Genomic DNA, 72,089 nt, shown 5'->3' with positions numbered 1-72,089 from the left:
TAACTTCTGGATGTACCTGGTAAGAGATCCTACCAGGGGAGGTGACCTGCTCAACCTGTCGTTCAAAAAATAAATAAATAAATAAAACAAGGACTGGTGGGAGATGTGGAGGTTGGGATCTGTCTTGGACAGAATGACCATGACAACATGTTAGACTTGTCAGTTCTTGGTGAAGTCAAGAGGGGGGCAGCATGGGTGGATTTTGAACAGTTAAGGCACTGGTAGGGAGGGTCCCTTAGGATTCAGTCCTGAAGTGTAAAGTGGTCCAGGAAGGTTGGTTAATCCTTAAGAAGGAAGTCTTAAAGATGAAGAAGAAGGCTGTCCCCCTGTGCCACAAGATGAGCCAGTGGTGAAGAAAGCTGATGTGGAAGAAGGGATGGACAACTTGGGGAACGTACAAATAAGTTGTTAGGATGTTCAGGGAGAAAATTAGAAAGGTAAAAGCTCAGCTTGAACTCAGCTTGGCTGTTGGGGTAAAAGAACAAAACATTTTCAAATATTTTAACGGCAAGAGGAGGATTAAGGAGAATCTCCAACCTCTACTGGATGCAGCAGAGAATGTGACCACTGAGGAAAAGGAAAAAAATGAGGTTTTCAATGCCTTCTTTACATCTCAAATCACTTATCCTTTGGGTACTCTACATCTTAACCTGGAAATCTTAGATGGGAGCAGAATAAACCTCCCACAATTTAGGTAGAAACAGTTCAAGAACTATTACTCCACCTGGACTGCCACAAGCCCATATGACCAGATGGAATAAACCAGATAGGGCCAGATGGAATATCTTCTTTGTTAAATACATCCACTCAAATAGAATCACCTTCCTTTGTTGGAGTAACTAACAGTACCACTTGTAAATGTTCTAGTGTTCATTTCTTTCATACCACAGAGTAATTGACCCAGAGATTTATCACGGAAGATTCTGAGAAATGAATATATACCTATTTCAGTTTTATTTTTTAAAATTGGAAGTGGCTGACATGAAGTAAGAACTAAAACAATATTTTTGCAGCATAAGAATAACAACAAGCACATGGATGTACAGGATGGGTGCAGAACCTTCAAGGCTGATGTTAGAAGGATGTTCAAAATGGAGAGAGACTATGTCCATCCATACTGTCTTTTGTCAATGGTTCCTGTACTTATCCAGATACAGCCTCCTGTCAGTTTCTGTTTTGAGGGATCTTATTCGGTCACTTGATTTTGGAGACTACAATTGAATTAAAATTGATTCACCAGCAGAGCAGGATTTTGAGACTTCTGAAGTGCTAAGAGGGCTTATTTTATAGTGTGTATGTAGCCATAATGCTGAGGAAAAGACAGAACAGAAACAAATATTATGTGTTTACTGATTAACATTTCTGCAATTTTATTAAAGATGTCACACATTTAGGTTTTAACTGAGATCAAAAGGAAGAAATAATGCTCATTTAGTGTTCATTTCAGACATGTTTGGTTTTTAAAATAACAATGAGATATAGGAAATGTATATTAAATAGTAGGCTTCTTTAAATCTTCCTTTAGAGAGGCTTTAACTACATATACAGGCTGATGTGATGGTTTATAGTGATAGATTATGTAGGATTTATGTTAACATCTTGAGACATCTGCAGTGCAATCATTTGCTTGCAAACTAATCACCAATGGCCATTTGCACTGAAAAGCAGCAAATTGACAATTTTATACCTCCATTACTTTGACTCTCCTTATCAGCATAAGAAGAATCCTATCTGAAGTGCCTGGTTCTCTTCATTGATGATAAAGGGATTCTGAGTTTTGTCTTAGATTAATTGCATCCAGAAATACAAAAAAGAAGTAGAAAAAATATATGCTTATTTTACGGCAATTTGAATATACGTACTCTGATTAAGAGAATAAGACCTGTTCATGCAGGGAAAGAAAATCATTGTTATACTTTGTCCTAGTAATAAGGAATATCTGAATCTTCCTTCTGTTCTAACACTGAAAAAAATTTAAAAGTTAATTCAAATGTACCATCAAATAATCTCACTCAATTTCTCATACTTCTATGTATCAGAAATTTTACACAGATAAATTATTTTATCTTCATAGCATATATTCTCAAAAAATGTTATTATTAGCTTTTAAAATAATATTTATTTATACTAATTATATGATACATTGCCATTTAATTAAAAATGCTAAATAATAGCAGTGGGACACAGGAAAAATCCATACAGATACTAAAAAAAATTGCTTTTTATTTTGGAGACTGTTTTAAGATCAATTATATGTGAACAAAAGATGCCTGAAGATAAAAAAGACGGTCAGTGTTTTATTAGTACTGGACTGTCTTTACAACTGGAACACATTTTATCCAAATATCAATCATATTGTAACATCAAGCTTTTATTCTTTTTTCCTCAAATTATTATTTTTTTCTCATTTTAAATGGAATGGAAAACTGAAATACTCTTTTACATTTTTATATTCTCCATGATAAAATTTAGAACTAATCTAAAATAAAGCAACCAGCAATCTATCAACTTTCTCAGTTAGTATTGACGTACTATTCAATTCAATCTGTATGCTAATATCAAGATTCAGTTCTGCAAATGTATTCTTCAAATTAAATGCAAGCCAAAAATGCAGTTCTAAGGTAATTCTGGTAGACAAATATGTATCATTCACAGTTTCATGAACAAAGTATTCATATTTCAGTAAGATTTTGAATGAAATAAAAAAAAAGCCATGAGAAATCTCTGTAGAAGCTGAAAGCTGCATTTCTACAGATCTTTATCTCAAGTTCAGCTTTAATAATAAGGATTTAACTGCTGCATTCAATATCTGGCTGAGGTTCAGCTGGATATTGAACAGCCATATACTCATTTAGAAAATTAATTTATAATAAATAAATAAATATTTGTGTATTTCTGTCTAGAACACAAATCTTTGGGGATTTCCTCAAGAAAAAAAAATATAATAATAACACCAGTATAAAAAAATGTCTAGTTTATAAGAAGTTACAATTACTTTTTTTGTCTTAACTAGGAAGTGATGTACAGAGGAAGTTTGTCAAGCTTTTACATTTTACCTGCAGTACTTTCCTTACAATGAAGGTTAATCTCCTGTGCAGCAGTGTGTATAGAGGTGAAAAATACCTGAAGTACGTAGTATCAGTTTGCTTAGATATAAATCTTAGGGTTTTGTACCAGCAAGCATGCTTGTATAGTCCACACAAAATAAATTGATCTCAGTGAAGTTCTTAATGGGCTTTGTGGAATGCCTGGCTCTTTTGCCTTTCCAAATCTGTAGGATCCTCTACTGGAAACTGACTGTATACAGGGGAAGCCAGAGAGTCTACATAGAGCTAATGGCATGAATTCCACTCTCGTGAGGATACTTTCCAGGAAAAAAATATTTGCATATGTTTATCTCATCTATTTATGGCATCTATCAGTGCAATATATCCTTTTTTTTATTTTTTCATAACCCAAAGAAAAAAGAAAAATAGGGAAAATATTGTAGTTATTCTTTCATGACTCATATGGTATTATATTAAATTGTCATAGGAAAAAAATGCTTATTTTTTCCTTGATGTTGGATTTTTGAAGGAAATATTACTTTGCTTAGGTCTAAAAATTCTACCAGCACAATGGCTGATGCCTCTTTGTTAGCAATTCACAGAAAAACGGAACAACAGAAGAAAAATGATATTATCCTTGTACATAAAAAACAATGTTTAAAATGTCTGTTGTGTTAAAAAAATGTTTATCTTTTCAACCAAAAATAACATCTAAGAATTCTAGTTAAAGAGTATGCTGGGTCTGAGAGGTTGTTATACTTTATGTGTCAGTGCACGTGCACCTGTGAATGTGTGCTTGTGAGTCTTTTCATATAGAGATAATAAAGCTGATGTTAAGAGGGGAAGGGAGGAGGGTTTGCTAGACTATAGCGCTGTTAAGGACATAGTCAAAATGCACAGAGTGGCATCTTGAACACCAAAGGGAAGATATTTTACACCTCAGTGGTTCTGAAAAGGTTTACACAGGCTTGAGGTGATTATAGAGGCATTAAATGAGCAAGAAACTGATGAACATGATCCAGATCATCAATAAGCAATCCAGATGTGCAGCACAAGTGAATACAGAGATTGATGAATCCTGTAAATTGGGTAAGGGAAGCAGTAGGAGTTTGACAGGTTATTTACTGACTGCCATAACCTTTAATGTTGCTCCATGAATCAGCTAGCACAAAGTTACTGGAGTGAGAGGTTCCATCTTAGGGTGGAGGCACTACTGCTCCTACAATGCCCTCATCAGCTCATCTCTAGATCTGCACTCCACTCAGTTTTAAATGCACTACTTTCTTGATCTTTCTTCCTATAACAGAGCTTCTAGCATAATAGCAGAAGAGAAAAAGGGAGCATTCAAGACAGTATTGAAAAGATCAGGAAAAAGGGACTTAACTACTTAACTGCTTAACTGAAAGGTAACCGGCAGCAAAGTCAGCTATTTATTATTTATTGTAACAGTCCTGAGAAGTCTCAAAGCCCTTTGTACATGGTATTAAACACTATCATTGTCAAAGACAGCTTATAATTTATGACTACCTTTGGACATTCACTTCTGAAGCTGTGTCATGGTTTTGTGACTTTTGTTATTGGTATTCCACATCATAACATCACGTGAGGCACTTGGAGATAAAAAGTTAATGCTCTAAGTCCATGGATTGCCGAGTATCTGGGTACCTGGCCCTCAGAAAAGAAGAACTCCATACCCCAGAGGACTTTGCATTCCCATTTTCCACTCAGAAGGAAAGACAAAACTGCACACAAGTCTCAGACACTTCCTCTTTTGATGTTCATCTCAGCTCTGGAGGTTCCCTAGATGTCTTGCCTTCAGCTTTAGCATAAGGCCTCCACTCTTTCTCTCATTCTATTTGATTTGTTACTTCAATTCCAATTATATTGTGTTATTTTTGTTCAATTTTGTAAATTATTTTTCCTCATCTGATCAATGCTGCTATTTTGTTTTCAATCCCATCTCCCTATCTTCTCTCTTTTTCCCCTTCCCCTTTCCTGAGTGTGGGTCCATGGGTCCTCCCCCCTAATAGTCACAGAACTGGGCTGAACTGGGACGTAAACCATTGGCAATCTAATTCATGAGGTTAAAGAAATTGCCTTCTTCAGTTACAACTATCTCTCCCAGAGGGTAAACTACATGAGCACACCTAGTGTGCTTCAGTATGAACTCGATAAGGAGCAGCAATCATCTATATTTTGCTGACTGTATTGCAGGATTACAAAGGCACAGCATAGTGATTGCAAGAGCTTCATTGATCAGCTGTATGTCTATAATAAATAATGTTATCAAAGCACACTGTGAATGCTTTTCTAGGAGGGAGAAATTAAACCTGTTCATCCTGTATGGAAATAATAAAATGGTATAATTCACAGTGAAATGACAATATGCACCAAAGGAGTGAGAGGTCTAAAGGCAGAGTGATGCAGTAGGAAAGAGGAGGCCATACTGATACCAGCAGAAAGCACACACATTTATGCCTCAGAGATGATCAGATGAGTTACTTTTCCTCTAATCACAGAAAGACTTTGTGGAGATGGACACACCTGGGACATCAATCTGAGAGCTAACCTAGAGGAAACATGGTAGTTGAGGAGAAATTTATTTATGCGCCTCTTTTTATCTGTTCTGCACTCCTTCTCCCTGCCCATAGTTACTGTTTAACAGTGTTTGCACAACAGAAAGGCTTTTATTTTTTCCACTCTGCTCCCTGGACAACTGATACTCAAGTGGACAAAAAGATATTGCGTATTGACTTCTGGATGGAGATCAACTCATACTGTAAAGAGGTACATCAGCAGCTTTACTATTTTTAAAATGAGTGTGAAATCATGTGTGAGATTTTGAATAACCTGAAACTCAGTTTTACAAGTTAGAATTGCCAAAATGAATTATGCAAGCATAATCAAACTGAAGTGGTTTAGAATCATAGAACATTCTGAGCTGTAAGGAACCCACAAGGATCATGGAGTCCAATTCTTGCCTACACTCAGGACCACACAATGATCATATTTTCAAAAGAACTGTCCAAACACTACATGAACTCAGGCAGCCTGGGGCTCTGACCACTGCCCTGCGGAGCCTTTTCTTGTGCCCAAACAACTTTTGCTTGTCTGACTTTTTTGTTTTTTCTTCAAAAATTGATAATGTTACAATGTGCTGACACATAATACATTTAGTGGAAAATTAACAGTAGCTGAAACTTCACACTGAAGAGGTAATTGACAGATTTCTATTCAGATGCATAGCATTCTGTTTCTGGCAAACAAAAGATATCATAACAAAGGAGTCAGAATATTGTGTTAAAATAAATAAGTATCTGTATCTATCTGTAAGAGGAAAACTCATTTGATCTTCTAACACTGAACTGAAAGAAAAAGATAAGATGATAAGATGAAAGAGACATTTCATGATTGCTGCTAAAATGATTAAGTCAAGTAAATAAAGAACAAACTAAACTGAGTGCCAGGGAAAAAATGAAAAAAAAAAAAGCATATTAGAGAGGAAAAACAGAAAAGTTCAAATGACAATTTTTTTTCTGTATGGAGAAGATTGCTCATTTAATAATGAGTATTGCAAGGGCATCTCTAAGAAAAGATTGGAGTTCAGGATGCTCCACACTTCGCTTGATACAGTCCTTCAGGACAATTTGAAATAAGTAAGGGAGTATATTAGATGGGATCTTTGTTTTCAAATAAAATATAATTCAGCATAATAATTAATGAGAAAAAAGATCAAAGTTTAGAATGAAGCTGAAGGGTTTTGACAATTAGATCTCCATGTAAATCCATGTAAATGAGTTGCTATACCTGACAGAATATAACATTTTTTATTAAAATACTTTGTGAAGGTAAGAAGTTAGATTAAGAACAAATATATGATCTTTGATTGAGATATGTTGGAGGTTTTCTCCCTTCCCTTCCCTTCCCTTCCCTTCCCTTCCCTTCCCTTCCCTTCCCTTCCCTTCCCTTCCCTTCCCTTCCCTTCCCTTCCCTTCCCTTCCCTTCCCTTCCCTTCCCTTCCCTTCCCTTCCCTTCCCTTCCCTTCCCTTCCCTTCCCTTCCCGAGAGGCTGTAGAGCTTCCTTGGAGATCTTCAAAGGCAGCCTAGACATGGTTTTGTACAACTCATTCTAGGTATCCCCTCTTGAGCTGGGGCTTGGACTAGATGACCTCCAACCTTAACCATTCTGTGATTTAATGAATCTGGTAAAAATGTCTATAGTACTGTCCTTGCCTTGCCAGTGCTGTGACCCTGAAGACAATACTGACCCATTCTTTGGCCTATGACTCTTGAAGAAGTATATTGAAATACAGCACACTAGCATGGACTATTGTCCAATTCATTTTCAGTATTTGAAAAGGATAAATGTATTGTGGATATGTTCAGCTTCTTACTTTGGTCACATATTTCCTATCTGTAGGTGTTGGAAACTGAATCTAGTAAGAACCATGGAATTTTTCTTCCTCAGTGTTTGTTTCTGTTCCCCTATATAGTTCTAGACCTAGCTAGCAAGGCCTGAGTGCACACAAAACCGTAGATAAAAAAAATCAGGGCAGGTTGAGAACACTATCTTTACTGGCACTGAGAACATAAATAAAATTTGCAGAAACCTAAAAAAAACCATCTCAGATTCAGTCCTTCTTTCTAGATGGTATGGACTCAATTTCACTAGCAGACATGTGAGTATCCTACCTTTTTTTTGTTTGTTTTTCCACAGGCACACATATAACTCCTTAATCTTCTTGAACTCTAGAACACGCTTTAAGTCCAGATGCAATCTGTGCCCAGATTTATTTATCTTGTCACCAGGTCTTACATAGGGTCTTTTAGAGACTGTTGGTCCTAGTTATTGCCTCATTACCATCTGCTTATTGATTGTGAGCGTGAATCTTTGAGCAATTTATTTTCCTCTCCCTCATTTTTGTTTCTAACCCAAGTTACAAACTACATGCAAGCCTATGTTTCTGTATGTATGTATGTATGTTACCCTCTACATATTTGTACAGTTACTTCTACAACATCTAGCCGTTCACGGCACTTACAAGTTTAACAAGTGAGCAGTCCAACTATTTTGAAGACCTAAAGCTAACTGCAGAATAGAATCATCAAGATTGGAAAAGACCCCCAAGGTCATCCAGTCCAAACACCCATCACCAATATTTCCCAAAAAAACATGTCCCTCAGTACATCTACATTTTTCTTGAACACCTTCAGGGTCATTGACTCCAACACTTCCCTGGGCAGCCTGTTCTAGAACCCAATGTCTCTCAGAGAGAATTAGTATATCCTAACATTCAACCTGAACCTCCCCTGGTACAACTTGAGGCCATTCTCTCTAGTCCTATAGTTAGTTAGGTGGAAGAAAAAGACAACACCTACTAGCCACAACCCCCCTTCAGGTAGTTGTAGAGAGCAATAAGGTCTCCCCTGAGCCTCCACTTCTCCAGACTAAATAATCCCAGTTCCCCCAGCTGCTCCTCATAAGATCTGTTCTCCAAATCCCTCATCAACTTAAAGCTGGATGTGAATTTAGTCAGAAGACAGGAAAGTAAAAAACTTGAATGACTTGAGTTTGAAAGATTAATAATAATTACTATATAATTGCAATTTTGAAAATTAGATAATTGCTTCTGCAATTGATATTTAACTTCTTGCATATTTTACATATACAGATGAATCAATACTATTTATGGAGTCAACTAAGGACTTCTGTTTTTTCTTTCCTTTGGTAATTTCAACATTTGTAAGAGTTGCTGTGGTAGATTTTGATAAATTCCCTTTACATGCAGCCTTTCATGTTCAGTCTTCTTAGAATAATACAAATGATTGATTTGGGGAACTTCAGTTAATGATTCCAAATTCTTTTGCATTTTATCTTAATTTTTGTAGTGATGAAGTAATGTTTGGAAGAGTATGAACTTCAGGAAGGTTTTACTATCTGCGTATCTCATTTAAATTATTTCTTGTTTTCCGTGCACTTCATGAAAGATAGACATAAAAGCTGAGCAGAAAACCATGAAGGCCTGATTGCTCTTTACCCATCTGCATGACAGCTGTGTATATATACAAGTGAATTTATACTTACAGCTAGATTCCTTGTCACAGACACTCCCTCAACAGCTTTTTGCTGACCTGATGAAGTTTGCTGCAGTATTTGTTGCAGCTCTTGTAACTGTGATTGGGCTCCTAAAGTGAGAACTCTAAGTTGACCGTCTGGACTCATTAAAGGTAATATATTCAGTATTAAGGCTACTAATTTCTGAACCTAGTTTTATTTATGAAAGCTAGATGGGATTTATGTACATACTATCACTGATTTGTTAAGGTAGAACTTAGTTTTACAAAGGCTTTTGAAATCCTCCACTGTTTATCAATAGTATTATTAAAAATAAGAAATGTGTATACATGTGTGGGTCTGTAAATTTTACTTCAGAAGGATTACTCAATGAGGAAATAAACAAACCAACCAAAGTTCTCTGTGAAAGCGTTTGCAGATGATGTAAATAAAGCATATAAAACTGTGAATGCTGTGAGTTCATTGTCTAAATACGTGATAAAATACAATAATACAAATAAACTGAAATGTATTTTAAACTCAATTGAAATGCCTCAATGTGACATATGAATTGTTGTTTTTATTTTAAATGCAGATACATAAACTATAATCCTAATCTTTTCTTGAAATCTGTAGTATGCATTCTGAAATAGAATATAAATTGATTAAAAAGTAAAAAAAAAAAAGAAAGAAAAAAATTCTATGTCAAGATTACTCAAAACTGCCATCAGAAACAAGTTTTTGTTTAAAGTGACACAGTTAGTCATTTGTCCATAGCTACTGTTACTTCTCCACCACTGTTTTGCTGAGTAACTAATACAAATTACCTCCTCATTCTAGGTAATCAATCCAGCAAAAAATTCTCAGATATTTTACTTTCTGAAAACAGAATCTGAACATTTGGTGTCTAAGAAATCAATGTTTCTGAGCAATCATTTTATCTGGTCTCTTTGAAGTTATCTGTGTAAGCAGAGAAAAATACTCTCCTTCCCCTTGTAATGTTTTATACAGTAAATAAATAAATAAAGTCTTTGGGACTTTGATACATCTGGTCTCCAAAGAAGTGTACATGCTGTTCTGATTTGTGCATAGGGCAAAATGCTATACTTGTTTACACAGACTTCAGTAGAGTACTGTACCCTGAGGAGAGTAAAAGTAAATGTGGTCTCTGAGTAGCAGCTGGTTTTGAAAGAATATTCTTACCATAGAGTAATGGTGATTTTTTGAATTCAGTTTTGCCTAGCATTTAACTACAACTTAGCAACCTTACTTTAGCTTGTTTTTTGAGGGATGGAGGTTATACTTGGTGCAATATGTTCACCGTTATGTTTGAAGTAGAGCTGTCAAAAACAAATGTACTGGGTCAAGCAGTGGGTGGATTATCTCTGGAATACATTACAGAAGAGATGAGTGTGGTCTCAGAGGTAGACCAGTAATTAGATATTGATTACTTTCACTAACACATTGTGAGCAGTTCTAAACAAATGCAAGACTATTTCTGACTCCTTTGTCTTAAACCCAGATATTTGTGAGTGCACTCATTTGAAAGATTACATATATGAATCAGATTCTACAGCTGATTCACTTGGGGCTTCAATTGACTATAATCCTAAAACAAAAACCTCCGGTTGAAGGGAATGGCAGAGGAATAAGCAGTTTGTCTGCTTCTGTCCACAAAGAAAGGTTTTATTTCACATTACAGAAAAACAGAACAATTTTCTTTAAGGTAGGAGGGAAATTTTTCCTCCTTGAAGCTGAGATAACATTTGGAAGGCCAAGACTTCTGACTTTGGCTTCTTGCAGTGAATAGATCTAACCAACCTTTGCTTCTCTGACTCTCTTTTATGCCTTCGTAGAAGCACTTAATGGAAATAGTGAAAAAAGATATTGCAGTGTTAATGCCTGTTGTATACTTTGAACTCACAAACTGTTTTTTAAATGCCTTCTATGAATAAAATTGCAGCCCTTACTATGAAGAGATTATATTCTATGTTTTCCTAGCTGAGCCAAGTCACAGACAACATATTCAGCCCCTTACATGGGAGAGTGTAACGCTCTTCAACTCAAGTTCAAATTAGGTAAGGACACTGATCCCACAAATTGCTTTGGTGTGAGTAGTGGACTCATGGGACTTCAATAATGAATAGAGTGCTTCAAAATAGAATAGTCCTTACTGCCAAAAATAACTTTGGCTTTTTCATTTAGAAAACAAAACACTGTATAATATGTCATAACTATGCACCACGGTAAACAATTCCCCTGAAACTACTACCCCATCTGCTTTCTTAACAGATGAGGTATTTCTCGGAAATCAGAATATATCTGCCATTTAGCAATGAAGTGTAAGACCATTCAGAGCTGTAAAAACTGCACTATTTGCCATCTCTAATCCCAACTACATATAGATGTCCTGTATGCAACCTTTCCCGGTGCGACTTGTTCCCATTGCCCTTTGTCTTCTCCATAAGACTTTATGTGGAGTGTTTCCATGTCCTTTGTAGCTGTACTTTAAGTACTGGAATACTGTGGTAAAGTCCCTCTGGGCCTTCTCTTCTCTAGAGTGAAAAGTCCTAATCCATTCAGTCTAATTTTATAACTTATATGATTTTATCAATAAGAGTTTGTAGAGAATAATTGTCTTTTTTTTTTTTTAACATACTATTACATATGATAACTTGAAATACAGAGTGAGCACTGTTTCCAATTAACTCAATAGAAAAATTATCATTAATTTCAAGGCCAGGAAAATCAGACCCCAATTTACCAACAATTGTAATTATCTGATTAAATTTTCAAAAGCCAGATGCTAAACTGATTTGCAAGCCTTTGATATCCTGCTTGAAGTCAGTGTACATTTTGGCAAACTATTTCTTTGACTCTTCATTAGGATCATGACAATTTTCTGTAGCTAATCATGTCAGTTTTTGCCTTATCTTAGAGCAGAGAATTTCAGCCTATCACTCCAAGCTTGTTATGTAGTGTTTTTTCCTCTTGCTTCTGTCTATTTGCCCTGAGGATAAAAGCCATCCCTGAATATCAGGAAGTTCCAGTTAAAGATCAAATTTTCATAGATATAATTGTAGGTGTAAAATTGTTGAATAACAATGAATGAATGTAGAAAAAAATAAAGTGCATGAAGTAGCCATTAAACACAAAATGATATATCTGAATATCTGTAATAACAACTATTGCCATATCATATAGGAAAACTCTAATAAAAGTACAGTAAAACTATTGCTGCCTTTTTATGTGTGCTTGTCTACTTTTATGTACAGTAAGAACAAATAATTATGTATCAATTTGCAAGAACCCATTTCAAATGCTTAAGAAACAAATCACCAGCATCAGACTGGGCTTTTTTTGTTGTTGTTTGGTTTTATTTTTTTTTGTAATCCCTTACTAAATGAAGAGGAATTCTTTGAACTTCTGGTATACGTTAACAAAGCTTTTATATACCTAAAGCTATTTTACTTTTATAGAGAGATAATATATATATATGTCATATACATATCTGTAGATCACTCTGAACATAATACTTCCTCTTTATCTCCATGGAAACTACTTCAGATTGTAAGAGCTCTGCTTAATAGAGCAAATTCTCAGCTACAAAATACTCTCTTTCCACATAGCCACCACTATAAGCTACGTATTTTTGTCAGCAATGAACAAGACCCTGCATTCCCTGCTTATAAAAATCTGCACCAAAAGAGGTGTCCCACTGTTGCTTTTGCCACTGCCGAAATGCACCACCACTAACTTACTGTGCTCCCATCCACTGCTTGGTCTCCATAAACATTCAGCAAGCATTGATGAATGTCAGTGGATGTCAGTTTTTTCATATGGAGGGATTTAGTTCCAGATTTTTGTTTCATATGCACTTACATGCCAGATGCCTTTTGGTCAGATAGTCCCTCTACTGCCATCTGTCCCACAGCAATAAATGTAATGGAATATTCTAGGGAATGTTCAACCTCTACTGCCATATTAGTAACATCTGCCTCTGACATCATGGGACAACATATAGAACAGGAGGCATTATTTTTGAAGTGATATGTGTATACATATACACATACATACAAATGAGTATATGCATGCATGTACATATACTTCATCTGAACTGAGTCTGGACTTGAAAGTGATTCTATGGCACATAAATGGCACATGGAGTGGGTGCTATATTATCTCCTAGTAGTCCAATCTATCCCAATCTGAATCTTAAAAATCTTATTCATTAAAAACATACAGCTCTTTGCAAAAGATAATATCTATGTGAGGAGTTAATTTTCTTACTATTGCATATGGCAGGAGTCTTGATTTTAAGGGTTTTTGCAACAGTATATTCAAGCTAAAATTACCAAGGCTCCAGTAACAGTGTTGTGCTAAATTTGGATGCACATTTTCCTATGGTCATCTGTGATTACATCAGAGAAAATATGCTTTATCTCTGTTTATCATCTTAAACTATTGACAAAATGTTTCCTAACTTTCTGTACTTAGCATTATCCTGTATGACCATTTCTTCATTTGTAGGAAGGAATCTACTGTGTACTTAAAGGTATCCTATCTATGTCTATGCCATCATAGCACAGGAAAAGTCTGGGTGAAACTCAGATGATCCAGTTCTATGCCCAATTCATTAAGGAACAAAAAGTTCCCTATTAATTGCTTTAGGCACAGCAAAAGCTACATTAAAATATCTCCAGGACAGTTCAAAATTTCTATAATCTAAAGCAAGTATAGCAGTTGGTCAAATACTTCGTTGTGATAGTGGTTGGGAATTCAGCCTTAAACTTATAATCCATGAAGGCACTAGCTGGGAGTTCCTGAACTGCACAAAGAATTAATGACAGTGCCTGGGCATCAAGGCATAACCCTGATACCTAGATAGCTTGAAATTCTACTTACATGAGATGCTTGTCATATTGCAAATTAAATTCCATAATTCTTTCCTATATTTTCACATGGGAATTTGTAGTATCTCCTGAATCAGATACATACCTTGCTTTAGAATTCACCTTCATAGACACACTGGGAAAAATCAGAAAATATCCTTGGTTTAACTCCCATTTGAGGTTACTCTAACTTTGATTTATATCCATTTTACCTGGGACCTTGGAAAACTCCAGGAAATTTGGTGTTGAGTGTCCTAACAGCCTCAGTGTAGGGAAAGCTACACTAACATGCCTGTGGTTAACAAGCATGTGCACAGATAGCATAAAGAAATTTCTTCCATGAAAATAATATTTATTTTTAATTCTACATTTAAAATAAGACATTTGTACCTGAGACATTTGTGACTGAGGAATCAGAAAATATATTATAATCTGTCTCTATATATTACAATATGATCAGTCTCTAATATCTAGATTGCACATGGGTAAATTTGGACGCCAATCCATCACTCTAAATTTCCCCCAAATCTCTTTTCCTCATCTTCCACTATGGTGCAAACCCAGCAAATTATTATTTTTTTCTAAATACTCAGAGTTCAGCGCCAAGTCTTTCTCTGAGGTTGCTATGTTTTTGTTGCTTTGCCTGGGAGTGTCCACAGCTCCCATTTATCAAATTCCTCTACATGTTTGCATAATCACAGTGTGGTGTACTAATTAGCTTTTGGTTGCTTTGACAAGACAGCTGTGTCTATCTGCTATCTATCAGACACCTACAAAATATAGAAAAGTTAAGATTGGGGTAACAAGGCATATAGCAATGGAGACAAAAGTCCCAGAAAGACAGGAATAACATTTATTTATATATTGCTGAATTGGGAAGATAGAAAATTGTCCACAAGATTTTTTTTCTGTCCTATTCCTTTCTCTTCTTCTATCCAAAAAAGAAAGTGTTTTTCTTTTATATGGATAATAACTGTAGATCATAAAATAAATATGGACTCTCTATTGGGTGATAACAGTTAAGTGCTGTTTCATGTCTTATTAATATATTTTCTATCAGAAAATGCTGATCTCATGAAATTAAAACATTTTTTTTCTGGAAAATATCAGTTTTATCATAATTGTCAAGAGGATATTATCAAAGTTTCATTTCAAGTTTATTGTTTCAACCTTACTGCTTCAACTGTATGTTTTATAATATAATTGAGTGATAAAGAAAAAAACAAAAATATAAGATTTAATCCAAGCAAAAATCCATCAGTAAAATAAACCAAGTATTTTCTTCCTCATCTGAAATTAAATAAATAATTAAAATAAATAATTAAGACATTTTTAAATTTCCATCACAGTTTAAAATAAAAGTTCATATTAATACTGCATAATACTGAGTTGAATGTAAATTTCATTTCTAGTCAACTCAACTATTTCATTGCTTTTAAAAGCCCATAGAATATCTAACTAGCACTGCTCTATCAAGAATCTAAGCTTTTACATTTGGATAAAAGGAGAATAAATCAAACCAAGATAGTACCTTGCAGTGCTTTTATCTCCTCAGAGTACACCTGATAGCATTTCCTCTCATTTATAGACAGAAGATATGGAATAAACTACCTTTAGTTTTCAGTGTCTTGAGAATATACATTTCATATTTATCTCTTTCAGTAAGTTTTACACTGGTTAAGGATTATCTGACAGACTAAAAGCTGTGTAATAATGGATTCTCTAAATAGTCCCTAATTTTACCAAATTGTGTCCTTCAAATCAATTATAATTGGATCAGTCTTTAAATCAAACAAAAAAAAATTGCAAATTTTTCAGAGGATGTTGTAGTTTCACATTTTTTAAAAGAAGTAGAAGCTGTAATTTCAGGCTTAAATTTTTTTATTTGTAGGTGGGAGTTCATGAAAATCAAGCAGGGAAACTTTGAGAGTACCAGTTTTTACCAGGATATTCCAGTGGTCATCCCTATTTTACAGCTTTTTCAAACTCTTTGGACTTTGTAACACCCTTTTTTATTCTATGTGAGTTAAAAAAAAATCTTTAATTTATAGCATCTCAGTAATATTGTATTTACGTACTTAAGGTCAAAGAGCTAATTCTGTTTATGAGTCAGATGGAAAGAGAAGGTGGTTGCTTTTTTTTCACTCTCTTTTCTGTAATCTTCATAATGCAGGAGCTCTTTTTGATTCAATAATGACATTTGGTTGTAATCCCAGGGGAGCAATAATTTTGCCTGGAGACTAAACCAAGTGACTGGTGATCTTCCATACTGTCAATGACCTATAGATGACATTTTTTACCTAATTAATTAGATGTCTTTCTTCTGAAAGAAATAGTGAATCATGCATAATTGGAAGAGGCATCAAAGCTGGAGTGGGTGGCTCATTAATCTAATGGAACTAGCCTATGGCACTTAAATATCATTTGTGTTTTTCATGATATTTGTGTTATTTTGTGAACATTTAACATTCACATAATTTAACATTCACATAATATAAAACTAGTTATCTTCATAGTTTTCATTTTTTCTTGCACCCAAAGAAAAAATAGATGTTATAGAATACAGTTAAAGCTAAAAACCCTAACACTCATAATTATTCAAATATTAAGATTCACAAAATGGATGAAAATTAGCTGAAATCCAACACTGTTTTATTCTTTGTCTAAACAAAGAATGGGAGAAACCTCACATAACTTTAGCATTCATGGTCAATAAAGTTAAAAATTGATAAAGTGGAGGAAACAGCAAATTCTGTGATGGTGACATTTTAAGAACTAAGAAGAGATTACCTCAATGTGAGATACATAATGCTTTTCTTAAAGAATATAAAGAATATTTTGTATTTCTCATTTTTTTTCTAAGTTCTCTACTATTAATTAAACTCTATTTTAACAATAATTTTGAAATTCATAGAACGATATAAGACAGAGGATTTTTATAAACCAGATTCATTAGCAGACTTCCTGGAGCCAGTCCAAGGCTTCCAGAAGTTTAAATTTCACTTTCTACCCACAACTTGCCAGATTGGTCTATAATCCCTTATAATTACCTCTCCAGAGAGTCTGACTACTTCAGATTTGCTAGGATTTGTTCCTATAGAATGCTTGGTTGTCTCTCAGTATAACCACATCGCACAGAAAACAATCCTCATAAACTTTATCACACCCTGCGACATGCTAAAAACAAACGAACAAACTGTGCTTTGAAAATTTAGTAATCATTATTAGTTTCAGGCTTTAATTTGTAGTAAACCAATAGACACATAACTGGGCTCTTATATGTATATATGGATATATATGGATATTAATTTGAATACACTCATGTTTAGACATCTAATGCGTGCAACAGTTCAATAAGAAATCATACAATTTCCTCAGAAAGGAAAAACTTAGCCAAATATGCATCTTAATTAAAACCACAAATTTCAATTTTGTCTTTGCATTTGGCCTTTCAAACAATTCCACTTCATTACAAATGTAAAGACTAATAAAATCTTTACATACAAGGCTTTGTTGAATTCATTAAGTTGGAGACTTTCTGTTTTATGCATTTTATGCTTAAATTTTAATGATGTGATCTCAAATTCCATTAGACAAAGATTATATAACAATTATATCAAGTTTTATAGCTTTACAGTTTTTATCCAGTAAACATGTTCTCCTGACTTATCTCATATTTTCTACTACTGTAAAAGCGTTACAATGATCCCTGACAGATTTTTGAACTGTGTCAAGTGTCAATCTCTCAAATGGTTATCACAGTATCTGAAACTGTTCTCAAACACTATTTTGGAGGCTTAGAGATTTCAGTAGCGTGAATATAGGCAAACTTTCTCTATTAAATTCAGAACCAGCGAAAGGATTCCTGAGGCTCTTTTATTTACTACTATACCTGTAACTTTTTATGTTTGTGACAATAAAAATTTGTGCTGGGCTGTTTATGGAAGACTTAGGTATTGATCTTTGTTCTTCACCAAGACTGGAACTTATACACTGACAATCTATCCTTTGCCAACTTGAACTAACAGAAAATCTGAGATCAGTAGGATTGTCTTTCTTCCGTGTGATCATAGCCTTTCCCACAATGGCTCATTTATGCTCTCAATTACTGGCTTTCAACTCATCTGCTTCAGCCTTCTGAGAACGGTAGGCCCCTCTTTGCCTCTCCTCATAGCCAGGCAAAATCTCCACTGTTTTTTTCTTGGTCTACTGTAATTGTTCTCTTGGAGAAACTTCACAAATGTAATTCAGTTTCTAACTTCTTTGTTTCTTTAATTCCCAATTTTCTGTATTTATTTATTTCCCAGTAATACTCTATCTTAATTCTTTCATCAGTTAAATCATACAGGTTCTTTCTAATGCTTTTCATCTATTAAATCATGCAGTACCCTTCTAAAGCTTGCTCAAATTACAGGTTCCCTGAGAGGACTGGGGATGCTACACAAGAGGAAAAAATCCATAATAGTCTTTGTCTTCTTGAAGTTCATTATTTCTTTCTGTCTGACCTCTCTTTACTTTTTTCCTTTTTTTTCCTTTTTGCATTTCTTTCATTCCTATTTTCCCCATTTTTCTCTTCCCTGTTTCCTTGCTTTGCCTTACTTTGACAAGCAGAGGTTTTCATTCTGTCTAAAAGTGATTGAACAGTCTGATCTGAATCCCCAGTAACATGAAACACCATGTATTTATAGGCAACTTTTTAATGCAATAGAATCATAAATCAGTATGTAAATTGAATATGTAGTAAACTGGCAGCAGTATGTGCTCCCTTGAAGCTGCAATAGATCCCACACAAATTGCCTTTTCTGCAAATTGCTCTCTTCAGCTGACTTTAGATTCCTTTACAGCATCATTCTCTATTGGATGTAAATAAATGATGACTCATTAATGGACTGGTGCAAACAAATGTATTTTACAAAGGAACAGAACTGAAAACTGCATTCCTTGCACCTGACATTTACAAATGGCAATAATGATATTGAAACAGGCCAAGGTATTTTTAGAGTGAACAGAGTTTTATTCCAAAGTTTCTTCTGATTGTGTTCTTACCACAAACTTCTGAAATGTTCATTAGCAGTGTCTTGACTGGCATCTCATAGAAAAAGTAAACTTGATTACACACAGTAATTTGCTAGTGAAGTGTGAGAAGATATTTGTAGATTCTATTCCTTCTTTTCTTTTTTCTTTTCCTTTCTTTTCTTTTCTTCTTTTCTTTTCTTTTCTTTTCCTTTCTTTTCTTTTCTTTTCTTTTCTTTTCTTTTCTTTTCTTTTCTTTTCTTTTCTTTTCTTTTCTTTTCTTTTCTTTTCTTTTCTTTTCTTTTCTTTTCTTTTCTTTTCTTTTCTTTTCTTTTCTTTTCTTTTCTTTTCTTTTCTTTTCTTTTCTTTTCTTTTCTTTTCTTTTCTTTTCCTTTCTTTTCCTTTCTTTTCCTTTCTTTTCCTTTCTTTTCTTTTCTTTTCTTTTCTTTTCTTTTCTTTTCTTTTCTTTTCTTTTCTTTTCTTTTCTTTTCTTTTCTTTTCTTTTCTTTTCTTTTCTTTTCTTTTCTTTTCTTTTCTTTTCTTTTCTTTTCTTTTCTTTTCTTTTCTTTTCTTTTCTTTTCTTTTCTTTTCTTTTCTTTTCTTTTCTTTTTTCTTTTTTCTTTTTTCTTTCTTCTTTCTTCTTTCTTCTTTCTTCTTTCTTCTTTTTTCTTTTTTCTTTTTTCTTTTCCTCAGCAATTGGAGATTTATGCAGCAATTCCATTTCCTTTTCAAGAGTAGTTTGTTAAAGATACAGCATTTTTCCTCACAATAGCATTTGCTGAGTTGACTCAAAGCCCTTGCTGGGTGACATAGTAACAGCCATAAAACAATGCATCTATTTGTCTTCATTATTACATCTTATGACTAGATGTCTCAGGAGAGTTATGCAATTTTATCTTTATTCCATCAACACTGGGATAAATCAAAAGAGACTCAACACAAACCCATGGACAAAAGCCTGATAAAACTTGTTAAAAGATCAATCAAGCCAATGCATTGTAAATAATGAACAGATGAAATTAGTGTAACTTGGATGGAAAAGATAGCCTCTGGTCTGCTTTGTCTATCAATCTGCTTTGGTCTGCTGTTGTCTTTTCTACATTTTACAGTGCACGTTAAAACTAATCCAGCAAAATTTCATCCAAGAATCTGGATTAAATAAATAAGTTGCTAGGAATAGTGTTGCTCTCAGGAACAAGATGAGCTAACTTAGAATTGACTTTGATATTTCACAGTTGTGCACTGATACTTCAAAGAAGGAATAGCAAAAAGGGTAGCTGCTCCATTCCATGTGTTCATAGAAGGTAAATGCATTAGAAACAAGAACAACAAAAAAAAGCAGTGGTAGATCATTCATTCCTCAACTCAACACGTGGTCACTTTTTGTGACTAAGTGATCTAACCACAATATTTTGTTTTTAGTTTACTGATCAAAACTCTAACAATAAATGTTTTAATAAAAACATTTTTATGATTTGATATGTTTTTCCTGAAATATTTCCATTATTTTTGTATCACTGTCACATGTTGTTACAAGAGGAAAAACATGCAAATTTGAGCTATGGAAAAATATAGTAATATCAATATTTAGAAAGAAGTGAAAGGAAGAATATATTGACGACATATCCCCTAAATCATCAAGAGTTTATAATAAAATCAGACTTTATACACAAAAATGAGACTATAGGGTTTACGTATGCGCAATTAGCATAAGTTATGACTGTGTTTCCATTGAGGCCATTTTGCTATATTTATAGTAAAAGCTCTTACACACGATGCCAACTGAAGAAGACTGAGGAACTGTTCATCATTAACTGAACATTAAATAAATAGAAAGTTTGAACAAATTACATTTTTATATAACTCCATATAACAGAAAATATTCTTAGTAATTGTAATAGTTCTATTGAATGAGTTCTAAATTAAATAATACTTTATTCTGTAATTATCCCCAAAGTATTATGTATACTAAAATATACAGACATTGCAGAACATTATATGCAGTAGAAAAATGGTCATTTTCTTTCAACTGATGCAAGTAAAATGCCATATTCCTTTTCAGGTTCTGGCTGTTCTGTTTATATTATTATGCAGCAACAGGATCAAGTCTGAGCAAGGGTTTTAAGGAAATGAATCTTCTCTCATTTAAATTTTGCTCCTTTGTTGTAATTTTTTTTCTCTCCAAATTAGTACACAGAAATGGACTACTTAGATTTGCTATTTAAAACAAATCTATTAGTCAAATTTAAAATTATATATGAATCTTCTCAGTTTCTGTGGCTTTCATTTTATTTACTTATTTATTTCTGTTGTAACACTGACCTGGAAGCACAATGCAGACATTTTAAACCGTTTCATTAGAAAATAAGAGTAAGCTCTGAGAAAAATTTGGAGAACTAACACTGTATTATCAAATCATAATGCAGAATATACCGCTGTAGTTTTGTTATATATTTTTATGAAGGTCTATCAAAAGAAAATATTAGTCAGAAGATTCAAACTCTAACTGATGTGGAAAGGAGAACTAAATACATAGGAATCTCAGAGGTACATAAGTTGTAATTTTTAACTAAACCCTTAAGAAAACTGTTTAAGCTTTTAAAGGACATTATTGTGATCTTCATAAGTATCTGAATTACCTACTCTCTTCTTTTTCTAAAGAGAGTACTAGGAGAAAATATCTCCCAGATTCTATGAGTCAATCCAAAGCGATTCACCCCTGGTTAAAACAAAGAAATAGTAGATTATCTAGTTTTGTCATCCATTTCTTTATTCAAGTTAAGTCTTTCCTTTTACTTTAAAACTTAAGATTCTTTGAGATTTTCCTTAAAATACTAGGCCAATAGGTTGGCCTAATATGTCTAAATAAGCCTAAACAAGTCAGATTTAATTAGAAAGCATTAAATTTGACTCCTGTGAATGACTTAGATATTCTCAGTCACTGTGCTGGCAAATACATTTATTAAATCCCAGAAAGAATTATGTAGCATGTTTCTGGCTTACAAATCAGGGATTTTGAAATAAATAAATAAATAACTCTGTCTTGATGTTTTTTCCAGAATTGATCATTATTTTTATTGGATTTGCTTTGTTTTTTTTTTTTTTTAATGCCATTTTAAAGGCTAGAATCAGATTTATAGCAGTTATATAATAATAGTTTTTCAATTCACAAAAACAAAGGGTATAAGATACTCATGTTAACCTTAATAAAATATACCACATATCAAGAGATATGGAGTAAGACTTCAAGGTCTGACATGTTGCAGCTGTAAGGCCTGTCAGAATTGTCAGTGAGAACATCAATTCCCTTTTTATCTGAACAAAGAGATGATCAGGTATTTGGAGAAAAATATATCTCCAAATTTATACCACCAAATACACCTTCCTGCTGTGTTGTAGAATCCTTTTGAAAGGCTTGTACCACAGCAAGTGCTTCTGAAGTGCAGTGCGTCAGATTTCTTTAGCCTAAATCCAAAGATTTAGCGGAAACTATTCAAACCATTTATTGTCTCTAAAAAGCACTGCAGATGCACAGCATATGATCATTTTTTCCAGGTTGGGTCCACTCTTTATTACTAGCAGTCAAAACATTGATGTATGTTGTAAAATAAGGATGCAATAAGAAGGCTGAGAATAAGATGCTACACTAATGCTACTCCATTCAGCCTTTAATCCTCCGAACCTCTTGAGTTCAGAACATATTGAATTCCTTTTTGAATGGTTGAAAAAAAATGAATCAGTTGTTAGACAATAATCTCTCAGAAGATGAAAAGTAGAATCACAGGATAAAATCATCACAGGAAGAAAAAGTGCTAGGATTCTGACATTTTTGCAGCACTAGTTGAAAGCATCATGATTTATTTAATACCTTCTTTCCTATTTTTTTTCTTTCCTTATATTCCTCTTTCTTTACTTTTCTTCCTTTACTTTTCTTAATTTCCTTCCACCCCTTCCTCCCCTCCCCCGATTTTATTACTTTTTTACTTTCTTTTTCTGTATAACCTGGACATTCCTGTGGGATCTCAGTGAAGATTTGGATTTGTGCTTCCATGTAACTGGATGAGCTTCTGTTGAAATATTCATCCAATTTTCATTCTATTGTATGTCAAATATTGTTTCAAAAGCAATTTTTGCAATGAATTATATGCTCTTGAGCAAAAAACTTTGACTAAGAAATATGACATTTATTGATTATTCATTGCATAATATTTCATTCGGAGACATTGCAATTTGTCTACTGACTCTTTAATTCATCTCTATCATTACTGAAATTAAAATATTTTTATTTTGTATACTGAATAATTGTAAGATATCCAGCTTTGATGACAGTGAATGTGAAAGATTTTTTTTGAGAAATTTTTAAATTATCAGTGGAGATATAAACTAGACAGTGTTATAGTATATGTAGATAGTATAACATTTGCTCATTTCATATCCATTGAGTTAAATATATTAATCATATAGGATTTCTATGCAGCTTTTCCTTATCAAATCTTGTCAGCCATAAATAAGAATACATTTGTACAATTAACTATATATCCAAAAATAAAATTTAAAAAATCTAACAGATGAACTCTTTTATTTATTTATTTATTTATTTATTTATTGAATTAATGTATATTATTATCTGGTCATACATTTACATTCCACCTCTAGTGAGTGTGGAAACTCTGGTTCCTTATTCCTTCTTGTACGGCATAAATACACATTAAAAATAAATAAATAAAACATGGGGAGCCTTTAATTTGAATATCTTTTACAACATTAATCTCTATCATTGCAGTTCCATAATTGTTCATAGAAAGGGCTCTAATATTATATTCATATATTTGGTCAGAAACCTGGAACACACAAAATCAGACATCTGTGTTCATATATACTCCAGTGGCAAACAGCTGAAGTTAGACTATGTTGATACTAGTAACAATTGTGAAAACAAACAGATTAAAAATAAAATGTCTGTATCCACAAGAATGAAATACCTATAGAGAAACCTTGCTGCATTCTGCTGATTAGGAGCTAAAAACAAACAAATAAAACATTTTTTTAGCAAGTATGTAACATAAAAGCTACTTATCTAGTTCTTAACAAAGACTGATATGTCCTCATTTTTTTAACAGTAATAGTTCCTTAGACCTAAATTTGTTAGATCAATTACTTTCTGGATGACTGGAATGGAAGGGTTACAAGTGAATTATTATTTATGAACTTCTGTATGGATTGTCTCATATCTAACTCACATAGACTCTGCTTAGCTTGCAGGTTCCAGAACATCCAGTCTTTAGGCACTTGGCTCATTAGATCATACTGAGAGCCAAAATGATTATTGGCTGCAGAATTTCCAGGAAATAGGCTGGCAAACAAAAGGCTGCTCCTTATGCATAAAATGAAGAAAAAATGAATTTGTAAGTTTTTACATAAAAATAGATTTAATATGGAAGAAATATTGTAAATTTCGAATTCAGAAACAACTTTTTAATTGCCTGCTACGCAGGGTACTAAAAACATGCAGGTAGTTTGAAATTTTCCATTCTTTCACTCAATTGATCAATTGGAAAATTGTTAAGTAAACCTAAATCCTGAATTAATGTGAACGATTTGTGCGTACACTTTTGTTTTTATTTTGTTTTGTTTTGTTTTAAAATAGAAAGGATTAATTAGGTAAGGCATTTATTTTAAATTATTTACTCAGGTTTTGTTGCTCAGAGCTCAGCATTTTTGCAGACATTACTCCAGTACTTCAGTAGTGCTCAGGACAATACATATTTAAGATCTTGTTTTCTCTGAAAGTAGATCTAACTGAAGAAAACATAGTGTATAGTATATAAAATGATTAGCATATACAACATTCATTATAGAAGAAATATCTACCATATTCCTTAGGAGCTTGGAATACAACTCTTTGAGTCTCATGGACTTGCTCACTATCAGATGGTCTCAAACCTGATCTTTTCCTATGGTGGGTGGGACTTTACTCCCCTGGTCCCTGTTTTGAGATTCTGTGACTTGGAAAGTATGGATAGAGCAAGGAAGTATGGTAAGCAAGGCAATGCAAATTGGCTTGTAGAAGATGAAGTATCAATATAGGGATGGTGGTCATGCCACACAAGAAATTGTACCTCATAGAAGCTGATTCAGCCTCGTCTCAGAGTAGTGCTTTTCCCAGCCTAAAAGGACTTCCTAGGACAAAATGCAGTTTTCCTAACCATGGATGCAAAGGGTATCAAAAAACACCTTTTTGTATGAATTTGTGTGAATGGCTTCTCTAGGGTTCTTATGGGTATGGAGAGAAGACTGTTAACAAGAAAAAGACAAGCAATAAAATAAAGAGAGGTAAAATACATGCCAAGGAGTTCTGTGTAGAAATGTGACGCTGCATAATTCTACTGAAGCCTTCAGAACACTTAAAGTTGCCTGAATCTGTCCAAATCGACCAGCACAAATCTGCATTAACAGTGGAGGATATACTTTGGACAGCCTCCAAGAAGATTATGGCTTTTCTATGAGGACAGTGATTATAGAATTATACACATTTGCAAAACAAAAGATGACATGAGTAATTTCCAAACACCTAACAAGAAGCCACAAGTGGTTCAATGTGACTTCATGTTCCTAAGTAAATAACGTGTCTGAATCCAGACTGTTCCCAGAGAGGTTGTGGAAGGCCCAGAAAGTCTGATTTAAATTGGAAGTAAGCTTTGAGCAAGGGTTGGACTAGATAAATCTAACCGGCTGGTCTCTTCCAACGGAAGTTTTCAATCATGTTGTAAATATTCTGAATATTAATATTGAACTTCTACCTACAAATAATAACTTTCTCAGTTTATAATAGAAATTTGCTCCGCTGAGAGGGATATGAGGGTCCTGGTGGACAGCAGGTTGGCCATGAGCCAGCAGTGTGCCCTGGTGTCTGAGAAGGCCAATGGCATCTTGAGGTGCATTAAAAAGACCATGGCCACCAGGTCAAGAGAGGTGATCCTCCCCCTCTACATTGCCCTGGTCAGGATGCACTTGGAATATTGTGTTGAGTTTGGGCTCCCCAGAAGAAAAAACATAGAGACAGCCTTGAAAGCCACAAAAATGATGAAGGACCTGGAGAACTTGGGTTTGTTCAGCCTTGAAAAAAGACTCAAAGGGGATCTGATACACATCTATAACTATCTAAGTGTGGGAGGCAAAGGGATGAGGCCATACTCTTTTTAGTGGTGCATGGTGATAGGACAAGGGGAAATGGACACAAACTGACGCATAGGAAATTCCACACAATTATGTGTGGGAACTTCTTCACAGTGAGGGTGATGGAGCTCTGGAACAGGTTGCCCAGAGAGGTTGTGGAGTCCCTTTCTCTGCAGAGGTTCAAGAGTTGCCAGTACTCCTACCTGTGCAACCTGGTCTTAATCACATTTTCTTTAGTTTCTTGGAAATTCAGTCTTAATTTGATTTTACATTCATCCCTAAAATCCGAAATTGTGAATCTTCAAATAGAAAGATTTTTTTCTCTTGGCATCAGTATCAGGGTTCATATTAAATATTTAATTGCTTTTCCCTAACAATACTTCTTTCTTACTTGTTTGAATATTTGGGATTTTGCTTTCATAAAAATCAATTTTATGGTTATACATTTGGTAAAATTCTGAGGTATGAAATCTTAGAAATGTTCTTTTTTCTTCCCTTAAAAAAAAAAAAAAAAAGAGAACAGGAAAACTAGACTGAGTAATTTAAACAAACAAACAAGCCAACAAACTTCTGTGTTTGTATAATGCATTTACAGCACATAATTTGATTAGTTATGCTTCAACTTAGAAGCTCAGCTTGAAGGATGTAGGATAAATCTAGTTTGAAACCATGTTACTGTTCACTGTAACATCATAAGCACAATTCAAAAAAAGCACTACTTGTTAGTGGTATGTAATATTTTAGGAAATGATTAACAGCCTTTTTAAAGTGATATTTTATAAAATGTAGAATTGTATTCTTTGGAGTTTTAAAATCTTAAATAAATTGATCAGAAGTAATGATATATTCTAAAATAGGAATTAACTTGAACACATTAGATTTTTTGATGTTTTTCCTATGTCATTTTACGATTTATATACATGTTTAAGCAGCAAGATAGCTGATTGCCTTTAAACTGAAGACCAACCTTTCTGCAAAACAGAAAACAATGGCATAGAAACATATATTTTCCTGCATCACTGCTTGAATTTTGTGAATCTAGAGAAGTTGAGATGGTAAAATTGAGAGTGAAGGAAAAGGGGGAAAGCTGTGACAGATAGTGATGGTGAAATTCTTCTGGAAAAATGTAAATGTCTGAACAGGTGGTTTCAAACAACACAAAAATAGGATACTTTTTTAAACTAGTTATGAAAATAAACAGATTGTTGCTGTTTTTTGTTAAAACAAGTGTGAATTAAAACATAAAGTTTCAGTACTTCAGTAAGGATTTAATATTAAAAAAAGGATTATTAAATTCAGTAAGGATTAAATAAACCAATACTGTCCTTAAAAGCATCCATCATCAGGCAATTCAGCTGTTTGCCTCTAGTTTCTTTTACCATCTTTCTAACTGCCAACACTGAGGTTCATGGAGCTCCATGATGAACTGATCAGGTTAAAAACATTTTTGTCTGCCTTCCCAAATAGTTCCCTTGGGATCAATTTTCTCAGCAGCAGCTTAAATTCAGAATTCAGGAAATGAAAGGTGCATATCTAAAATGATTTCAACAAATCTAAATTGAGGCTGCTGTGATCTCAGCTGCCTCTTCCATCCCCAGCTGTGCACTCTACTGCATTGCTCTTGTACTATGTCTTCTGTAATCACATATTGAGACAATCTGGGGAATGGAATGGATGGAAAATCTTCTGGCAAAATAAATAAAGACAGAAAAAGCATTAGGCCTTATCTGGCTCAACTCCTTGAAACAGTTTGTGTTTCAGGCCCTCAGACAGTACAAGAAAAAAAGAAGGAATAAGGAAACAATGAGTAGTGTGGAAAAAAATAAGACCACAATAGCCTGTTTTTAGAGATTACTGTAAGCAATTGCTGTAAACATCACTCTGAGATATTACAGAATCACAGAATCATAGGGGTTGGAGGGAATCTCTAGAGATCACCAATTCCAGCCCCCCTCCTAAAGCAGGTTCCCTACAGTAGTTTGCATAGGTAGGCATCCAGGTGGAGTTTGAATATCTCAGGAGATGGAGACTCCTCAACCCCTATGGGCAGCCTGTTCCAGTGTTCTGTCACTCATAGCAAAGAAATTCTTCCTTGAATTAATATGGAACTTCCTGAATTCCGGTTTCTGACCACTGCGCCTTGTTATATTGCTCTGCACCACTGAAAACAGTCCACTTCCATTGACTTGAGTCCCTCACGTTGGACGTTTTACTAAAGAGTCCCTGGTCTCTCAGTCTTTCCTTGTATAGAAGATGCTAGAGGCCTCTAATCATCTTTGATTGGGCCCTTTGCTGGACTCTTTCTAAGAGATCTCTTTTTTGAAGTGAGAAGCCATACTGGACACAGTATTACATATGTGGCGTAATTGGGACAGAGCAGAGGGGGTGGATCATCTCCCTTGACCTGATGGCCATGCTGTGTATAATGCTCTCCTGGATACCACTGGCCACCTTGGCCCAAAGGATACACTTCTGGCTCATGGCCAACCTGTTGTCCACCAGGACTTCTAGGTTCTTCTCTGCAGAGCCATGCTCCAGCAGGTCAGCCCCTAACCTGAACCGATGCATGCGGTTGTTCCTCTCCAGGTGCAAGATTCAACACTTGCTCGTGTTGAACTCTGTCAAATTCCTCTCTGACCAAGTTTCTAGTCTCTCCAGGTCTTGTTGAATGGCAGCACAGCTTTCTGGCACGCCAGCCACTCCTGCCAGCTTTGTATCATCAGCAAACTTGCTGAGGGTGGTAGACTCTATCCCTTCATCCAGGTTGTTGATGATGATGTTGAGCAAGACCAGACCCAGAACAACCCCTAGGGTATACCACTAATTACAGGCCTCCAAATGGATTCTTGCCACTGTGTTTAGTTCTGCTGGTTAAAAGATAGAACTTGGTAAAAAATTCCGAGTATAAACACATCAATCTCTTCTGTGAGATATCTGACTAAAACTGGAAAAGATAGGTGGGAATATGAGCACTGGCAGATACACGGCTATTGCCTGATATATCAACCACTCTGAAAGGCTGGCATAAGGCATTGTGTTGAATCAGTGGACCATGATGACCCTGTTCACTTAAATTAGTAGCAGAATTACCCACCAGCAAGGATTTAGTTTGCAAATTAATTATATTATTTTTTAACTCGGATTGGTGCAAACCAAAACATCTTAAGTTTTCTTGTCATCAAATTATAAAAGAAGAGTATTTTAAATTTCTTTTCTTTTTTCAGGGTAGAAAACTCCTGGCAAAACAACACTGGTCACTTACATTTTCTTAAGACCAGTGCCAGCATTACCCAGCTTCAGGCATGAGAAGAGACAAAAAAATCCTGGCTCATTTTTTGGATCACCTCTGTAATGTAACAAACTTGCCAGACTGCTTACAGCAGCTTTGGGGCTAGTTTGCACTGGATTAAGGAGCAGCATCACTAAAACTTGGTTCTCCATCTCCTAGTAAAAGCCGACTCCGTGATAATTTTTCTACTGCGGTGGCTGCATCAAGTCACAGAGCAAAAAGAAAATGTACTGCAGAAAACAGAAAAGACGTGGAAATATTTCCTATATTCTTCAATGCATTTCTGCTACCTGTTATTTTCTTAATTATCAATTACTTTCTGCTCACTCCAGTGACTATACCAGCTGCCTAGAGCAGTAAGAGATGTAAAAATCCCAAAATGATTTTAAGAAGGCAAGCTGAATTGCAATACTGCATTACATATTTCCTATATAGATAATAATATGGCTGCATTTCTTCTCATGAAGCCCTCAAACTCCCACTTCACAGAGGCTTACTCAGACTCTAAATCAAGGAAGCTGAGGATGTTACCTTCTAACAGTCTGTTCATTCAGCTTAAAAACAGTTGAACATGATCTTGCTAGCTCCCAGTGTGGTGCTGTGGCTGAAAGGGCTAATGCGATTCTTGGCTGCATAATCAGGGGAGTACTCAGCTGGAGTAAGGAAGTTATATTACTGGCATAATAGCATAAATGTTTATATTTACTCTGGGGCTTGAGGTACAAACTGTAGTATACACATCCCCTAGAGAGGCAGCTATCCTTCATGACTGCAGTGTTTTAAAAACACACTAAAACAAAACAAAACAAAAAGGAAGAACAGGAAATTGTTTACCGCAGTAGAAAAACAGCTCACATGAATTTAGGTGCCAAACAATAGATGTTAGGATCTGAAAATACTGACATCTGCAATGCTTTAGTTAGTCTCGTGTCACACATATAAAGTTTTCCTACAGCAGCTTGAATAATGGATGAGGAACAATACAGTAAGAAATATATAACCATACTGTATCTGGACTTGATGCTTTTAGACTTCTTAAAAAAGGTTTTATATATAACCACTTAGAAATGCTTAATGTTTATCTAATTACACAGAAAAGAGAATGAAACTGAACACTAACATGTTTAAGTATGAATATGAAGAGTGAGAGAGAGAGAGAGAGAGAACAAACAAAAAAAGAAACATAGAACAGATAGAGTTCATGCATCTATTTCAAGTTTCTCCCCAGGTTTACTTCCCTTTATTCAATGGGTGCTAAAGCACTATCATCATCTGATACCAGATCATAGTAACAATATCAAATTTTACATAAGCTTCCTAATACAAGAGTGAATTTGCAGACAGGAAAAAATAAAAATAAAAATGATCCACATTGCTCTCACCACTTGCTGCAGGCCATTAAGCAGGTCAAAGAATGACAATGGAAACCCCTGGAAATCCTGATTTTTTTTTCCTGTGTTAATACTTACTCACCAGACCATGCTGCAACTGTGAGATCACAAGTGCATTTTGTCTTTGAAGCATGTTATCCATTACCTTTGAGGAGACTTCTCTTAATAAAACACAAATCAAATACATCTAAAATAAATCAAACATAGCAAGGCTTTGAACCAGATCCCAAGAGGTCCTGATAACATACTCTGCATTTAAATATGTACTGATAACATCCTCTACATTTACAAACGCTGATCTCAATGGGAGTTAAGGTTGTTCAGGATCTCAGGATTTGAATCCAAAGAATAAGACTCAAATAATAATAAAATAAAATCATACTTAGGGCACCAAGTTGAAAGGTTGAAATACACGGTGAGCTTATTCTGCCCCTTATATTGAAAACAGCAGTTAGCCACAGGTACAGTCTAAGTGCCTTATCTTTTAACTACAGAGAGGCGAAATTTGGGCCCTCAGGCTTCCTATTCTCATAAGTCAAAGATGCTAATGATGTGTCTGTCTACCAATGTGACAAAAAGTGCCACTGCTGAGACCCTTTATTTGAAGCAAAGTACAATTCTAAAACTGTCATTTTGTCATTGAAAATCCCTGCTAAAGCTCTGACATCTTTTCTGACCTCACATAAAGCGCTATCATATAATCCTCGTGAGAACATCAGAAGTTCAAAATCTACTAAACCTGATTAAAGAGGTTTGAATTCATTTATTAAACACAATAACGACTTTTATAATTAACAACAACAAAAAAACAACAGTTCAGTACAAGCCCTATATATACTTTTTTTCCCCTCTTTATAAACCAACCACTGCAAAATTATTCTACTCTATTTTTTAGAAATGAACATATGAACCCTCTTCAATATACATCAAAAGATCCCAAGATGCTTTGCTGAAATCTTAATGCCTGAACTATGATAATCAGAGATGACTGCCAAACTGAAGACTTTGTTTACAGCTATGATGCTGAAAGACTCTTAGAAAAAGAACATTCCTGAAGAAGGATTATAAATTAAATGATGGCAAGGTTCTTAACGTCGGATTCAATGTCAGGATGTTACCTGAGCCGATGCAATTTGTACAGGTATTCTTTTTTTTTTTTCTTTCAAACATGTACCATTTATATCTAGGAAACAAGGTTATTGGCTTAATGAAATTTTCATTGCAATAGAAAATATGGTATTGAATCATCTGATGATTTCAATGTTCACCTTTTATTGTAAAGGGTTTTGAAAGATGAAGAATAGAATTTGCACTGAAAGATGACAGTAAGTGATGTGAAACCACCAATTTTCTATTCCACGTTTGAGCAATTTAAAAGTGAAAATAATAACCTCATTAACTGTCAGTCTTCGGAGGCATGAAATTCATGTTAAAGATCCATATCCTCTGTGCTAGTTATCAAGAATACAAGACACTATAAACTATGATTCTGCCTAATTTAAAATCTTTGTGTCAAAAGAAGAAATGAAAGATTGGATATGACAGAGGTGAATGAAGCTGTAGTTCTTTTAATTTTATTTGACTCGCCATAACAATCTTTCTCACTCTGGTGTTGTGTCTCTATGTTTTTTCTTATCCAACAGCACCACCAAGTGTCACTGCAGATATTTTTTCTTCATTAGCACAAGAAAACTATTTTATTTGAGTACAATTCTGGAAATGTTAAATCTTACTGAGGACTCAGGCAAACATAATTCCAGTGGATTTGTGGTTCTGAAAGCTTCAGTCAACTTTCTTGGAAGAGTTTGTCATAAAGAGATATCTTTTGTATATGAATATGCAATAAATAGCAGCCTACATTCAAATCAATGTATTTATATGTTGTATTCACACATTTAAAATTATATCATCCTGAAAGGCTGATCTTTAGTGTCTCAACAACCAGGACATGCTTCACATCACCCTGCCTCCCATGCAGTTGTCTGTTATATGGTTAGTCAGTACTATGGGCTAAAGGGAGCATGGCTATAGGCATGCTAATCCTTTCAGTTCACTTGGGCTCATAGCTATCAAGCATGCTCCAGAGAACTCTTTCTAGTACCCTTCATGCTAATGCTTGCCAGCTCATTTTAGTTTGTGAGTCGCTTCACAGCCCTACGGTGACCCACAACACACAATGAAGGCAGTGAGAAAGGCACGGGGTCTTTTAAACTTCTACACAAAGTGTAATCTTTCACTGCTATCATCTACAAAAGTTCTGCTTTAAAATAAACTTTTAAACTCTAGTTGATGTTTTGAAAAAGTCTTTGTGGTTGCTTTTGAGATGCTTCTAATGTTAAGGATTAGGCACACATGACCTGCGGAAAGTAAAATCTCTGCATCATTTTTCATTGGCAAGTCATTAATAGCATTCTAGCTGAATGTAGCATTTTAGATCTCCATTCTGAGATGCTTCATCCTATTCATATCCTGTGCAGGGAGCCTAATTTCCAAGAGTTCTATCTGTTATCCAGGAGCCAGAACATTTTACTGGCTTTTGCATGCTGTCTCTCTAGCCTAATGAATATTTAGTGAGACTACGTACAGTGGAAAAGATTGAGCAGGATACTGAAATTACCCCATTGCAGTACATGCCCTAATTCAGTGCATTTGTATGGGAAGTGCAGGTCACAGTCCCCAGAGGCAAAGAAAGGAAATGAGTCTTAGTTTCTGATATCCTGAAAGTATTATTTATTCAGTGAGCAATCAGAAAGGAGCAGGGTGGAGGTTTGTGCAAGCTTAAATCTAATAGATATTTTGTGAAAGTGTCTACCAAATGAGACTTGGAAACAAAAAAAAAAAGATTTGCAGCTGTCTCAGGTACAAAAAAGAACTAAGAGGAATTGAGTATGTCTGAAAAAGGCATTTCCATGCATTCTTGTCAGAATTTTATTAAGAAAGCACAGAACAAAGAGTGATAAAATGAAGTAGAAGTTTGGACTGAATTTCAGACTTGGACAGCGAAAATGCAAAATAAGAAAGAATAAGGCAACAAAATAATCACTTTATGAGTCTTATTTCTTTATGATACACAAGGGGCATTAGATCAGAATTACTGTTTGAGGATTCTCTAATTTTCCTCCCTGTATTCCATCCATTCAAAGATAGTTCTGTGCAAATTATTGTATTATATCTTTTCAAACCTTTAAGTAGTGCTACATCATGGAGTTTTATTAAAAGAAAGGGTAAGTAAGTGCCCAATAAAAATACAAAACAGAATTTTTATTTTTTCTTTTTTTTAAGTTATTTTTAATAAATTGTTGTCTTAAACATCTTGTCTTGAGTTAATATGTTTTGAGTCAGAAACTCTGGGTGAGTTACCAAATGTGTCCCAAATGTTCATGCTTAACTTCATTAGAATGCTTACGAATATATATATACTATTTGCAGATAGTACTTATTCAGGAGACCTTTCAAACCCTAACAAGGATACATAGATAATGAAAGGCTTGAAAAGTGGAATAAATTTACATACAAAGCAAAATGAGCTAGGGAAGGTAAAATTATGTATGTTATCATATCTAAGGAAAAGGAATTCTGAAACTCCTACGCTCAACAGGAGAAATGAAACATGAAGGTTACATAGATCAGGTCATGATGATAGACAAAAGCTGTATATTAATTTATTCAACATGACAAAAAACAAGTGTAGTGTTATTTATGATAGCATATAAAAGAAACATCGAGCTGCAGAAGTAACTGTTTTTCCATTTAGGCAACAATCACTGAGTCTGAGGTAAAACAGAACTACAACACTTGAGCACAAATTTGAATAATCAATATATGCGTGACCTATTTTTCATGACATTCTATGGTGAAAGCAATCTGCACCGTTTTAAGAACAGCTGTTCTTGTACATAGTTGCAATAGCTTTCTATAGTGCTGCTCACATCCGAGCTGCTTGGAATTAGCTGCGGTTTCCCAAATAGTACCTGAAGTAATTCATAGTAGCTAAAACAGCAATAGCTACAAACTGTTCCTAGCAGTCACTGTAGATGTGATTTCCTGCTTAGTGGTATGGACACCTTGCAGGCTGTGCCACAGGCCAGGGTATCTTTTAATATAGACACAGCACCAGAAGGCCAAAGTCTTTTTTCCTACTTTACATTATATTTACGACATACATTACAGACATACTCTAAGCCAAATCTACATTGCTAAGTGCATTGGACCCGGGGAATGTTTCTCAGCCCCAGGACATGTGTACAGAAGTAGTTTGCAACATCACTGCTCAAGGCATCTGTAGAAGGGAAATGGATTTGATACACATATTTACTGTGCATAATATGCACAGTAATGTGTATGTATAAATATATGTATTTACTATATATACACAGCACTGGCTCCTTCTGTGCCTCACACATCACTTCTTGGACCCTAAGACGAAGAAATTTTTTTTATTTTTTTTTTTCCCCCCAGTTTAATGTGTCTAAAACATTCGGATGTCTGTGCTGCATCTAGAGCAAAATTTTGCTCTTTTACATGCCATATGGAGTATATGTATATGGAATATTTGTGTGGGAAACCTGCTAGACAGTTTTGGATCATTGCATAGGATGTAGGCTAAACCAAATATTTCTCTTGTTTACATTGTTTTTTTGTTTTGTTTTGTTTTGTTGTTTTGTTTTGTGACTACAGACTGTAGAGTCAGAGTTTAACCCATGCTTTATTTATTAATATTTCAAATCCTTAAATCCAAGAGAGACTTCAGGAATGATAGCAAATGTTCATTATTTATCTCATTAAGGGAGCAGGTCGACTATCCAGTAGAGGAAAAATAAATAATTTCACAACATAGCAATGTCTAATTTGAAAATCCAATTGACTATGACAATGAATACAAGATTACTGTTAGGTGGCTATAAAGAACAGTTTTAGAAGTACATAGTATCCATATCTTGACAAACACATCTAGACTACCTCTGAACACTTCTGTGAACAGGATCGGATTGCTCAAAAGTAATCTCAAGCTCTTATCTATACAGCCTATGCACTGCGCCTCCTAAAGCAAAGAAGAGACTCTTCATTAAGTTATAAAAAAAGAAAATGACTTCTTAGATACACATCAAAAATCAAAGTGAAAAAACAGTGGTGAGTTACCTGGAACTTTAAAGAAGATGTGGCTCAGATTTTCAGTTTGATATTTTGATAAGAAAATATAGCTCAAATGACTGTTGTATGAAATGAATAAACAGCAAAATAAATTAAAATAAAATGAACTTGCTTGAGATTTTCAACACTGAACTGGATAAGTAACTAGACAAGAAAGCTGAAATATTTAAAATCAAAAATGGTTCTTAGATCACTTTAAAATTACCATTCTAAGTGATGACCTTCCTATTTTTGTCAAGAATTGCTAATGAATAAATAAATTAATTAAAAGAGTACTCTGTTTAGGAATTATTTTATTTTTCTGTTAAAATGGCTTATTCATGTATGTATTTATATATACATGCAAATATTTTCAACTAGCTGTTTTAAGGAAAATTCTCTTTAAAGGACAAAATAGGTCTGTTGTCTGTGCTGTCTGAATTATAATTATTCCCTTCTAAATACACAAAAACCATAAATACATATATATACATTCTCTTTCACATAAAAATGAGACTATAATGAAAAATTAAACCACTACTGTCAAAGGACATTATTAAAACTTATGTTTTAAAAATATTGCCCCAAATTAACTACATGTAGATGTTTTCAGTCAAATCTACTGGATTAAGAGTTACATTTGGGAAAAATGTAAAAATGGGTGATTTTTTCTTCTTCTGGTAACCTTCTATGATCTATCTTAAATTTGTTTGAAATAAAATTTCTCTTATATAGAATGTTTTCTGTTGTAATTTTTCAAAACCTTTTTCCAGAACTCCTGTTTCTAGATAGACAACTACTTCTCTTTTTTCTATTGTAACTTAAATCCAAATAATTTACATGATATTTTTTTGTACCATCAAGCTCTGTGTTAATTCTATTGTCTTATGTTGTATTGAATAATATTCTACTCCTGAATGTCACAACATTTTCCTTCCTATTATGAACAAAATATAGGCACAACATTTTCTTTCAAGGTTTGCGCACATTTAAAATATTTTAATTGCTCGTGATAAGAGAAAAAAAAGTTGTAAAATTTATCATGAAACACATGTAAGTAATTTGTTTTGAAAGTCCTTCAAAAGAATCATAAATGCAATGTCAAACAGTTAAAAAAAGGGCCTGCTGCATTCCTTTTGGCTGAGTGGCTTTTAAATTACTTTTCATTATTCCTATCAGCTGGAAAATATTTCCTGAACCCTTTTTTCTTCTTCATTCGTCAATTTATTTTATTTCAGTTCAATTCCTCTTTCTTTCCCGCTGCTCTAGTGCATAGAATTGAAAATGAAAAGGTTTTCATTTAAAATAAAAAATAAAATTACAATAAGAAATTCCATGTATATAGAACTTTGCCCAACCAAACCACATCGAATAAAATAATCTTAAGAGTTGTTCTACACATAAGATTCACAAAGCTAGTCTAAAATGCTAAATGACAGAATATTTCTCTTTAAAGAACATCATCATTTAGGTAAATTTAATGGAGTGTGTTTAAAGATACAGTAAGCACACAATTCTAATCTAAAAACATTTATAGTCACATCCCTCTAAAATGGGTCTTACACATAGGCACATCAGAGGAAGAAAAACCCCGGCAATGTAGCTAAGGATTAAAGAGAAACAACTCAGAAGAGGATCAAATCTTTGATTCGAGTAATCAAATTCAAGATAATAGCACTTACCCATCTAGGGATTTATCAGTAAAACAGGATATTCAGCTGTCTCTGACCATAGTTAATTAATTAATCGTTAGTATTTAATATATGCCATATTCAATAGTTAGAATATCTCCTGATTTTTACCAAATGGTTATGTTTCTGAATCAGAGCTACATCTCTCTGCTGTTGATGAAAGATCATTCATGTTTGCATGTTCAGCTATGACAGAGAAATTAATAAAATTTGGGCGGACACTGCTCTGCTGAGCATACAAACAAAGCAACTAGGTAGGATGGTCCAGAATTCTATCTCTGTCACGCACATTTTTTCCTTTTTTGGCAAGAGTCATTGAGACCCTTTGCCTTCCTTACTCAGCTTTTATCCTTTTAAAATCTCTAGCATTTGGCTAACTGAACTCTAAAAATCAATTTGAGTCCACTGCAAATTTTTTTGTGTACAAACTTCAAAACTGAGACAGTCTATTTTAAAGGCTAAAAAGCATTCAACTTTATTCTGAGCTATTGCATGCAAGTATGTTCTCCATGGTAACAGGAAATTGTGGTCAAATTGAAGGATGTCTTAATAGTGTTGTAGGAAGAGTGCAATTCCTTAATAGTGTAGCATTTTGGGAGTTATCAATAAGAAAGTGAATAAAGTGTTTGTTTTAGTCTGAACCATCTTTGGACAACCACTGAATTTTAAGTGGTGTGCAAAGATGAACAAGAAACAGTCCACTTTTAATTAAGAATGAGTGTGGGTCATCCAGATTTTCTCAAGTCTTCAGTTAGGCTTCAGAAATTTCTGATTTTATCATCACATTTGTCATTAAACCCAAAATATAGCACTTGTCAGGAAGTTGAAATGCAAGCTAGCTGGCAAGAATGTGTAAAAGTTTTATGAATTGCATGAACAAGCTCAGTGTGAAAATGTTCTGATTACAGAAAATATTAAGGTAAGACAGGGTGTGTTTAGAAGGTTAAAACATCTATTGACCAAATCAAAACAAAACCACTGACAGACTAGTAATGTGACTTCCCTTACAACATTCAGGCAAGAGTTTTTAGAAAAAAAAATTGTGGGTTGTTGCCAGGATAAAGAGGAGCCATGGGAATGCAGCTGCAAATCCTCACAGAGCTACTATGAAGGCAATGAAAAATCACTGCTGAGGAAAGGAATAAAAGAAAGAGGTTTGTAACCCTGCTATAAAAATAAATAAATAAATAAATAAATAAAGGTGCAGCGATAAGAGAAAGAAATTGAAAGACAGAAGGGAATATTAACAGCAGAAAAATTGAAGAAAGGTGGTAAATCAACACAGCCTTAAGACAACTATATTACTTTTAATTGATTTGAATGATTTCATTTGCCATGTTTCCTTTCATAGAAAATGGAAGAGCTAGGGAAGAGCTGCCAGGCTGATAGTAGTAGGGAGAAACAATAAAGCATTGTCCTGACAAGAACAGAAGAGAAAGAATCTTCCCAGCAATTTTAACTGTTGACATTCATGAGGGAAAAATGGTCGTGGCTTCAAACTGTGATACCTGCATTGCTTATTGCCATGAAAATGAACAAGACTGTAGCATTTCAAAATAATCCATTTGCTGTGGGATAAAATGCAAGAGAGATTATTGGCTAGGAAGGGAAAAATCTCCCATTTAAATGAAAATAATTTTGTCTTGGACTTTTATTTGAAAAATAATCCAAAAATTTTAGAATGATTCTAAGGTGCAATGAATCAGTATATATGATACCAATAAAACAATAGAAAAAATAATTTTCCTATTTTATTTTAGAAAATATCCCTGCAATCAATGAAATCTAATAATTATAGTACTCTACTGTTTTTTTGCTTTTACCAAAGTAGTGCAAAAGCTTTTTTGTTTCTTTGTTTGTTTGTTTGTTTTGTTTTTTCAGGCAGAAGCAGAAAAGTGATGGAGAAACAAGACCTAGGATTATGTCCAAAATGAATTTCTGTCAACTGACTCCCATAACAGAAACAAAACTGAATTACTTACCCAGTATCTCTATGTCAGCATGTCTCTTAGAACTGAATCTTAAAATTGCTATGTTGAGTATGAATTATCCAAGCTGTCCATTAAAAATATATCATGGAATCATAGAATCATCAAGGTTGGAAAATGTCTACAAGACCAGTCCAACCATCTACCTACCTCGAGTAGTTCATGGCCCATCGGCCATGAAGCTAATCAGAAGTCTGGAGTACCTTTCTTGTGAAGAAAAGATGAAGGAGCTGGAGTTCTGCAGTCTGTAGAAGAGATGAGAGGAGACCTCTCTGCAGCCTTCCAGTACATAAATGTAGCTAATAAACAGGAGAAAGATCAACTTTTTAACTTTTTAAGTTGATCTTTAAGCACATAATTCTAGGACAAGGGGGAATAGTTTTTAACTAATGGAGGAGAGATTTAGACTAGACTTTAGGAGGAATTTTTTTGCTCAAAGGGTGGTGATGGGTCAAGTTGCCCAGAGAACCTGCGAAAGTCCCACCACTGAAGGTATTGACGTGGCCCTGGTCAACCCCTAGGTGGCACTCCTTCCCATGGAAAGAGAATCGGAACTAGATCTTAAAGGTCCATTCCAACCCAAGCTGCTCCACGATTAGGTCGTTTTCTGTCTTTCAGAAAATTAGGCTAACTATTTCTTCTATTTTTTCTTCAGAATCAGAGGAGATTTCTAAACACAGAGATAATGGCAGTCAGGGTGATTCTTTTTCCTCCTCTCCTTTTGTGATAATTTAAGTTAGTCATTTCAACATTTATAGAGTCAAAAAAGTGGCAGCTTCAATTTCATCTTCATATCAAGACATTCAAACTTAGATCCAAGAATCATCAGAAGATTGTTCTGATATTCAGAAGGAAAAAAAATTGTCATTCTCATTTTCTTCTTTAAAACTCTTTGTATCAGCAATTAATATGAATTAACCCACAGAGATAACAGGAGAGACATTCACTACTTCCTAATTTTAAGTATAGATATACAAGCTAGGGGCTGCTCAAGATAATGCACTAAGTGCAAATGTCAACTGAGATGATTCATCATGGCTGCAGCTGCAACTTCAAAAAGTGGGGCTCATATAGGTCCTTCATCATATCTCTCTTTCAATCGTCTACAGATGCTTCAAGCATTTCAAGCAACATCTGAGAATAACTATCCATAGTAATGCTGTGTACTACAGGTAGTCATTTCTAGCTTCAGCTAGACTGTCATACCAAAGACAAGAATATCTCAATTTTTTTAATCTATATGAGATTCACAGCCTGTAATTATCTCCTGAGAATAAAGACAGAATTAATTATACATAATGTAGCTCCCTAAAAAATTAACAATTCTCTGGGTTTCCTTTCTAGGAATTAGAGAGAAGCCAGTATTTCTAAATAAGAGATTCAAAGATTGTGTTATGGGGAAAGAAGAAACTGCTTTCTGGAGCTGCTTATCTCCACAGATGATATAGGCAGTAAAACAACTGTGAGATTACATCAAAAAAGTTAAAATTAGTAGAAGTCAATCTCATCCAGAGTATCAGCCATTTCTTTAAAGAGCTAGAAGGTTTGTTCTTTCAGGTTAGAATGGAATTGTGCATCTCACATCAGGACAGCTAATTTTTCATGTCTAATATATATTGTTGGTTATAAGAAAGTGGAAGACAGAATCTCAAGCCACTGTAGTTGAAATGCAGCACATGAAGTTCACAAGATTAAAAAGAAAACTAGTTACAAAACTGCAGAGAAAGAGCTGGCAATTACTGTAATAAAGTTCCTATGAAGAACAAAATGACTTGAATATGAAACACTGAGCTGTTTTGTAGAGCCTGAACCTCTTGAATTGAATTTCCAAGTAATAGTTCTTATCTCCTATTATTCCCTTAAGTTGTAGTGACCTTAAACAGTATTGAAGCTCAATCTTATTTTAAATAAATAACATCCTAAACAAGTATTGTTAGCAAAAAATAATTATTCCATTCCAGAGTAAGTCAGATTCTGTGTAGTTGGACACTGCACCATGGCTTGCTTAAAAGTCAAATAAAAAACAATCATCATTTTTATGTGTACTTGTGTTCCTAGGTTTATAACTTTATTCAGAATTTAAGTGCTATTCCCCAATATCATCAAAAACAATTTGATGTAGTCAGCTAGAGAACTCATTTTCATAATATCAGTAGATAGGTTTTGATATATATTTATGCCACTATAACCTTGCACAAAACAAATTTACATTTGCTTTGCACATCACTGCTGTCATTGGCGTGCACAGATAGTTCTGTGAACTGTATGTAGTTGATATGGAAACTACATCAACAAAAAGTACTGTTGATAAGATGCCTGTTACTAAATATTTTGCTTTATTTAAATATAAAGAACATTCTTCACAAAAAACAGATGAAATTTTGCTGTACTTCATTAGATCAATTTACTGACAGGGTTAAAAAAGCTGGTGTTGTATTGTATTGAACAAGAGAAACTGACCAAGCATTAATAACTGAATAAACAGACTGCAGCGTATGAGAGAAAGTACTTACCCCTCATGCATTCAGTTTCACTGGTTGTCACTATATTCTGTGATTATGATGTTCAAGAGGCTTAAGGTCCATTTTCTAACTTTAGGTCACAAATTTGAACTTAAAAACTTTATTGGGACATCAAAATCTGCTTTGATTTTCCTCAGAATTAAAGAGTAATAAACAATTTGTTTATATTCATATCCACAGTTTACAGCATTGAGGTCATGTATTAGGATCCTAAATTCACCAGAATATAAGCCTCACGCTAAATGATAAGTATAGGAGCTTACTCTTAAATATGCCCTCTAGAAAACATTGTTCCTACATTCTGACTTCAATTCTTGAAAAATTAACTTCAAGAAAAGTGAGCATTTGAAATAGCGCTTGCAGTTGACTCATATTTAGCAATATAGATTTCATTTTTTGTGCCCTTCTCTCTTAGATTTATCATCTAAATCAGAACTTTCTGAGGTCAGTGTAATCTTTTATTTTTTTATGATCAGTTTAGAGAATTTTCTTTGCATATTTCCTTAGTAGTAGTCATGTTGTATGTAGCAGACATTTAAATTTTACCTGAATTAATCTACAGATTAAATTATTCCTTTATTTCTAAAAGGGAAAAAATAATTTATTACATATACATGATAGCTTTATTTCATAATTACCATTATTTACCTTTTATAATCCTTTTGTATTGCTAAGAATTACTTAGAAATACATCTGTTTGAAGTTAACACTTATGGAATAGAATGAGGAAGTGCTTGGTGTATAAAAGGATTGAACAATCTATATTGAAAAGAAAAAGTGATCTAACAACTTCCATTGGGAATAAAAGATCTACTTGCCCAAGCTAATTAACACTTTTTATATATGTCCCTTAAGTGTCAGATATGTATCAGTTTAGTCATCAATAATGTACAAAATCATCAAGCAGAGTCCACACCTACTTACCAAGATTTTGTTAGAGTTATCTAAATTTCCTGCAGCTGTGTGCCAGTGCTGCTGTATACAGGGCAAATGTTCAGTGAGACTTTACCTTCACTTTTTCTTACTGTCAGTAACATTCAGCATCCTAAACCAAAAATTTGCATCTGTGGGCACATATACTTTCCTTTCTACTACCTTCTCTTTCTTCCTTTCTTGCTTTCTTCTGTGACTACTCAGTTCTGCTCCCAGTTAGCATTCCTGCCACAAAGCTCCAACGAACATTTTTGCCTGTGGAAGCTGTCACACAGTGCCCTTTATCCATATTATTCTTTTGGTGTTCCCTCACTCAAAACCACATGTCAGACTGGGGAAGTAAACTTGAGGCAACTAGAGAAGAATAAAAGCTGTATCTGACTCTAAGATGATGAGAAGAAGGATGATCTCTAGCTGTAAAATCTCATTGTGCAGTTGTTCTGGCTGGGAGTTTAAAACTTAGTACTCAGTTTATTTAGTTTTTTGTTATCCAGATAAACTGCAGTCTGTAAGTAACTTTTTGGACAGACATTTTGCTGTGTAGCACTGCTGAGTTAATTAGATTCTGATGATGAAATAAAATAGGCAGAAAATTTTACTTAGAAGGTTTATGTACCAAGATAATCATAGTATGCAGTATGTAAAGCACATCTTACATTAATTTGATTTGAATAAATTAAATGATGTACAATAAACAAGGAAAAATAATGGCAAATTAAAAAAAAAGTCTTTCTATGAAGGTTAAATTAATTAGAGATTCACTGGTTCATACTAATATTAGACAAATTGCACAGCTCTCACAAATACAAAGGAAAAACACATTATCTCATAACTCCTGTCTAGGAGCTGGTAGTAACTCAAATTCATTCTGTACATCCTCCATTCATAGAAGTTATGCAGTTCTTCTCTACGGTTTAGAACAACATGCTTGAAGTTAAGTGACAGACCAAGTTACTCTCCTGAGTAGGGGAAAGTGGTCAACCACTTAAAGAATGGGTCTCAAAAAGAAAAAGAAGGGACATTGTCTACTCTTTAACAGTAGTCTTAAATGTTGCCAGTCTTCCTTCAATATTTTATGACTCATTTCTCCATTCTTATCAACAGTCAGCATCTGGGAAAAGAAAACTGTTGTAAATCTTTTTAAGACCACAGAATTTCATACCTAGTTCAACACACCATCATGAAAAAATGGATAAGGAGGCTCCAAAGATTCTTACCTTCACAAACTACTCCATATTAACAAAATCTTATCATTTTTCACACTCTGGATAATTTTTTGTCATACTTACGTGTGTCTGTTTTACTTCCTTGAATCCATTAAACAGGATACCTATAATGTCTCATTCTCATTAATCTTATTAATCTCTTTAATCTCATCTGGGGAGTTAATATAAGTTTCATTTTAATATTTTCAGCATACTGTAAATGTAGGATTCAACTGAAGTGATCCAAATCTAGATATCACAAGAGATTTTTTGGGGGTCAGAATATAATTCTTTTTCTTCATAAAGCAGATAAAACACTGAAATTTATTTACTGCTTTAAAACTCACTTCTGATTAGATATTTAGAAAAAGCCTTTTTTTTTTTTCTGGTGGAATTAACCCAGTAGATTTAAAAGATTATGAAAATAATTATTGTTGCATAATATCACATATATTTTGTAGGGTGTACTGCTGATTGTACAGGGACATTCCAGATTTCCCCCAAATATCAATCTATTTATTCCATATATATCTATGCTCATGCCGACTAGCTTTGAGTCTCTCATAATAATTAATTCTGTATGCCTTTGTCTCATATCAATTAATCTTGGGCTCCCATAACCCTGGAACAATTTTCTCATATACTAATAGCAAGGTATTGCTATTCTATATATATATATATATATATATATTCTAAATTGCCTTCTACAGGAATGTCAATCTAAAACATAGCATCATGAAAGTGCCTACAAAGAAAATTAACAGCCAAAACCATGAGATTCAGAGTAAGGTGTTTTGTGATGTTCAGAAGAAAACTCCTGAGTTTCAATTTTTGCCAATTACCTCTTTTGTTATCCATGTGAACCACTTAAAAGAGCGTGGCTCTGTCCTTTTGGCATCCTGACTTCAGGAGATCTTTACATATATTCAGAAGATCCCCAAGACCTCTTTTCCAGGCTGAACAATCCCAACACTCTCAAAATTTTATCACAGAAGAGATGCTCCATTCTTTTAACCATCATCATGTCCCTTTCTTGTACTATCTCCAGTAAGTCTGTGTTTCTCTTATGTTCAACTTTGTGTCCATCAGAGCCCTAATTCTCTTTCTGCAGAGTTTTTTTTCCACAAAAGAGGTCCCCAGCATATACTAGCCCCTGGAGCTGTTATGCCCTATGTGTAGGACTTTGTGCTTCTACTTGCTGTTCTTCATGAAGTTCCTGCAACCCATTTCTTCAGGCTTTCAGCAGTCGTCTGGTTGGCAACACAACCCTCTTGTGTATCAGCAACTGCTTTCATCCAGATCACCAATGAAGACATTAAATTAGATCAGACCCCTGGAATACACCATTATTTGTCTGCTACAGTAGTCAGAATAATGTTCTTAGAAAATAAATACAATACAATAAACAGCCCACAACAAATTCTCATCAGAGACAATTCATCCAGTGAAGTAACCTTCCAAATCTAACAATACTTTCATCCTACAGTGAGAAGTAATCTTTGGTTATGACTCTATAACATGATTACTAAACTAAAATACCTTCCTTAGGTAATTTTTCAACAAGCATACAGTAAAGTGTTTGCAATAGATAGTCATGTAACAGTGATGTGTCTTTACAACAAAGCTTCCTTTGCACCATCATACTTAGTTTTGCATACACAGCCATGTCAACCAATAACAGACACCACAGATACCACTAATAAACTAGTTTTTAAAAATGCGAAGAGTTAATCTAAATCTCATTAGGAAGTTTTCTGATTCTTTCAAACTACAGATTAACTTTAATGCAGTTTATGACCTCTCTTTTCACATTAGAACAAGTAAGTAAAACAATTTCACATTTTTAAAAGGTGTTACTACAGTTTAGCCAATTCCCTTTTCTCTCACCTTTCCTAAATGTCTTATTTTTTTGGTTCCCTAAAGCAAGTTAGAAAAAAATTATATACAACCTAGTCTAGAGGGAAATAAATAAATAAAATGCGTTAGAAAACTATAATCCTAACAGTAAAATATGAGATACAAGTTAAATAAGTACGTATTATAATTGTATCTACACTTCATAAATTATATTTCCATTTCCATCAGCATTATTCATTAATATACATAAGCATGTAAGACTGGATAACTCAAAATCTATAAGAGTGTATTAAAGGAGAAAACATTTACAACCATAAAGATTATCTGAATAAGGAACTTTTCAGTGCCATAGGCAACAAGAAAAAGAGAGGGAAATACAGAATAAGAACACACTGACATTCAAACCTGACCAGAAAATGACAAGGACAGCACTAAGGAGAACAAAATCCTGTCAGCCTCACTAATTAACAAGAGTATGTAGAATGTGGGAATGCTTAATCGAGTATTTTATCAATAATTAAATTAGGGAAAAGGGGGTTTTGGTGCCAGTCAATAGAGACAGGAGTTGTGTCCAGTGTTGTCAGTTTCTGGAACAAATGGGTTGTCAGTTTTTGAAGTGAGTGGAGGTCTCCTATGTACAGGCTGAATTAGAAGGGGTGTGTGTCCCAAATCCAGCTGCCAGTGGATAGGATAAGGTGAGTGAAAACTCTGTGGTGGCAGCTGGAGCAGGGACACAGATCACAACCTGAGTGCCTGGTGTCAGTTACTGGGGCAGTGTTTGTGTCTGTCCCAAATCAGATGTGTGTGGGGTGTGTGCGGGAATTTGCTGGCAAAGCACTTGCTGAAGGATGTCTTGACAGGGATAACAGGCAGATAGAAGTCCTGTACTATTATCTGGGAGGACCAGAGGGTTCCTGTAAGATAAGTGTAGGAATGGAGCTGGACTTCAGCAAGGCCTTTGACACAGTCTCCCACAGTATTCTCCTGAGGAAACTGGCAGCCCGTGGTGTGGACAGGTTCACTCTTCTCTGGGTGGAGAACTGGCTGGAGGGCCGTGCCCAGAGGGTAGTGGTTAATGGAGTTAAGTCCAGCTGGCGTCCTGTTACGAGTGGTGTCCCCCAAGGGTCAGTTTTGGGGCCCATCTTGTTTAATATCTTCATTGATGACCTAGACGAGGGGATTGAGTGTACCCTCAGTAAGTTTGCAGATGACACCAAGTTAGGAGGATGTGTCAATCTGCCTGAGGGTAGGGAGGCCCTTCAGAGGGATTTGAAAGGTTGAATAGCTGGGCTGAGCTCAATGGGATGAGGTTCAATAAGGCCAAGTGCCGGGTCCTGCACTTTGGCCACAATAACCCCATGCAATGCTATAGGCTTGGGGCAGAATGTCTTGAAGAACGTAGAGAGGAAAAAGACCTGGGGGTGTTGGTTGATGCTCGGTTTAACATGAGCCGGCAGTGTGCCCAGGTGGCCAAGAAGGCCAACGGCATCCTGGCCTGTATTAGAAATAGTGTAGCCAGCAGGAGCAGGGAGGTGATCATCCCCCTGTACTCAGCTCTGGTACAGACGCACCTCGAGTACTGTGTTCAGTTTTGGGCCTCTCACTACAAGAAGGACATTGAGGCCCTGGAGCGTGTTCAGAGAAGGGCAACAAAACTGGTGAGGGGCCTGGAGCACAAGTCTTATGAGGAGCGGCTGAGGGAGCTGGGATTGTTTAGTCTGGAGAAGAGGAGGCTCAGAGGAGACCTTATTGCACTCTACCACTTCCTGAAGGGGGATTGTGGTGAGGAGGGGGTGGGCCTCTTCTCCCTGATAAATAATGACAGGACGAGAGGGAATGGCCACAAGTTGCGCCGGGGAAGATTTAGATTAGACCTGAGGAAACATTTTTTCTCCGAAAGAGTGGTCAGGCACTGGAATGGCCTGCCTAGGGAGGTGGTTGAGGCACCATCCCTAGCGCTGTTCAAGAAGCGTTTAGATGAGGTGCTAAGGGATTTGATTTAGTAGTTCAGTGGGTAGGGATGGTGATAGAAGGATGGTTGGACTAGATGATCTTGTAGATTCTTTCCAACCTAATGAACCTATGAACCTATGAACCTATGTCATGTATGCGCAGTAAGCTGGGCAAGGCTTCAGCAGCCTGACAGAAGAAGTCCTGAGTCAGTGTGCCTAGAGAAGGTGGTTACTTCTAACATGCATTAATAGAATGGCAATGGCTGCATTAAAGCTAAAAGACTGCTTTACCTTGCTTTAAAGATAGTCTTGGAAAGGGACAGAATACAGCTCAGTAGATTCTTTTTGCTCTATAAAGTTAGTCTTTATGTCATCTTTCTTTGAACTTGCAGTTTGCACCTACTAGTATTTCAGTTAAATGCTTCTATGAACTTGCACCTGTTTTCAAAAAAAAAAAAGTTAAGACGGAAGTCTGAATTTATCTCCTTCATAAATTAGTCAGGTCCAAAGTACCTTCTTTCCCCAACTGTAACATCTGTTAATATAGTTTGGCAGAGACAAAATTAAGCTCACAGTTTTGAATTTCTTAAATTCCATCTTGAGATGCTGGATTTTTAGCTGATCAAAAAACTTTAAAGAAAAACATAAAAATAATAACTGTACCTAAATCAACCATACAAATAGCACTAATTTGGGATCAGTTATTGTCTCTCAATTTATAGTTAAAATTATGGGGAGAAATGCTAGCAAAAAAATATACGTAGAAAAAACTACAAACAACAACACACAACAGATACAGCATTGTGAGGAGTGTGACTCATTGCTATCCAAATTGATAAATCTGCATTTTTTGTATGTATGGACAGGGTGAAGATTAGACTCACAGGAGCATTGTAGAGAAGAGCAAGCTTATTCTTCCCTCCACTTGCAACTATTAGCAATCCAACTGCTAATTTTATGTAGTGTTTTGTCCTTATTGCTTATCTTTAATAGTCCTTGTTTTTCCTAAGGAGGATGGAGAAAATGCATCTGTTTATTTTGATTTTTTTCACAGTACTGAAAACAAACAACACACATAGTCATTATCAGATATTGTTTACAAATATATATCTGTAGGTCCATTTTTCTGCCAAGTTCCATATGCGTTAACACAGAGAAGAAGACTTCAGTTACAAATATTTTTTGGATTCTAAGTTCTGAAAAGATATGTGTTTAACCTTATCTTGGTTTAATGATACATGTAATGCAGATTATTTCCTCCGGTTGTTATCATGGACAATGTCTACATAAAGTGCTCTTTAAATAAAGAAAAGATAAGCAAGGTGTTTCAGCCCCATATTGCTTACCTATTGTTTCACTGCCTTTGATGGTTTTGGCAACTCCAGCATGTTGTCCCCAAGAAAATTCTTATACTGAGGGAGCAGTATGCATGTCAGCTGATCCATGTTGCTTGACCATGGTGTTCTATTATTTAGTAACACAATGCAGCTTGGCAGACAATGTCTATATTAATAAAAGGAATGGTCTAGTTCCTGTTCTCTGGCTCTGAGGGCATTATATGGCATGTGTTGAACTCTAAATCACCCATTTAAACTAGACAGCCTCGCCCATTCTGCCAACTGGAAATACATCGCTATATCTTACTCATGCCCAATATTAGTAAACACTTTTGTCAGATGTGTCAGAAAAAAGGAGATGTGCATAGCTGATTTAGTTTACTACTAAGGCTGATATAGCTTGTGCTCTGAAAAATTCAGAGGCTCATTACATAAAAGAGCATTTTTTGTGAGGGATTTCATTCCAGAACTGCTTCTAGATGACCCAATAGTTTGGGTCAAGATGGCAAAGTAGGATACTACTTATAATGAACATCTCATTAGACATATTCTGGTTTTCACTAGAACTGTAGAACCCCTAGGCTCATGTGAATTTCTGAATTTCCTCTTCTGGTTCATATGCATCTTTGTAAAGTGAACATATATATGAATATCACAATATTATATGAAATCTCAAAGTTTGATATCAAAGTTTTACCTTGTACAATCCTTCATCTGATTGTTATTTAAAAATAACTGTTCCTTCTAAATCTATACCAAGTTTAGAGCAGATGGCAAGATTGCCCATCTTGCTATTAAGATGTTATCTATTACAAGATGAGGAGGGAAAGAATGCAGATTCAGAAAAATAAGTTGGTTTCATCATTCAGAAATGTAAATCATGGAGCTGTTACATTCTATCTAAAACTTCTTAATGATCAGTTACTAAAATAGCTAAACCAAGAATGTCAGTCTTACAGCTGCAACTTCTTAAAACTGATAGAACTAAACAACATGCTCTCTAAATTTTTAATCTAATCTGTTCATCTTACCTATTTCTCCTTGTGAAGCAACATTTGATCACTGATCAAGATTCTGTATGCATACCAGTAATTTACCCTTCTGCCTGGTACCACAAAAGCTAGGTTAAATTTCTAAGAGTTATTATTTAAAATAATGCAACAACAACAACAAAATGAACATATGTAGACAAAGAGGTTTTGAACACATCAGCTCATTTCCACCTTAAAGTATAGTGAGCACACTCATAACATTTGATCATCCAAGAATAAGTTAAATGTATTATTCATTGACAAATGGCTATTTCCCACTATCATACTGAACAAAAAATGGAAACTTTAACCTTGAGTTACTGAAAATGTAGTGATCCTCTTTACCAATCATTGTTAGATTTTCTTCCTGAAAAGTCTTGTCTTCAAAATAAGGAATATACAGCACGGTAGTGCTTCGCTATCAATCCTAGTCAACAGTACAGCAGGAAGGTTAAGTAAGCTGTTAAGAAGGTTATCACCAGCCTTCCAGTATTTCTCATTTGCTTCATCTAATGGGTCACTTTTTGCCTATTGTCAATAGCGATTTTCACAAATCCTTTCCTGGTAGGCCACCTCTTGTATCAGCATCTAAAACGTTTCTCCTGTGGGAAACAGACTGCATTTGGAAAAGGTCTCTGCACCTCAGCCACTGAAGGGAATAGTACTTTTTTTATCAGTGTCTCTGTGTATGGGTCGTTTCTGCTAGCCTGAGGAAAGTCTACGTGAAGCTGACTCATTGATCACAGTGTATGACAGTTCTCTCACTATAGTTCCAAACATGAATATATTGTGTCTTCTCTGAAGTGTTAAAATTTACTGTAGTTTATCTAAAAAGTAGTTTGGAACTGTCATGCAAGAAACGTTAAATTCAGCTGACTACCCCTGAATATAATCTGACAGGTAACCTCTTTTTTAGGCAGTCCTTGAGGAAAAGATCTGCTGCTTCATAAGCAGTGCCAGAAAAGAGCTTCCTAGTCAAGGGCAAAAGAAGCAATGTGCATCCAAAGAAATTATCCACTGTTTCACCTAGAGAATATTACCAATAAATGATAATAGGATAATAAATATTAATTTACTCAGCATTTAGCTATATCTAGTGATTATACATACATTTGTTTCAAGAATTACTGTTTGCATATATTCACATGCATGCTTTATTTAATGCTACAGTTTTGTAAATTTGTTTTCAATTATAGATCTTCCAACTACTTGTTTCCAAGGTGAACCTTTGTAGTTCTTTTTTGTTCATAAAATACATTCACAAAGAGTACTTGAAAACATCATTAGTTGCAACTCATCTTAAATCCTTTCATCTCTTGGATCTTAGTTAAACTTCAAAGTCTTGACCCATTCAAATGATTTAAATGAGTGCTCTGAACTTGAACAAGATACATGACAACCAATAAAGCTGCTCATAATGCACGCTCTCTTCATTGTGATATTTCCTAGTTAAAAATGACAGAGAAAACCTATTATATCTAAGAAAAAAAGATTAATTTTATGAAAGAACAAGATGGACCTTAAAATGTAGTGGGAGAATTTCATTTTTATTTCAGTCTAATAAACAACTCTTTAATGTTTGATTGTATTTGATGCTGTGATTTTTCAGATATATGAACTCACATTCTCTTTACAATGGCCAAATTCATACAAAAATAATGAAGAGTGATATGGCTCATCATACCTGCATACCTACATGCAATGAATTTTGACTTATTCAAATAAAGAAAAGAAGATAAAAACTCATCAGCACTTGGCCTCACTCTGCTGCATATCTTATTTCTCTTACCTTTCAAAGTTAATGTTTTTCTTTTCATTTCCGTGCTCATCTTTCTTCTAATTTCTTCCCCTTATAACTAGTGAAACAGAAATGATATGATAGTATTTAAAAATAAAATAATAATAATAATAAAATGTACAGTTTTGTGATTGAGAACTTCTGGCATTACTGTGAGATGATAAATTCATTTTCATTGTCTTTTTAATCTTTTTAATCTTATTTGCAACCAAGAAAAGCTTAAAAAGTGGAAAGGTAGATATCTCAACAACTAGATACAGATTGGAAAAAAAATAGATGAGCTACCATCAGAAGGCCCTAGGTTGAGATTTGTATTGCAATAGCCCTGAGCTAATTCCTAATGACCATCATTACCAACCCACTTCTCAGTGATGCTAGAAGAGAAAAATAATCCTCCCTTTTTGTGTGGCCTCCATAAAGAATTACCATTATAGACACTCTTGGGGAGTGAGGAGGCTGCTTAGAAGACTTTGCTATTTCCTTTCTTCCTTCAAACAGTATTAAGGACTCTGGGAAGGAATGCACTGTATGATATAGATAGGAAATTGTTTATTTGCTATCATTGCTAATTATCTTGTAGAAATTGTGAGAATTTGGTATGCTGAACAGGTGAGTTCCAATGGAATGAGTATGCTGCAGCCTTTGAGAAGATATTTTAAACTACGCTTTCTCCATTGTAATGCTGAATATCTAATGTCCTTGAAATTAATGTAATTGCAAATTATACAATAAAAAAACAAGAATATATAAAAATGCATATATACGTTTTATGTAATTTTATCCCTAAAAACAGATATGCAACCACTCTCTCTTTGTTTAAAGGAAATGTAAGTAGCTTTCATTGATGCTGTTGGTCACTATGGATCAAACTGTAGTCATATTCTTGACAAAGGAGTAAGAAAGAATAACAAAAAGTAGAATTAGCCTGCCCAGCTTTATCAGAGTGCAGATCCTGATTGTATCACATAGCTACTTCCCATCTTCTATATGCTTTCATTTATTTCATGATGACTTCATTTAGAAGCACCTCTTAAATCTTCAAGCGACTTAGGTTACTCTAACATGCTTGTATTTTTCTCTAACTCTATTGTTTTGTTGTGTTTAATTACAATTAATGTAGTGGCTTGTAATATTTTCTAAATGCACTACTAACTTGATATTACTATTAAGCATCAGTGTTCTCTACACTGTATTTTCTTTTATTCAAATGAATGTGTAAATGTAGTTTAGTGTTATTTGAGGTGTTTAGTATGAGTTAGTTATACAAATTCCTTCACAAAGATGAGAAGAAGCAGTGTCAGCCTGCTAACAAGAGGAATATAGATCTATTCTCATATTCCTTTTCATGCTGTACTATGGCTCTGGAATCAATAAAAGTCCTCATCACTGGCATATAACCGTGCATGTAGTTTCATACGTTCTAGCTCCAAAACTGTCAGGTTTATTCCATCAGTTCAATGCAAGTGCTGTCACTACCTTTGCTAAGAATTTACTTAATTCCTCATTTTGTACTAATTCTTAGATATGAGGCCTTTTTCTATGCAAAATATGTTTCAGTATAATTTAATAAGCCTACTAATTGAAAGCACATGAATATAGGCTTTATTTACAAAGATAATAAAAAAAAAGTAGCAAGTAATAATTAAATATGCTGTTTTCTTTGTATGAATCACTATTTAAACAATTTAAAACATTTAAACGGCCATTTCCACAACTTACATTTCTTAATACCAGAGGCCTTAGACATCACTCTCATTTTTATTTCGTAATACTCTGCTGACACCTTCTGGAACTCTACTTTGTAACTTCATAGCAATGATGAGGTCAATATAGTACAGTAGAGTCAGTATAGGAAAAAACATTCTGGTATTATCACATGCTATAACATGAATATTATGCACCTTTTGTAGCACTAATTTCACTTTTCACTGATTTTAAGGTATGATAGAATGATAGAACAATTGAAGAAAAAAAAAACAACTTTAAACAAAGAAAGAAAGGAAGTCTTTTGATTGAGAGGATCAAATTCCAGGAAATTGTACGCAGTTCTGATGTCAATGATATTTTATGCTATTTATAAAGACCTAGATACTGGGCTGAAAGTGTTAAGGAAAAATCTCAAAACATCATTGCGAGACCTGTCTTTTCTTCTACATATGATCCCCTGTAGGTTTTATTCCCCATCAGCACATGTATCTAAACGTTTAAGCCTTGCAGCACTTTATGTTTCAACACTTGAGTGTGAATATGATCTAGTTACCCATGAGCTCTGCAGGAGGTTGCTAAGTACCACACAAGATTTATGGGAAATTTTCATCCTTCTGGAGGTGCAGCTGGAAGCCTTGTATTGAACTCCTCAAATGTCAAGAAATATTTATATTTAGATTCTGAATCCCCCTGTTGTTGCACTCAAAGACTTTTCACAGAAACCTAGTTTACTTTTTTAGTCATTAATCCCTAATAATTAAAATAATGATGCTTCCTTTTAAAAAATATTCTAAATATTCCAATAGCAAAGAGAACATGAATCATAAAGTTTAGTGTCTTTTACAGTGTCAATTACAATGTATACAGTAATAATTATAAATTCTCTTTTAACATTTATTTATTGTTGTCAATGTTTTATTTTGTATTCTATGCTAAATGTGTCTCCTCATTAGCACTGCTAAAAAATTGTGACATAACAGATTTCCAGTAGAAAAAACAATAATTTAATGAAATAATAATAAAAAAAAGTCAGTGAGTGGAATTCAAATAAAATGCACATCAAATAATCAAATCTTTACTATGATCTTTTGTAATGAAGATGCATATTTAATGATAATTACCCTGTATTCATTAGCTATACAACAAATAATGTGCCTACATATCAAAAAAGTACTATAGAGACTTTGGGGTTGAATTAAAAGTTGTCCAGGTTGTTTTCCCCTCAATACTGCCAATCAAAAGAAAGAGCTGGCAGAAGCAGACATGTCATACAGATCAGCATCTGGCTGCAAAGCTGGTGTTGTCAGCAGGGATTTGGCTTCCATAATCATGAGATACTTTTCAAAGACTGTGGGCTACTTGGAGAGATGGAGCTCATTTATCAAAGAGCAGGGATGATATTTTTGCTACTAGGCTAACTAACTTTTTGAAGCAGCTTTCACTTAGATTTTTTGTGAGCAATGTCCAGAAGCTTGGAGACAAGCTATGACCCATGTGACAAGGTGAATGTGAAATGGGAACAGATCCCATACTTTTTTTCAAAAACAAGGGATGGATGACAGAACATCACAAGTGGCCATATGCAAAAGTTTGTATTCTGGGAAACAAACAAGAAGAAATTGAACTCCATGTTGTAGAACTGCGCTGTCATTGAAAACATAGAAGATTGGTGGGATGGTTGATCTAATTGGATTGCTGCAATAGAGGGATGCAGATTATTTAAGAAAGAACTGTCAGGGGGATGGTAAGTCCTTGGAAAAAATCAATTTGAGCATCTGGAGATTAGATATAAGTAAGAGGATAGATATATTGATCAGATAGATTCACAGATGGAAACTACGCATAAGAGAGAAGTGATATATTTACTGAATAAAATATAGTGAGTAAAAAGAAACTTAAACAAGAAGACAACAAGATTAATGATGTCAAAGTACACTTATTTACTGCATAGAGAAAAAGATTCAACGCACTAATTCAGAAGAATTCTGTTGAATCACATGGTTCAGAGTGTACCCATTTTATTTTTTAAATTGCTCAATCCAATCCTAGTCTGGTCAACAGTTTATGTCTAAGGGCACGATCAATCTAAGATATAATCTTAACAAAACTAAGAAAATTTAAAAAATTATTAGTCACTTACCAAGATTCTGTATCTCCAAGGAGTCTCTTGACATCAAGGTATAAGGAATCTCTGTTCAGGCATTACCTCAAGAAGTGTGCCTACTCAAGGAGAGACCCTGTCTTGAAACAAGCTGCCATACAAGAAAGCTCAAGGGACTATTGGGTTGTTCGCTAGTTAGGGTAAGATGGTCAACTTGTAGTCAGAAGCCCAGATGGCCAACGGTATCCCAAGCCAAAACAAAAGAGAAGTGGCCAGGAGGGAGAAGGAGGTAATTGTCCCCCTCTACTCTGTTGTCACGCTCCAATATAAAGGAGGGAGACGAGGTTCTTTATATGTATATGTATACCCGAGGGCAAGATTAAGACACAACGGGTCAAATGTTAGCCCAACCAGTTTATTACAAATACTAGTTGCTTAGGGATATGAGGAAGGGAAGGTGTGCGATAGAAAAGAGATGAAAAGCAAGGAGACTTGGCAGAAAGCAAGAGAGATATAATCACCACCGTGGATCCAGTGAGGTTCGTAGTAGGTCCATTGATCTCAGGAACCTGTCTGGTCTCCGCGGGGGATGGGAGATGGCAGCAAGCAGGCCTCAGGGTCTGTCCTAAGTCTCTTCGGGAGTTCTCCTCAAAGATTTCTTCTTTGGGAGTTCTTCTCCAAAATCCTTAGTTCAGTGAAGGCCTTTTATCCCCATTTCTCAGGAGTTTATTTGTGTGTGACATGTCTGGCCCAACAGATAAGCCAGCAGCGGATGTGGCCTTCATTGCCATGCAGGAGCATTGTCTTTGTGGTGGTCAGCTTCTCCAAGCCGTACTCCCACGGGAAAGACTATTTGCACCTATTTCTGCTTATCTTTACAACCATAAGCAGTGACAATGGCACCATAACACCCATCCAGATAACCGGCAGTTATCAGTCAGAGTCTTGTCACCAGAAAAGGCCTTATGAAGCAAACTTTGAGACAAAGGAAAACAGTTTATGTCTTTCACATCTGTCCTTTTAAGATTCTTACATGGAGTATTGTGTCCAATCCTGAGGTCTCTAGAGCAAGAAGGATGTGAAAGTGTTAGAGCAGGTACAGAGGAGGGCCACAAAGATGATCAAAGGGCTAGAGCACATCTATGAAAAAAGGCCAAGGGAGCTGGTCTTGTTTAGTTTGTAGAGGAGAAGGCTTCAGGAAGACCTCATAGCTGTCTTCCAGGTCTTACAGAGGGCTTATAATCAGAGAGAGGACAGTTTTTACATGATCTAATACTGTTAGGACTAAGGGGAATGGCATTAATCTAAAAAAAAGGGAGATTTAGGTTAGATATTAGGAGTCCCCTTGCTGTAGGTATTTAAGACCATGTTAGTTGAGGCCCTGGTCAGCCTGGGCTAGTGGCTGGCAATATAGCAGTGTGGAATTAGACGATATTTAATGTCACTTCCAACTTAAGACAGTCAGTGATACTATGATAGTCATAGTTTTTGGTGGATGCTTACTTGGTCTTCAACTGTTTAACCAGGTGTTCCTTCAGCCCCTTGTTTGAGATAGATATATGGTCATTACCTGTTATAGCTAGGCAGTGTAATGAGTATTGTGCTCATTTTCCGCCTGAGCCTTGTGTGCAATGGCCAGGTCAAAGGAAAAAGCTGCGTGGGGGAGGGTAGAAGGGGGAAGAGCACCCTGTCAAAAGTTGTCTGATGTTTAGAGGGCTTGAGAAGTTAACCTATGTGTAAGATTTGAATCAAGCAATTTCCAGAAACCCCCTCCTACCTAAATTCCTGACCCAACTGTGTTATACAATTATATGGGAGAAAATTATTATTGTTAGGAAAAGAATACAATGGTGGAATCTGGGAATATCCCTCAATGGAAAATGATTCCATGAATGGTGAAGGATTACTTAGTGTGAGTTACTACCTCTATTGGATTCATGATCCTTGTGGAAGAAATGGTGTGCAACGCTGTTAAGTACTGGATGATCTCATAGGTCCTTTCCAGCTTTGGTGGTTCTATGATTCTATGGTTCTAAGATCTAAAAATTAGTTCAGAGGAAACTGAAGATTTACAATAGGAATTACTGGAAGCCAAGCAATACTGTCCTTTTTTTTTTTTCTTCCCAATTTTCATATTTATTTATTTATTTATTTATTTTAAAAGAATATAAGTAGTATCTATGGAATTTTGTTGTTTATCAATTTGATAGTTGAAAGGGGGGTTTTACGCTTAATTTTATAAAACTGACACTACAAGCTGATTGTGTGAACTCCAATATTTTTCAATCAAGATCTTTTCTAGTTTTCTGTTATTTAGCTGTTATATAAAGCTGTTACTTAAAAATTTCTCTTTTGCTGTTGCTGTGACTATATATTTTGAAGAATATCACTTTGTTTCTGAGTGAAGTTTTGTTTGTGACTGAGGAATTGTTCTGACAGAACATATTATATAAAAAACATTTTATATAATACCAATTTAACAGTTTCTCAAAGTATATATGAGGCTGCCCTGAAAGTAATGTCTCCTATTTTATTATGCTTACTCACAAAATAAGAGGTGGATGTTGGTTATATGGCAGTAGAATTTGAACATTCCCACAAATACTGTTTCATTTTTTTGCTTGCAATAGATGGCAGTAGAGAGGCAGTCTGACAAAATGGCATCTGACATGAAATTGCATATGAAACAAACGTGTGTCACTGAGTGTTTATGGAGACCAAACAGTGAATTAACACAGTGAGATGCTAGGTGGTGTGTTTCAGCTTTGGCAACAGTATTGCAAAAGACAAGTCACATTTTGAATATCCATGAAAATTTACAGGAGTACAGCATGCAGTTTCTTGTTCATTGCTGGTGAAAATGAATACCTAATGGTGGTGTCTATGTTTATAAATAGTGTTTTGTAAGTAAAAATTTACCCTATCAACTAGTATTATATTTATTCTGTGTATCTTTTGTATTTTCTGTGGAAATAAATAGGAAGCATTACTTTTGGAGCAACCGATATAAAATCACTGTACAGAGAATGAAATTTATATGTATCACTTATTTTCAATTACAACCCAGATAATTCCCTGTTAATAATGATTGCCAGTCAACCAAGCATACATACAGTACAAATATTGTTCTACATATAAAATGGTGGCAAAGTCTGAATCAAAGTGTAACACTGACAATGAGCAAGGCAGTTTTATTGATCTGTTTTATTTCATGGTGGTTACCAGCTGTCTTTCTACTGCTGATATCCTTATTTCAAACATTAGGCTAAATATGTCAAGATTAGATTGTTCTGAAGTGTCCCACTGAAAGCAACTGCAGACATCCCTGCTTTCTCTGGATGTGGGAAAAGAAAACAAAGTTCTTTCTCACATTTTTGGAAATGTAAATGTTCTGCAGAGAGGGCAAAGGAAACAGAAACAAACAAAATAATCAGTGTCTAACCAAGTAAGTAGTATGTAAAATAGAGACAGATTTCACGTGTTCCCAGTCCTGATATTAGTTGATTGTTAAAACTTCCTCAACGATGATTTTGGCTGCCAGCCTCCAAGAAAGCACCCAAGAATGGCCTAAGGGCCCATGTGTGCCTGTTGCCTGCCATAGTAGACTGTCAGAGGTAAAATATTCTTCTTTCAGTAGAGGGGTTTACAAGAATTTTTGATCCAAACTTATTTACTACTGCAGGTAGTAAGGACACCTGCAAAAATCCTGGTCTACACAGAAAAGCAGAAAAACAAACTATAACCACTAATCTGAGCAGGGTGAAAGAGGAGAGGAACTAAAACTGGTAACAAAATGTAAAACTGCCAATAACTATACATGAAAATAATGAAAAATCAATATTTTTTAGATAGTCATTTTGATTGGGTTTTCTTTCTCTCATTTCCCTTTCCCCCTCCCTCCCTTTTACTTTCTCAGATAAGATGTTATGTATCCTAACTTCAGAATACAGGTCATATTCTAAAGAGAGATAACTTGTTGGCTTAGCAATTGTTCATGTCCCATAGTTTGTTTGCCTTGTAAAGGTACTAATGCCTCAAAACTTTCTGTTCTCAGGTCCACAAATATCACTATGAATTGATATCTCTCTCTATTAGATGCAGAACAATATTTTATTTCCATGATGGACATTTTGTTAATAATACATTATGAAAATGCTATGCAAGCTAATATATATATATATATATATATATATATATATATATATATATATATATACTTTTTCTGTTAGTTTGTTTTTGTTTAAAGCTGCAGAGCCTTCAAAACAATATAAAAATGCATAGGTTCATTTCCCAAAATAACTCAAATGACAGTGTTCTGGGTTTTTTTCTTCCACTTTTCAACAAAAAGAGAATTTGAATTTATTCCACTTCTGAGGCAATGGATCATCTAATGTACAATGCTAGCTATAATAATCAGTAAAACAAACAAACAAACAAACAACAACAATAAAACAGGTCTTAGAAAAAGAGTATTTCTTTTCTGAATCTGTTGGCAGAGCTCATTGTTCACGGTATGACCCAAAAGCATCTCCAAGCTAAATTTAAGAAGTAAGATTTTCTTAATGAGTGGCGCTGAAAATATGCAATTAAGTAGTTGCACCACTTGATGGAGCCATTACCAAGTTGCCAGCTGAACCGTTCCTTCTGAAAATTAATGAGCACAGCTGTAGCTGTCAAGAGAGGACTGAATGTACTCAGTTTTCTATAAATTCAATAACTAGTGAGCTTGGCCTACTTAACAGAGGGTTACATCAACCTGCCAACCTTGGAATAAATCTTTATGCTATTATGATAAACTACAATTTACTTTGCTATGTGAGAATTCTCTGAGAACAGACACTCACTGTTGATTTTCATTTTATTTCTCCTCAATAACCATATTTTGCTTATTATTAGTAATGTTTTGTGTTTAGATATTTAACAGAACTGGAAGGGTATCAACTGCTTGCTTTCTTTACTATTTTGCTCTTTTTATTTGTTCTTTCTAGAGAGGGAATCAAAAGAAATCTTCATTCTAAAATCAAAACAACTTTTTGAGGAGCTCCAGTCTAGGGAAATAGTATTATCTATAAATGGTCCTGGCAAAATTTGTATTTTTACAAGCCATTTTTTCCCTTCAGACTTGTGAATATCTCACATTTAAATTTGGAGTGTAAGCATGGGGCTCTACGAATTTATGAAAGAAGGCATGCTCAGAACATCAGAACCAGTAATAGACATTTGGTTAATGTTATCTTCATATCGATAGATTACTGGCAGTAATTTTCCGGCTTCAAGGAAGGTGACCTAATGTATACAAAGAGTATGAGTAATTCAAAAATAATAGGATTTTTTTTTTTGCCATTAGCTGCAGGTTCTTCATATTCTAAATTTACATGGAAACACTGAAGGACTCATTTCAACTTGTTGTATGCTTATAAAACCAATTTTCCACTCTCTGCTGTAGAGGAATTGCTGATTAAAAGTGCTTCCTATTTTCACTTGAAATTTAGTGCAACACTGTCCAAGGCTAATGTTAACTGACATCTTAGACTATGCATGGTGTTTCTGAACAAAATCACAATGTATTCATATTTCTTTTCTCATTCAGGGATAAGAAATGGGGTAGTGTTATGCTTTCTGCTTCCAAAAAGTAAGTGCTTCGGACAATGGTGATGGAGAAGGAATTCAACAGAGCAGAATAATTGCCACATACACATCATCATTTCTCTGCTCAGAGGAAAACACAAGAATGAATAGAACAACTTTATATTTAAAAGCCCACGTAGATAAAATAAAAACACTGATTTCAAGACTGGATGGCTTCCTTGTGTGGTATAGAAGTATAAGCTGAATTGCTCAATGATTTACACCAAAATAATCTAACAACTGTATATGTCAGATTGATGGATGAACTATATGCAGCCTTTTTAGTAAAGTTTTGTCATGGTTTTAATATTTCTTTTTCCATTTATTCATGGTTTTGTAACACTTTCTGAGGAACGTTTTATATGGTTTTAAAAGACTGTGGCCAATTACTTTAACACCCTTTTATATTAATGAGAATGGTGTATGTTCAGTAACTCAATAATCCAATATTCCTAGATCATCTTATAGATTGGAATCTGCTTTGAAAACCCTGGCCAGGGGCTTCATTGCATGAGGCTGCAGAAGTTTGATCCCTAATGCTGTTAAATATGACTACAGTAGTGTTTTCTTCCATATGATACATTTCTTGAGCAATGATATGTACTATGAAATGTACATTATCTTTACATCAAAATTAAATCGTTTGGATCTTCACACTCCACATATCTGTCCTGACATACTAGCAACCCCAGTGCTATTCAAGACCAGGTTGGATAAGACCCTGGGCATCCTGACCTAGTGATTTGCAATCCCACCCAAGGCAGTGGGATTGGAGCTCAATGATCTTTTAATGTCCTTTGCTACCTATGCCATTCTGTGATTTTATGATTCTATGATTTTATGATTCTATGATTCTGTGTATTCTTTCATACTCTCAAGTATCTAAATCAGTGTGCACTGTGACGTACTCAGGCCCAGAGACAACACATAGATTTTTTAAAATGGTTTACAGGGTTTACAAGAGAAACTGACATTTTGTTATGTACTTAATAAATACATATATTCCATCATAATAGTAAGACATCTTGTATTATTCCTTTGTTTTCTCTCCAGTCTGGAATATTTTCTCTTCATCTCTTCATCTGACTTCTCCCCTGGAACAGATGCAGTTTATATAGTTGACATTTTTTATAAGAGTTTTCATCCTATCCAGTTTTTAGACCACCTTTTTAGCTGATAGTCCTGGTCAGCCTCAGGATCACAGTCTATGAAGTTGTAACTTCCTAGTAGACTGTCTGGATGGACTGTTTTCCTCAATTTTAACACATTCTTTACCCAAGGCATTTCTTTTCTAACAAAAGGTATCAAAGTCCCACCAGGCTGCCTTATGACTCATAGAGTTCCACTGCTAAATCAAGGCTATGGTAATTATTGAAATGCATAATCTCACTCCTAAAAATATAAAAAGTTCAGAACCAAACAAAATATCTATAGTGTTCATGCACAGATTCAGTATGTCATTACAGAATATAACTGCAAAATGTTAGAGGAAAACTTCCTCTAAAGGAAGAAGAAGCAGAAAGGGAAGTAAAGGCTTTGACTGTGAGATTTTTTTCTCTTATTAGAATGAATGAGAGCTGACAGCATGTGATCCATCACAGGAGTAGATGTGATGACAAGATTGTCCAAGAGGAATCAGTGAAGAGTTGAAATGGTCATACCTCCATTCACACCCTCCAAATTGTAGACAGGCTTCCAGTACATGATCAGCTTAGATATACATGACGAAAAGAAACAAAATATTATTTGCAGCAATCAGTAACAAGTGAGAAAATGAGAATATGAAATTCTTCTTTCTTTATAAGAGGAATGATTTGGCTAATGACCTTTCCAGAGTTGCCAGGACAGGATGTTAATTACACATAACATCTATATATCAGAAAAGTTCTATCTTCCATCTCGGAAGCATGTTCTTCATTAATCATAAAAGAGCTAGGGAAAAACTCATTTCCTTGCAAGTATATGATTCAGTACGAATTTTAATTGTCCCATACATGGCTCTGATATCATTAAGCAGACTACTGTCAGACATGGTTAGCAGAGAATGTAGAATCTACCTCCAGTTTCTGTCTCATCTTCAATCTGTGTCTGTGATAGAAGACAGAAATTATTGATGTAAAAAAAAAAAATCAATAAAAATGCAACACATGTCCAACATTAGCTCTGACATTTCTCTTATGACTTTTTTTTTAATGCCAAACCCAAGCTGTTTCATCCTTTTTGTGGTACCATACTGATTGCAATTACCTTGGCAGGAAAACTGGTTACTTTTGGCAACCACTCTTTTGTCTATGTTCCAAACTCACTTGACATCAAAATGGTTCTGTTTAGGGTCAGTTCTGCTCTACCCACAGCTATGGACCTTACATTTGTCTTTGGGGACAGATTGAGTGGGTCTGGAAGAGACAAAGTACACAGTTCCTGAGTGGTTTACCATAGTAATTTTTTCCTAATTCAGGCAGATCAACTGAATTTATTTGGGATGTAAATGATGCAGGAGGGGATACTCTTTGTTGTAACAAAAATCAGTAGCAGAGGGACAGGGAAATCTGGGCTGTGGAACACATTTTTGTGTGCATGCAACAGCATCATCAGTCAGCAAAGTCTCTCAGGTGTCTCTCTGCACTATTTCTTTATGCATGATCTTACTTTTCTAGCTTTGTCACACTTGCAAAGTACCCTACACTGAAACACATAAATTCCTCTTTGAGCATTTTCAAGCTACAGTAAAGGAAGTATCAGTCTCCACCATCTCCCTTAAACAGAGTTCAAAACCCAGAACAAGAACATGCTGTCATCTTTTCTTTGTAACAAAATGTACTGCACAGTACTCAAGCTGCGCTAAATAAATGCAAGTGCTTACATCTTCCAGCATAGACTCCCATGGCAGACTTTATCCAAAGTAGAATGCATCAAACCTCCTTTCTCATAGGAGAGTCTGGGCAGTCAGCAGCATCCACAGCTGGAAAGAAAGCTGCAACAGCCTAAAAATATTCTGGACCTGCGAAGGAACCAAGCAATCACAGCACTGAATGGCGATAATTCTGTGTGCCCCCAGAGAACCACAAAATGAAGTCACAAACTCACATTCCTGCTGAAGTGCATAGAAATTATTTTTACCAGTAGTTTTGAACTGGCACCAGGTTTCATTAGCTAGCTTTTGCCTGCTCCTGGAAAGCTAGCGGGATCAACATGTGCAGCATTTACTTTTATGCGTACGAGTTTAATGGAATAGTGTCTTCTGTATGAATAAGAGTGAATGTATGCTCTAGGTCTCAACAACTGAAGATAAGTTTTTCACTGCAGATGCATCTGTTTTTAATTACGTAACTCTCCATAATGTATTTTTTCCCATTATAAATATTTGAAAGAACGTTATATTTTACAAGTCCTCACAACACATTCAAGTATTTGGCACACTCTATCCACTGTGAATTTGCAACAGATTGTTTGAATGACTAGGGAGTAAAGGACAAATAAGATGAGCTTTTTGCTTTCAGCCAAGACAGGAAGAGAACGTAAACTCTATTTTTTTTTTTTTAATTTTCGCTTTTGGTTTTAGCTTTTTGACCATATAAACTACAGAAGTCTCAAGTATTCAAGTTCATGCAGATCCTTACCTGAAATATCTATTTTATCTCTGTTTATCTACTTATCAAATCAGATGAAGAAATAACTATCATAAAAGAGCTTTTTGGGTTTAATAGTAACCTTTCACGAATCTTTGTCAAATTGAAAGACTTCTGGACACCCAGTGCTTATTCTACTTTCTGTTACATGTGGTATATAATTAATTACAGTACCATGCTTGGCTTTTCATTCCTTATAATAGGATATAATACAGGATACTGTATTTTTAGAATCTTTGAGGGTTTTTTGAGTACTTAAAAATGTTTTTTGAAGCAAATGAAGCTGGGTTTTGTGAGTCTTTTTTTTTTTTTTTTGTCTTTTTGTAGTTGTAAAAATTGCTGTACCTTTAAATGAAAAAATTCATATAGAATAAAATCAAAAGCCCTTAATAGGGATACTATGTTCATTCTTAGAGATAAAGTCACTCCTTTCTGAAAATAAGTCAATAGCAATTGGTTACCAAAGTATCTTCTGTGTTTTTGATACAAATTCCTATATATTACTTATCCCTAGTTCCCAATCTGAGTATAGCTTGAGTGGATCTTTCCTTATTTTCCCCTCCTTGACTTTTTCCTTTGTCAGACAATACCTTTTCTACTTTTTTTTCTATAGTCAGGCTAAATAAAAGCTAGAAAGTAAATGGTGCATTCTCACTCTGCTCTTAACTTGATTAATTTGCTGCCCCTACTTACTTGTCAGATTTCAGAGTGAAATCTTAGGTTCAGAAAAGAAAAAAGTTAAATGGGCTTGAAGACAATTAAACTGTTCTTGTCATTGACTGGTATATAACTTATATGATATTAACATTCTGAAACTATTAATTTAAAATAGAAAATGGGATGACGTATAGTTATAACCGGACTTGTATATCTGATACACTACTGAACAAAATAACCTTAATAAGAAGCCAAAATGTTTATTTTAATAATGAAGTTATGTGCAAAACTCTTTGAATATCCAAAAGTACCATAAATTTTTTCCCAGTCAGAGCACTGATGAAGTCCCGTTGAAAACATTTTCAGGATGAAACATCAGACCTCATTTTTTATATTTTATCTAAGATAATAACGATCAGTGCTCAATTTGATGCTTGGCTTAACATAAGCCATCAGTGTGCCCAAGCAGCCAAAAAGGCCAACGGCATCCAGGTTTGTATCAGAAATAGTGTTGCCAGCAGGAGCGGGGATGTAATTGTCCCTCTGTACTCAGCACTGGTGAGGCAGCACTTTGAGTACTGTGCTCATGTTTGAGCCTCTCATTGCAAGAAAGACATCGAAGCCCTGGAGCATGTCCAGAGAAGTGCAATAAAGCTGGTTAGGCATGTGGAGCACTGACCTTATGAGAAACGGCTGAGGAAGCTGGGATTGTTCAATCTGGAGAAGAGGAGGCTCAGGGGAGACTCTACCTGAAGGGAGGTTGTACTGGGATCAGCCTCTTTTCTTGTAACTAGTGATAGGACTAGAGGGAATGGCTTCAAGTTGCACCGAGGGAGACTTAGGTTGAATGTTAGGAAATACTTCTTTTCTGAAAGAGTGGTCAGGCACAGGAATGGGCTGCCAAGGGAGGTGGTGGAGTCACTGGCTGTGGCGGTGTTCAAGGAATGTTTAGACATTGTGTTGAGGAGCATGGTTTAGAGAGAATTGTTGGTGATAAGTAGATGCTAGGACTGGATGATCTTGTAGGTCTTTTCCAACCTTGGTGATTCTATGATTCTATGATTTTTAAGTGTATTTTATCCTTAAATTGGTCATGTAACAATAATATTTTTAAGGTCAGTGAAACTACTGACTCTCTTAAAGCAGATAAAGTTGATAAGAGACTCCAAAAGCTCCAGGTGATCAAAATAAATAATTTACAAATTAAGAGAACTTAAAAACCATAGTATTCTTGAGTTTCTGCTTTTATTGTTATTTGGAGTTATTATTCCAATGTTATCTATTATTCTAAAAATACATCTCTGTATATTAATAAAAAAACATTTCTACCTTCACCTTTTGATACAGTTGTCTTCTATAATGAAAAGTCTACCATCCATTTCTTTAAAAATGAAAAATAAGATTTGCATGAAGCAAAACTTTAAGACAAAGGAGACTTGGGGAAAACATGAATACTTGAAGTACTTTCTAATAGTTGACAAACCTATTGTGTCATTCATTAATTTAGTATTTTGCAATATTATGCATACTTCTCTGGATTTATAATTTTAGTTGCAATAAGGCAGTCAAGCACTTTGGTTGCAACAGACAAGCATAGTGTCAGCCATATTGGAATGAACAACTAAGTCATTCTAGCTTTGTCTCATGTCTCTATGGTGCCAGGTAGATGACTAAAGACAAATGTAAGGTGAAGTAAGGCAATTATACAGGTAACCAACTCAAAGTAACACCAAGGGAATAATTTTCTAACCAGTGCAGATAAGAGGCTTAAAAACTTTAATGGTCATCGGTGAGTTTTTGTTCCAGTAACATGTTCAGTCACTAGTTGCATTTTTACTTTTTTAGCAACCACAAAAACTTTCATGGCTTGAGTATGCATTCTGTAAAGAAAAAACTTTTTGTCACTCTTTCAGCCTGTTACTAGTTTCATGTTCTGCTCTAATTATTAGGAAACTTTATTTTCACCTTTCCCATTTTATTTGCAGATTTATACTTCTCTGCCACACTCAATCCCTCCAGTTTACTTTTTCCAGACTGAAAAATCTTAGTGTGTAATGCCAGAATGACGTCCTAGATTTGATCATCCTAGTTGAATTTCCCTGCACTTCTTACTGCTTCAATATACCCTTCTATGCCTTTTTCATATATTTTTTTATGATTTGCTGGCTATCAAGAACTGAAGGTTTCATTGAACACTAAGACCTCATTCTTGTGTCTTAATGATTAGTTCAGAGTTCATAATTATGTTTATAACATTTGGGACATTTATTTTCAAGTGAATGACATTGCTTTTATCTAAGCTGAACTTCATATAATAAATTTGAAAGGCGGACTCATGAACCTAATGAAGTTAAACAAAGTGAAGTGCAAGATTTTGCAATTTGTTATAGGTTATCCCAGATACGTCTGGGGTCCCCAGCACAGAAAAGATGTGGAGCTTTTGAAGAGGGTCCAAAGGAGCACCACAAATGGCTGGAGCACCTCTTCTATGAAGACAGGCTGAAAGAACTGGGCTTGTTCAGACTGGAAAAGAGAAAGCTGTGGGGAGATCTTATTGTGGCCTTCCAATATACAAAGGAAGTTTACAGATATGAGGAAAATAAACTTTTAATGAGGACAGATAGTGATGGAACAAAGCAGAATGGTTTTAAACTGAAAGAAGGAAGATTTAGATTATATGTCAGTGGGAAGCTTTTCACTGAGGTGTTAAAGCAGGTTGCCCAGAGAGATTGTGGATGGCCCTTTACTGGAGCTGTGCAGGTCATGTTAAATGGTGCTCTGGGTTATCTGATCTAGTACATGATTTATCAGTTGGTCTGTGGCAGAGGGGTTGGAACTTGGTGATCCTTCAAGTCCTTCCATCCCAAGTCATTCTATACTTTCTATGATTTTCTTGAAGAAAGTAGAAAGTTCTTTTTGTAGTTTTTTCAGCTAGCACTTGTTTGCCCTGAATAAGTTAATAGTCAGAGAACTTGATGGTCTTCCTCAATTTCCTTACTGTAATTCACTTACTGTAAACAGGAAAGGACACAAAACAGCTCCTGGCCACAGCCTTTTTTAGCTAGAATCTCCATCTCCTGTGAGAACTAAGTACTTATTTCTATTCCCTATTTCTTATCGTGTAGGCAGTTTCCCAGTAGTTTGACCCTTCCTTGTACACTGTGACATCTTAATGTTTCTAAGATCACGTTGTGATTAACCTTGAAATATTTTTGAAGTGCAGATTGGAACACAGAGAGCTAGAAAGAAAATGGCAAATATTCTGGAATATGTCTGCTAGGTAGATGAGGGCATGGTTCTAACATGATACTCTTTTTCTACTTGTAACTGGTGCTTCTTCACACAGACCTTAACATGTAAATCAGACACAATCAGATCTTCTCTAGGAAAGGATATTGTTAGGGAATATACCTAAGCAATACTTTTCAGTTCAGTGATTTGGAAAGTGCCTGAAAGGGCAGAGCTCTGATCTACCTACAGGACTGAGCTGATTAGAAGGTAAGAGTTGAGATCTTTGTGCTGAAGTTGTGTCAACCACTGAAATCTCTGAAACTGCATGGACTTGAAAGGACAATTTGACAGGAGAGAAGAAAATAGTGATCAAAGATTAGATTTACTTTCAATACTTACTTTTTAGCTATTTTATGAATGAATTTTGCATTCCTTTATTTTGTTACAGTGCTTCCTGTGTGAGTAAATGTGTGTGCATACAGTATACTAATATGACTTTAGTTCAGAGACTGTAATTGTTAATACCTTTTGGAGAATTTCAAGAAAGAGGATAAAGTGCATGTTCTGCTTTAAGATCCTGGGAGATTCTAGGCTCTGTCAGAAATGTGAATGCTATTAGCAATTTCTACAAGTTCCAAAAAAATGATTTTCGGTGAAAATCTTGAATGATATATTTGCAGTTGCAGTTGTCATGCATTTGGCAATCATCTCCTGAGATTCTGGTTTTATTTCTCTGACAGAAAAATGTAAGTCTTACATTGTTAATTAATTTATGCCATCTAATTTTGCCTCTTCAAACTATTAGAATAGTCTGAGAAACAAGTGCTAATTACTTACTTGAATTTTACCACAGAAATATAAATAAGGTAATTGATGCTCTTTGATCATAACTTGGCTTAATCCTTAGCTGTCTACAAAATAGTCTAATTTGTTTTCCTAGTCAAACAACTTTTACTCTTATGAAACAGTTACAATGAATTATATTGAACACTTGAAATGTTGTCTTTGAATGCTGCAAATGACCTAACTTAAATTAGACAGACCTCAAGTCTGAATTGATTTACTTTATATATCACAGAACAAATGTACTTGAGTTTCCAAGTTGAAAGCTATTTTCTTTCTTCTTGTGTTTGCTTGTTTGCTTCCTAGTGCAGACGTCTTTTCTTCTTTAGGTCCCTTTCCTTCTACTGACTTCAGTCTTTACAAGACAACTGCTGTAGTGAGAATCTATTCAAGGAACTTGATTATGATGACTACCTAGAAAAGCCAGCAGTTATAACAAGGACTACACATGTCCATGTAATTGTTCCAAGTAAAAAATATATACAGATTTTCAGTTCAGAAAGTTTCACAACAACATTTTATCATTAAAAACCCAGAATCATGATTTGTTTTCCAGTTATTTCCATAAGAATTTAGTGTTTTAAATGAGAGTACTTTAAATGACTAAAATAGCAACAATTTCAATATTGCTTATCTATGACAACTTTTATGAGTGTGCCATTGTAATTCACTCTATTTATACAGCGAATAAACAACTATCTGAATTTAAAATAACTCATGTTGTTCTACCTCAGTAACTTTGGAAACTGTACTTAAAAATAATGTTATCATAATAACATCAAAGATAAATAAGTGTTCAAATTTAGGCCCTAATCCAATAAAGTATTTAAGTATGACTGAATCATTTAGATATGACCTGATTTGAATGGAACTACTCATACTTTAAGATTCAGTATGGTATAGGACCGGTACCTGCTGAGGAAAATCAAGAATTTTCAATCAGCCTCTCATTATAACAACATGATTTAGAAGCAACTAATTAACATTAATTGTAAAGAAATGAGCACTCTTAATATGAGTTTCTAGAACTTCCTGTTTCTATCCCAAATCAATATTCAAAATATATAAAAAAAAAAAAAAAAGAAGAAGAAAGAAAGGAGGAGGAACTTATGATATTCAACAATTTGAAAACTCATAAGTGCATTTAAGATGAAATCCCTAAGTCATGTCGGACTTTTCTGGGAAGTCATGCAATGTTCTTTACATTGGAAAGTTAGTAGTTTTTCTTCTATCCTCTGTTCTTTTCTGAAAAAGACAGAAACAGAGAAACTTAGAGAAGATTTTCAGCAATTCACCTGACACAGAATTTTGGAGGATAACAACAAATGTGAATCAGTCAAGAAAAATAGATGTGACTTTACAGGCTAGGATAAATAAAGTAGATTAAATCTGAAATGTGTTTTACTGATGTTAAAACAAATAATATCAGTACAAAAAATTACACCACATTAAAACAAATCATCTTTTTAAGGAACAATATCTTAATAAGAATTACGATCTTAGACATTTTTGAGCCCATGAAATGAATGTGAAATGGCAAGAATATTTCCTTCACTTGCTCTGGGAATAAAGGAAATAATTGCTGATACAAATCCTAAACCAGAAACAGAAGAAAAGACTCCATTAAAGCAGCTTCAAAAACACCAAGAAAGAAAACAGAATCCAGCAATGGAAATGGTTATTTGCAGTTTCTAAAAATATATAAATTCATGTTCCATAAGTCTCATTAATTCAATAGAGTCAATACAAAGCCCATTACAGTCATGCTGGAAGCAGTCTTCTTTCTGCTCCTCCAATGACTTAGTATTGAATTGCTCACCAATTTAGCTCAATTTCATTCATCAGTGAGGAAAAATAATCAAGAATGCTCTGAGTTTATAACTCACTTTTTTAGAGAGCATACCATACGTTATAGAATAAAGCTTTGTTTTCTTAAAGACAAGGTATCTGAGATTTATCAGAACTCACGGATTAAGAGAATGTAAAT

Source organism: Cyrtonyx montezumae, unplaced genomic scaffold (genome assembly GCF_038088225.1).
Source record: "Cyrtonyx montezumae isolate F1298 unplaced genomic scaffold, pur_monq_1.0 scaffold_3, whole genome shotgun sequence".
Lineage (NCBI taxonomy): Eukaryota > Metazoa > Chordata > Aves > Galliformes > Odontophoridae > Cyrtonyx > Cyrtonyx montezumae.
The sequence above is the reverse complement of the archived record's forward strand: the minus strand, read 5'-3'. Positions refer to the sequence as shown.